The sequence below is a fragment of the Vulpes lagopus genome, chromosome 19 (genome assembly GCF_018345385.1).
Source record: "Vulpes lagopus strain Blue_001 chromosome 19, ASM1834538v1, whole genome shotgun sequence".
In the NCBI taxonomy this organism is placed as follows: Eukaryota; Metazoa; Chordata; class Mammalia; order Carnivora; family Canidae; genus Vulpes; species Vulpes lagopus.
Genome location: NC_054842.1, coordinates 16,703,026 through 16,775,114, shown reverse-complemented (window position 1 = coordinate 16,775,114; position 72,089 = coordinate 16,703,026). Strand labels below are relative to the sequence as shown.

At 36.2% G+C, this 72,089-nt stretch overlaps 1 long non-coding RNA gene across 1 annotated transcript; it reads left to right on the top strand.

The window, feature by feature from the left end:
• The first annotated feature begins 42,032 nt into the window (after nucleotides 1–42,032).
• On the top strand, nucleotides 42,033–49,776 carry LOC121478567. The gene is made up of 4 exons (XR_005984518.1): nucleotides 42,033–42,184; nucleotides 48,827–49,026; nucleotides 49,136–49,221; nucleotides 49,358–49,776. It is a non-coding gene; the product is annotated as an uncharacterized LOC121478567 (long non-coding RNA).
• The last annotated feature ends 22,313 nt before the right edge of the window (nucleotides 49,777–72,089 follow it).

Sequence of the window (72,089 nt, the reverse complement as noted above, 5' to 3'; positions counted from 1 at the left end):
ATGTCTTTTGCCCATTTCATGATTGGATTGTTTGTTTCTTTGCTGTTGAATTTAATAAGTTCTTTATAGATCTTGGATACTAGCCCTTTATCTGATATGTCACTTGTGAATATCTTCTCCCATTCTGTAGGTTGTCTTTTAGTTTTGTTGACTGTTTCTTTTGCTGTGCAGAAGCTTTTTATCTTGATTAAGTCCCAATAGTTCATTTTTGCTTTTGTTTCCCTTGCCTTCATAGATGTATCTTGCAAGAAGTTGCTGTGGTCAAGTTCAAAAAGGATGTTACCTCTGTTCTCCTTTAGGATTTTGATGGATTCTTGTCTCACATTTAGATCTTTCAACCATTTTGAGTTTATCTTTGTGTATGGTGTAAGAGAATGGTCTAGTTTCATTCTTCCGCATGTGGCTGTCCAATTTTCCCAGCACCATTTATTGAAGAGACTATCCTTTTTTCAGTAGATAATCTTTCCTGTTTTATCAAATATTAGTTGACCATAGAGTTGAGGGCCCATTTCTGGGTTCTCTATTCTGTTCCATTGATCTATGTGTCTGTTTTTGTGCCAGTACCACACTGTCTTGATGATCACAGCTTTGTAGTACAAATTGAAATCTGGCATTGTGATGCCCCTGGCTCTGGTTTTCTTTTTAAATATTCCCCTGGCTATTCGGGGTCTTCTCTGGTTCCACACAAATCTTAAGATTATTTGTTCCAACTCTCTGAAGAAAGTCCATGGTATTTTGATAGGGATTGTATTGAACGTGTAAATTGCCAACATTTTCACAATATTAATTCTTCCAATCCATGAGCATGGAATATTTTTCCATGTCTTTGTGTCCTCCTCAATTTCAAAATAGTCTATATTGTCAATGACATCCCTGATTAAGTGGCATTTAAACTGAGACTTGACAAATCAGGAGGAGCAAGATATGCAAAGAGATAGACAAAGAACAGTCTAAGAGAAGTAACAATTGCAAAGGGCCTGAGGCAAGAAAGAGATGGGTGTGTTAAGCCAGTGTGATTTAGGAAGAAAGAGCAAGAACTGTTATACTTTGCTAGGGTTTGGAACATGAAGCACCCCAAAGACCATAGCAAGGAGTCTGGATTTTATTTAACTTGCAATGGGAACTCTTTAAGAGTTTTGAGTAAGAAAAAAACAAACAAACAAACAAAAAAAAAAAGAGTTTTGAGTAAGAGAGTGATGTGTGATTCCATTAGGCTGCTGTGCAAAGAATCAATTATACTGGAGCTAATAAAGGAAGCTGGGAGAACTGTCTGGAGGCTACTGCAGCATACAAGATGAGAGATGGTGGTTTGAACTAGGTGGCAGTGGTGGAGGTGGAAAAAGTGGATGCACTTGATATAAGTTTTGGAGGGTAAATTGACAGGAATTGCTGACTGGGTGTGAAGGCACTATAAAATGAAAACTCAAGGATGATTCTTGGATTCCCGGTATTATTAACTGAGTGGAGGATAGTACCATTTACTGGAAGACTGAAGAAGAATGAGGTTACATGGCATTGAATGGGAGAAGGGAGTGCCATTCATTCTGGCACACGCAGTTTGAAATTTGAAATAGGACTTCAGAGAAGTTCTAGGCTGGAGACACAGATTAGCATTGGCTAACGATGGAATTTCAAGAGAATGTGGACATAAAAGGAGAAATCTAATCCAATATCAGAGATACTCCAACAATAGAAGTTGGAATAAAGATGAAGAGCTAGCAAAAAAATACTGAGAAAGAGCAACTGAAAAGGAAGTATGAACACAAGGAGAATGTGGTATTAGCAAAGCCATCTAGGAAGGAGTTGTCAATCTTGTTGAAAGGTGCTGATAAGGCTAGTAAGGTAAGAATAGAAAAACAGTCATCAGGTTTTGGAAAACTTAGGTCATTGGGGACCTGAACAAAAACAGTTTTAGTGAATGGTGGAATGGAAGTCAAAAGGAAAGAGACTGAAGAATAAATGTGAGGAGAAAAAATACTGATGGCATGTGTGAGCTTCTCAATAAGAAGCTTTGCATATCTGCTTTGAGTTCTTTGGATAGCTTAAAGCATCTTGAAAATATGAATTTGGGGACTATGGTTTCACTGTTTATCTTGTCTTTAGGATCCCTTTCAATTTGAAAAAGTCAGCCTTCCCCTTGGTTCAGTCACTACTATGTTTTTCATCTAGCAATTCTTTTCAAAAGACAATTTTACAACTTGGCTGTGATCATTCTGCTTGTCAGTGTGTTTCAGGGCCTGAGGTTATCTCAAGATGGTGTGTTGGAGTCAGTACAAGTTTCATTTATTTAAAACTTGGACTTGGTAAAAGAGTCTCTTGAGATATAACACTTCCCTCCCCTGCCAGGCTTGGGGAGAGGAAACAAATCATACATGGCAAATATCATTTACACCATTCTAACACATTCAGAGCACTCTTACCAAATCCTAACGAAGGGAAAGAGCATATGTGTGCCCAACAGAGAAGTTCATAAATTGAGAAATATACAGTCATTTTAAGAATATATAATTCAATAAGGAATTTGTGGGAAAGCTACTGATCCAATGTTCATTTTTCACTTGAAGATATATCATTATTTAAAATTTCAAGATTTAAAAATAGGATGAATTCTGTATCTCTAAACAGGAAAAAAAGTACTATTATTTTATACCTTTCAGTACCTAAGCGACTAGTTTCTTCTTTAATGATAATAAATGGACTGTATCTCATTGCAATGATGGAGTTGCAATGGCTAGACTTTTAATGGCCTCATTTTAGAAATTCTGAATACAGCCAGAATGTTGCAATTTAGCCCCATCAGAAATTAAATCCATTTTAAGCCAAGAGAAGAATCTTGTATCTTGAGCTTCTGATTGCTGTGCTATAGAATCATAGAAGCTTCAGTGAGGGGGAATCTTAGACTTATCTAATGCAAGTTCCCACCTAAAACACAGGGACTATACCAATTCTGCCTGAAAATTTTATTGATGGTACACTCACTATCACACAGAGTCAATACTATTTTGAAGCAGATCTAATAGAAAGTTATTATGACTTCAATTCTGTTCTCTTTACATATGCCACAACATTCAAATATTTAAAGGAAAGTATAAGGCCTCTCTATTAAAAATGTTTCTCCTCAAGGCAAATAATAGTAACAAATAATTGTTACCATTTTTTAATATTTACAATATGTGCCTGTGAAAATTATGGTACAAGTTTCATTCTGATATAATGAAATATTATTATATATTTATAAAGATATATAGTTATATCTTTACAGTCATATTCTGAGGTGGTTGCAGCCAACTAACTCCCTTGCCTGCCCTTCTGCCATAGCGGATAGCAAACCAAAAGCTCTCTTTCTTCATCTCTCTTGCAGCCAAGAGTTACTATTAAATCCAGTTTTGGCCAAGTAGATATAGAGGAAAATCTGCTATGGGGATTCTGGGAAAAACTTTTCCTCCCTTTTAAAGAGAGAGGGACATGTTGGAGGGTTTTTCTTTCTCTCATTTCCCTGCTTGCTCTCATTGTAGCTAGATTTTAGCCTTGAAATTGTGAGGATGACCCACTGCTGCCATTTTCCAACAAAAGATGGAAAGTCAAGGAAATCACAGAGAACCTAGAAACCTCACACAACGGAGCCACTGAACTAAGAACCATGTACCTCTAGACTTCTTGATAAGTAAACAAGTGATGTCATTACCAACTGAGCCAAGATTAACTGAATTTTCAGTTATCTAATGCCACCATCATCCTGACAGAGCAAACAATATTATCGTTTTCCTTTCACATAGGAGGAACAGACTTAGAAAAAGTAAATATCCCAAGGTTGCACAAAGGTCAAAGGGCAGAACTGTGACTGAAACTCATAGTCCCAGAACAAAAATGTAGTTTCCAGTTTCTTGAATTGGTTTTCACATGTAATATTTTTCAGATTCTATCTTATGCTGAACAATCTCATATTGTCATAACTTGTTTTTTCATTGTCTCTCCTATGACATCCTTATAGCCAAGTATAGTCACTCCAAAATCTGACAAAAGTAGAGGGCAAGAGAACATTAACTATCCCATTTTATACATGAACATAGACTAGAATTCCATGATATTTTTACCAGTCTCATTACTCCCATATTGATTCATGTTAAGATTTATTATTTCCCTAATTTCCCTCTAACCTTTAATATATAAATAATGGAAATAACTCTAGAAAATTGAAGTGTTGTTGAAGAAACATCTCCTTTAGACATTTGCTTTCATACACACATATGGAATAACATATCATTCTTTTCCCCCAGCTTTACTTAGATACAATTGGCATTTGATGTGAAAGTTTAAGGTGATGAATTGATACATATATTGCAAAATGATTGCCACAATAAGATTAGTTAACACCTCCATCATCTCACATAATTACCATTTTTTTTGTGGTGATAATATATTTTACATATGTGTGTATATATATAATATCTATATATATTACATACAATTGATGTATATGTTGGCTATTTATATATTTTTATATATACAAAATGAATATACATATCACATTTCCATCATCCATTCATCCTCCCATGCAAATTAGAATCTCTCATATACTTAAAGATATTCAGATATAAAGATTCCTAAATCTCACTTTACTGTTCAAATGTTTAAAATCATCATGATTATTTTGACTGTATCAATAAAATGTAAGCTGCATGAATGCAGAGACTTTTTGTTTCTACGCTGTATCCTCAGCATCTTAATATAGTGCCTGGTACATGTTAGGCACTCAGTAAATATTGGTTGAATGTGACCATTAAGAAACTCTTCCATCTATTTAGTTGAAGTTCTTAATTTTATTTCCCTGTATTCTTTGCATTGTAGGGACCCCAAAAGTAATGGCCTAAAGTACAGATGCCTTGCAAATCCCTAGTTGGAGAACACATCTGTCTATATATTTAATTAGCTCTGTCTCTAATCAATTATCTAAGTAAGGTTTAATACTAGTCTATACACAGCAGATGACACTATTTACCATGACACGCAGCCTAATCAGTCATTTTGGATTCTCTAACTGCTGAACAGCTCAGAGCACATGGTTGGTCAATGAATATATCACATGGGATAGAATTCAGAGATCTGCTGGAACCAGTGATGAGACTGACTGAATTAATGAATGAGTGAATTAAAGAAATCAAGATCTATTGCAGATACAATTTCTCCTTGATCACTCATTCTTATCTCCTTTCACAGGAGGAGAGGATTGTTTCTAAGAAAAACCTTTTGATGTTTTTCTAATAGTCAATTCTCTTTTATATCTTCTCTATTGATTCCCACTATTTTCAAGGGAATTAAAATTAGTCTTTAAGGTCTGGATTTTCCTTGTTTTCCCTATCAACACTTATTACTTTTCCTTACCTAACCTTAAAGAATTTCAGTAGGTTTCCAGGAGTACCTAATTGCCCTGTGATTAACCAGGGGTCCATTCTTAATATCAGATTTCAGAAGAACCTATAAATGTGAACCCATTTACTAATTATTATTAATTTAATCAACTTTCACCACTTTTGTTTAGTAATCCTACTTCATCCTTAATCCTACTTCCTTAATCCTTCATCCTTAATTCTACTTTTCTCATGGAAAGCCTATCTAGTTTTGGGCTCACTTACTACAATGATTAGAAAACTCTTTAGCCTAAAAGTCTAAATAAGGCTAAGATTAGCAGTCTACAGTTTACAGAGTTACTAAAAGAACTTATCAAAACAAAAACGAGGAAGAGATCCAGGAAATAATGAACTTGTAAAGAGTGTCAATATTCTTTGAATCGTGTCCTCTTAACTGGTAAGATGACGTCAAATAAGGAAAACCATGGGTGTCTCTAAGAACATATTTAGAAATATTTTATTACTCTGAGTTTAATTTAATAAAATATTGTAGATTTGTGAGTCCTCTTTGTGAATGACATTTACAACCTAATTTGCCTCCCCAGTGGAAGAAAACATGTGTTACTATTAACATAGTAGAAGAAGAACCCAGAATTTGAAACTACACATCTGAAGTCTTATGCTAATAGAGGCACCTGGGTGGCACAGTGGTTGAGCGTCTGCCTTCGGCTCAGGGCATGATCCCGCAGCCTGTTTCTCCCTCTGCCTCTGTCTCTGTCTCTCTCTGTGTGTATGTGTCTCTCATGAATAAATAACTAAAATCTTAAAAAAAAAAAAAAAAGAACATTACTGGCATTGTTTATCTTTAATACAATTTATAAGTGAAACATCTAAAAAAAGACAACTATTACATGCTTTGAAGTTGGTGTTAAACTTCCACTGTGACACAGGTAAAGAGGTTGTCACAAAATCTACCACTCTACTTCCCTCTGACAGGAAATACAGCTAATGAACTATTTGCCAAACATTATTTATTAGAACAATTTCTAACATTCTGACCCATATTGTCAGGGTTCTAATGAAAGATTCTATGCCACCCCTAAAAAAATAAAAACTAAAATCAGACATTACCACAAAAGTAAAAGCAATTGCTGGTGAAGCAAGAAAATGACCATATTCTATTAAACTTCAGGATGAAGTATTAGAGGCAAAAGGTGAGGAATGTGTTGGTAATAGTACAATTAACCTTTGAACAACACAGGTCTGAACAGCATAGGTCCACTTATTATTTATTTAGATTCTTTAAAAAATTTTTCCATTTAAAAAAATATTTTACTGTTATAATGTAAATATTTTAAATGCATTTTCTCTTCCTCATGATTTTTTAAATAATACTTTCTCTAATCTAACTTGCTTAATTTATATGTAAATAATACATGTAACATACAAAATATGTGTTAACTGTTTATTTTATCAATAAGGCTTCAGATCAACAGTAAGCTTTTAGTAGTCAAGTTGTTGGGGAGTCAAAAGTTGAACACCTATTTTTGACTGCTGGGCTCAGAACTCCTGGCCCCCACTTTATTCAAGAGTTAACCGTACTGTGAATTTATTCCCAGTATCCTGAACAGTGCCAAATTCCAGGGACAATATGGCCATTTCCCAAGCACAATTCTCACATATTCTTGATGGGAGTGGAAATTGATGCAACTTCTTTGGGGGAAAATTCAGTCAAATTCTTCTCAATTAAAAATGTATATTCCCTTTGACTGAACAATCTCCTTTTTCAGTGGTCTGTACAACATATATAATCTACATGTTTCCACAAGTGTATATGCATTATTTGTAAGAACTAAAGATTAGAAACCCCATAAATGTTGGTCAGAAAAGGACTATTAAATAAATTAAGGTATATTCACACAGCTGAATGCTACATGTTCTTAAAAAGTATGAGTTGAAATAAAACACTCTTCAAAATGTATTCAGTCAATTAAGTAAAATACATAACTTTTCCCCCCCACCCCCACCTTTTGTATATGCATTGAATTTCTCTGGAAGGAGACATACAAATGAGTAACTGTGGCTGCTTCTAGAAAGGACAGCTAAGTGATCAGGGAACAGAGGAGGAAGGAAGAATTGTATTTCAGTACACAAGAGTTTAAAATTATAACACATCTATGTATTCCTAATTTTTAGACTTAATTCTTTAAATGTATGTATTGCCATATTCACAGCATCTGTGACTTATATCAATGAAAATCATGTATTTCATATCATATTACAGTTGTCTCAGGTGTCTGAAAATTATGAAGTTCAACATTAGAAATTATGGTTTAACTTTTAAATTTACTTTAATTTTAATATTATAGTTTAATTTTTATAATTATAGAATTATAATAAATTGGACACTAGATATTTATTTGTGAACAAATAGGCATACATATAAATATCATAGATTGGATTTATTAACTATTTTTAATATAAATAGTTCCTTTGTAATGTTATGCCTTTTATTTTGTTCATTTAGAAGTATTATGCACCTAAAAGAGGTTCGCAGGCATGTCTAGACTTCCAAAAGGGTCAATGGGACCAAAAAAGAGTAAGAAGCCTTAGAGAGATGCAGTATTTGCTGAAAGAGGGGTAACTAAGGTCTCATCCCTCCTCCCCAGAAAGCCCTGGAGAAGCTTAAGAGCTAGAGGAAAGCTTGGAACTGAAAAAACATAGGATAGGGAGCAGGGTAGAGGGCAGCCAGCTCCTGCAAGCCATGGGCAGTCTATTTTACCTTCTCTTCTTGCTTCTCACCCATGCTGCCTGAGAAGAGTCATTGCAGGCCTGGTGGTCAATTGGAGATCAACATCCACAAAAGAAGCTCAGGTGGCTGGTTTGGGCATACCAAGGCATCAAAAAAATTGATGGGGTGTGGACAGATTCAGAGCTAAAGTATTCACTCACCCCAACCATCTTCTCCTCATCCAGACCACCAGAATCAGTGGATTTATAGCCCTAGTCCCATCCTTAGTCAATCGTCATTCTGTGATGCCTGGAGTGCAGTGCCCTGGGGCCCATTTCTCCCCTCTGCCTTATCTCATCAAAAGGAGCACCAGCCATGACTTGGCCTATACCCGCGCCCCCCCCATGACATTAGTTGATGTTGCCAAAACCCTAGGGGAAATAACCCTCACACACCAAAATATCTAGACCCTTGAGGAACACAGTCACTATACAAAACAGATACACTGAGCATGTGAAGCAAATTTATGGGATCAATGGATTCATAATTTAAAGTGACCATAATATCCAAAGAGATGAAAGAGGGTTTTATTAATCTTATATAGGATACCATAGAGTTGAAATCCCAGGATGTAGCAGAAGGCATGCCCACTGTCAAGGAAGACAAGTTGGTTAGCAATTCACCATAAGTCCATAATGAAAACTAAAATAGTAATAAAATTACTAATGGTACTCACAAGGGCCTAGAGTCAAACAAAGAGTAACAACAGACAGTATCAATCACAAAGGGCCTCTTGGAGTTGGGCTTTAAACCAAAGCTTTAAAGAAAGAGAAAAATAAGTTTTGGTAAAGGAGAGAATGAAGGCATTAAAGACAGAAATATAGATGAAAACACAAAGATGGGACTAAAAACAAAACAAAACACCCCGTCTTGGAAAAAGCAAGTAGATTCATCTGGCCTGAGCTGACAACGTTATTAAGAAGAATAAGGAAAAAAGAGAAAATTGTTGTTAGGTTTTTGAATAAAAGATTAAGAAATTCAAAATTTATATGCCAGACAAAAGAAAGCCACCAGAGAATCTTATGCAGGTAATTGAAAAATTTCCATTTACTTCTTTGATTTAGAGGAGGATAAATACACTTAAAATCACACTCTCAGACTTTCTTTTTAAATTTGCCCTCATTAGGGATCCCTGGGTGGCGCAGCGGTTTGGCGCCTGCCTTTGGCCCAGGGCGTGATCCTGGAGACCCGGGATCGAATCCCATGTCCGGCTCCCGGTGCATGGAGCCTGCTTCTCCCTCTGCCTGTGTCTCTGCCTCTCTCTCTCTCTCTCTCTCTCTGTGTGTGTGTGTGTGTGACTGTCATAAATAAATAAAAATTAAAAAAAATAAATTTGCCCTCATTAATAACTTGACATCTGTAATATTCAAATCTTGAGACATTACCAATTCTCCAATGAAAGACCTGGTGGGAAACACAGGTGTTTCAAGATTTCCATGATAATGTATTTGGTTTTTTAAAATCTTTCTTAGTAAATCTGTTTCCAGAAAAATTATCCTGAAAAAAGATTGCTCTTAGAATTTTTATAAAACCATTGACATACTAAAATGTCATGGTCAAGATGTTAAGCTTAACTTACTATTAATGCATTTTTGACAAACTGAACCTGAAAAAGTATTCTTTGTCATCCATTTGGGTTATTTTCTCTGCTTACTGAATAATTTCAGGAGTCTTTATTGTGAATTCTGAGGGTAAGATTAAAAACATGATTATGGTTGCTTTTTAAAAGACAGAGTTGTATCAATGAAAACTATGTATTTTATGATGTCTTCCAATCCTCACATAATACAAGGGCCCAAATACTTATTCATTATTTTTCTTCATTTCATATCATAAACTATAGCCATATACCTTATAACCTGATATTTCCCAGATTTGGGTCCAAAAGTTTCAGTTATTTATTTGTTTGCTTGCTCACTTTCTAAACTGGGAATTTGGTAAGAATTGGATATTTAAAAATTCAATATCATTCTCTTGGAATGGGGTTTGTTATTAATTGATTTTTATCAGATAGTCCAGACAAATACTTTAGATGTCAAGGAGTGCTGCAAGGCTTCCAACAAATATACAGCAGTCTCTTGCCCCATCTCCCTAGATCCTCATTCCTGTGCCCAGAGTAAATCATTTTCAGCTTGTTGTTATTGTCTTCTCTGGCATTTACATCAATGTTTTAAAATAATGTACACAGCCTTTTTCTCTTGATTCCGTCTAGAAATCAGAAAGAGTCACCATTGACAAGATCAATGTCCTTCTAATTCTTGTTCTTTGTAATGTGACCTATCTTGAAGATCTTTATCTGTCCTAATAGTTTGATATTTCACAATCATGTATTGTGCTGACATTCATCTCTTCCACTGTGAGGAAATAATCTTGTATTTCTTTCTCACCATTTTCTCTATTCTTCCTCCCCCTCCCCCAAATTCCTATTTATCAGATAATATTTCTCTATTTAAAAAAAAAAAATTATGTCACCTTTTTTTCTTTTTGATCAACTTTGGGAGGAGATTTTCACACCCTTATCTTCCAATGTTTCCACGAGTTTATCCTATTTACTCTCATATTTTAAATTTCCCTTCCCATTTTCTTTAAAGCTAGGCTGTTCTTGTTTTATTTGTGCAATATTTCTCTTACCTCTCTGATGTTTTCTTTGAGATTCTTCTTGCTTTTTCTTTTTCTTCTGATTTTTGTTTTTCCCTTGTTCCTTATTTCATTCTCTTTCTTGGAGAGAGAAAGAATGTTCTCATTCTTGGAGAGAATATTGGAAATGATCCTCAAATATCCAGTTATCACTGACTGTTCTTCTGTTTAAGAATGAGGCACTAAGAAATCACCTAGATCTATTTGTGTAAGGATAAGTTTGTGTGCTGGTGGCTATAATGCAGGGCAATAAAGAAAGCCACTGGCTTTTTACTTATGGACCCTCCCTCTATGTCCATATCAGCATTTCTTTCCTCTGGATTTGTTTTCTCCAGGGAAGGAGATTCTAATCTACTGTTTTAGAGATGAAGTGATGACAGGGAAGGATGAATAACTTGCTACTGTTCTGGAAATGAATGGGGAAAGAAACCAGGGGGTTCTAGCCATTTAGGATGTTCCTATTCCCTTAGTAACACTGTTTTCAGTAGCCAGTTTCTTCCACTGTCTGCCCTCTGTGTCTGAGGTCCTCAATCCAGAATCTCTAGTTTGGTTAATCTAGAAAATAAACATCTAGTTTCTCACTTCAGTAGAATAAAGGAAACACTCTGAGAGTAGAGATTCCAATTCCAAAGCTTCTCTCAGATTCTGCAAAACTCATCTGCCTGCTTCCAGTTATTACTCTTTCCCTGCAAAAACACATACTCACCTCACCTTCTTCCCACTTGCTATATCATTTATGATTTCTCCATGTTTTTCTATTTTCATATGTCATTTGCATTAAACATCTCTTAGTTTCATTGGTAATGGAATTTGGGTTTTGTTCATTTCTTGTTCCTTTTATTGTTTGAAGATGACCTGTGAAGCCAAGAAGTCAAAATATATCTTTGTTAAGCATCCTTGAAATAAAAATCTCCTGAGAAGTGATTGAAGAATAGATCATTTTTGTGACTGATGAGAGTGCATAAGTTTTAGCACTGTCCAATAAAAACTTTGAGCTGAGGAGAATATTCTATTCTGGCATTGTTTGATATGGTGATTGCTAGCTACAAGTGCATATTGAATACTGAAATGTGGGCAAGGAACTGAATTTTTAATTTTTTTTAGTTTTAATTAACTTAGACCTTTAATACCTAAATGTGGTTAGTGGCTATTATATAGAACAGTGCAGTTGTAGATAGTAAATAAGTTGAGAAACCAAACCAAGGCTTCAGGACGGATAGATGGCCATTGCCAAACTAGTTACAGATTTAGTCTTTTCTTACTCAAAGATAATCAATGCAATTCCCAAAATACTATACTCGATGCTTCTATAGTATTATGAAGATTATTTTGTTCTGGAAGTTATGTGTGTCATCTACAGAAAATGTCAAGAGTGCCCCAATGCAGCATCCACTTATTTTTAAGAGATTTCAGGAGAAAAACTACCAGAATTGATTGACCACAAATGACCCCACACTACTAAAGTATGAATGAACTCTCCTACTCCATGAATGTATTGGCTATGTTAATTAAATTTTAAATAAGTTTTACTAAAAATAACATATTAGTTTAAGAATAATTAAGTCCTTTTACATCAATTATTCAAGAATCTTTTATCCTCAGAGATTCCTCCACATTCACTATCATAAGAATATATCATTTACATTCAAAAGAAATATTGTTTGTCCTATATGTTCTAGCCAAGAGGGATATATCTAGAGTATTCTAGTTATTGGGATATAAAATTTAAAAAAGGAAAAACAACATAGCTCCATTTTATTTTTTAAGACTTTGTTTATTCATGAGAGACACACAGAGAAAGAGGCAGAGACACAGACAGAGGGAGAAGCAGGCTCCATGCAGGGAGCCCGACGTGGGACTCAATCCTGGTACTCCAGAATCACTCTGAGCTGAAGGCAACACTCAACAGCTAAGCCACCCAGGGTCTCTATAGCTCCATTTTAAGCTCAAATGAACAGACTATTTCTATTCCTATGGGGTCTAAATCTCAAGTCTATGAGTAATAAGTTTCCAAAAATCATAAGCCATTAGAGTCCATATCCAGTCTGCTGAGTAACCCTTTATAGTTCCTGTTTCTGGAACCGAACACCAAGAAAACATGTAAAAGTTGAAAACCACATTACATTATTTTTATCAGATTTCCCCATGAGATGACAAAGGGTGATCAGTGGTAAGAGAGCCATCCTAGAGGCTTGCTTCCCCTGGGAAACCCAGACTTGCAGTTTGCTGAGGAGTAAACTGGAATAATATAATCTGGGATTTCCATAAGATTGATAGGTCCACACTTGAAGGGACATGAAAAATCACTTTTTTACTTATAATAGGAAAAACTGATGCTCTGGCAAGGTTATATCTATGGAATACTATCCACATACATTGTTCTTCAGTAAAAATTTCTAGTCACAGTTCAGTTATTTATAATGATTGTTTAATACAAAGGTAAACAAAAATACCAAAAATCCTTTTGCATCATCAGTACCAGTAGTGTTTTGATATGAGTCTATGCAATGATTGTGTTAAGGATGAGAGGCTGAATTTTAGTCAGTTTCTGCAGTTGAGAATATTACGGAATACCTATAAGTTTTAACTATTATTCAATTATGAAGAATAATAAGTGGTCTAAATAAAGGTTTATGTCTAAATCCCAGCAAAATATAACCTAATGCTGGGTGCCTTTGCAGTGCATGTGATGTGTAAATCAAATATGCTTGTGAAACCCAAGTGTTCTCCATGTACTGAAGGATACTAATGATTTTAATAAGAGTGAAACATTGTGCTTAAAGCAAACTGATTAACCTTGACAACAGAAGTGTAAACAAGAGTCTAATGAATATTAATTTTTCTTCTTTCCTGCATTAGCTGTAGCTGTTGACTGATTAGCTCTGACACCTACATGGTCAAATTAACAAGCACATTTATAAGATATTTTCTATTGTTTATAATATCAACAATATTTCTGAACTTTGGTAGGTTGTTAGTAGCAGGTTGTCATCATTTTTTAGAAATCTACCAGATTACCTTTAAAATAATCAGATATACCAGCTCCCACACTGTAGAAGATACATATTTTAGAAGAGATGAATATAGTTCCAGTAATTTATAATGGGATTTGAGATGCTAAACCAAAATATAGTAGTGATTCCATTATTAGACTTACACATGAGCAGGATTACTTATCAGCAGCATTGATGCAAGGTCAGGCTTGATGTATCCAGAGCTACCATTGAACTAAGTGCCACTTCCCATTGTGCCCTTGCCATCTGTATAATGACATCAAAGCAGACAAGGCAGGAGCAGATGGCACCAATGGCATACAAGAGCAAAAGTCACACCCACAGCATGCTGCTGAGTAATGAAAGTGAGGTGACGCACAGGCAGAGAGCAGAAGGAAATTAAGAAGGGTCATGGTGGTGCTACGGACTGCTTAGCTCCCACCATCATTACAAGAGCAGCATGCCCCACCCACTCCTACTTCCTTCTTATAGGAAGTGCTCTTCCACCACTCCCAGCATGTGCTTCTAGCAGGGGCTGTCATGTTTTTACAGGATCCCAGTCTCCCTCACTCTAGGTGATTATCTCAGGAGGTCAGCACCTGACCCAATCTACACCCATTCTGCCCAGGATTTGAACTAAATAAATAGAGGTATTCCTTCTCCAATGGTGGTGAGAAACACAAGATGAAAATCTGAGAGCTGTCAGTAGTGATATCTCCAGCTAAGAGGAAAAAAATAGTCTACAGTTAGAATGACAACAGCAACATGAAGTGAGAAACAAAGACAGGAGGTATTTGAGTTTGGGTTTCAGAGGATAAAAATCTCTGAAATGGAAGAGATGGAACTCAGACATAACTGCTTCTATCTCTCTTCACTTAGGCAGGTAAAGGTGTAAACTTTTAAAGGCCATGGTTGTGGAGTGCCTGGGTGACTCAGTCACTTAAGTTTCTGATTCTTGATTTCAGATCAGGTCACGATTTCAGGGTCATGAGAAAGAGTCCGGCATCGGGTTTCCTGCTCAGTACAAAGTCCACTTATCCCTCTCCCTCTGCTCCTCCCCCTTCTCACTCTCTCCCTCTCTATCTCAAATAAATAAATAAAATCAAAATAAATAAAGGCCATTATAGAAACATGTGAAAACTACTATCCAACTTGGCAGCAACAGGATAGAACTAGAGGATGTTATGCTAAGTGAAATAAGTCAATCAGAGAAAGACAGTCATCATATGATCTCACTCATATGTGTAATTTAAGAAACAGAGGATCATAGGGGAAGGGAGGGAAAAATAAAACAAGGTGAAATCAGAGAGGGGGACAAACTAAGAGACTCTTAACCATAGGGTACAAATTGAGGATTGCTGAAGGGGGAGGGGATGGGTAACTGGGTGATGGGCATTAAGGAGGGCACGGGATGCAATGAGAACTGGGTGTTACGTGCAAATGACGAATTGCCAAACTCTATCTCTGAAGCTAATGATATACTATATGTTAATTAATTGAATTTAAATAAAATAAAATTTAAAAATAAAAGGGCTGTCTAGAACAGTACCAAGATCATTTGCTTCCCCTTTCTATACCCATAAAAGAAGCTGAGGGGCACCTGGGTGACTCAGTCAGTTGAGCATCTACCTTCAGCTCAGGTTATGATCCTGGGGTCCTGGGATTGAGCCTGCACTGGGTTCCTGCTCAGCAGTGAGTCTGCATCTCCCCCTCCTTCTGACCTCCCCCTGCTCATGCTTTCTCTCATGCTTGCTCCTTTTCTCTCAGATAAATAAATAAAATCTTCAAAAAGAAAAAAAAAGAAAAGAACCTGGGCTGTTTTATAGTTATCTACCCTTTTCCATAATAAAGGAAACCATGTAATTATTCCTAACAATTTCAGCCCCTTCCCAAATTTTATTCCAAGTTTTATTTGGGATGCCTGAAGTGTTTCCTCTTCTTAATCCTTTTAAATCTAGCAGAAGCCAGAACACTATCACAAATTTATCCTTAGGGATCACAACATTGGGATAGTTAGGTTCTTTGTAGTGTGTGTAATTAGGTTATTTCTGAATAACTGGAAATGGAATAGGAGAGAGAGACAGTAGGCAAGAGGAATATTCCATGAACCCATGTTGATTAAATTGCTTTATAGTAGTGATGATACCATATAGTAATGATGATTCCATAATAATAACAAGGTGCTAGATTCTTTTCTAAATACTTCACATGTATTCATTTAATTTAATTCTGACAACAACCCTAGGAAATAAGCACTAAACTATTTTATAAATGAGAAAACTGAGGCTTGGGCAGATTAAATTATTCAAGATCACATGACTAATAATTGGCAGAATCCAGATGCTAACCAAGGAATCTAAGGTTTGTATTTTTAACCAATATATCCTCTTATGTTTAATAGGAAGGAAATGTTACTTATGTGTTGATTGTGTTACTAAAACTAAACTAATATGCATTTAAGCTTTAGTTACTAAAACTAAACTAACTAAAACTAAACTAATAAGCATTTGAAAAAAAATTTTTTTAGAGAGAGCATGAGTGAGGGGGGAGGGCAGATGGAGAGGGAGAGAGAGAACCTTAAGCAGGCTCCACACCCAGCACAGAGCCCGACACGGGGCTCATTCTTACAACCCTGAGATCATGACCTGAGCCAAAATCAAGAGTAGGATGCTTAATTGATTGAGCCACTCAGGCACCCTAAATTTTTGAAATATTTTAATAAGTTTGGAAAAATATACACCAAAATATTAACCATGGATATTAATGTTTAAATATTGGGAATAATTTTATTTTATTCATTTATTGTTTTATTACTGTTATTATTTATTTTTTCTATTTGGAAAAATAGAACTAAAAATGTCACTAGTTCTCAAGGTCACCTAGTTCAAACTATCTTGTGGGACTTCCTACACTATCACAAGGAACATTCTATAAAGCATACAGCCTCTCCTTTTCTAATTGGTGATTGGGTGTCTCTGTTTTATGGTAATTGGCAGCAAGAGTTAGATTTTACAAAGATGTTGTGCATGTGCTTTTCCCCATCTGTCACAACATGCTGTTTGAGAAGGCATAAATTATACCAAGTAAATATGAACCCAAGTAAAATAATGTTGACTTGCAACTAATATCTGAATGATACCAAAAGTGTGCGCCATGAGAATTTTTTCATAGTACAATTAATACAGTATCTATAATTTTGTCTAGGAATAGTCATGCCTAAGGAAGAGAGTGCTATGAAATGGCAGCATGAGACCATGAAGAGAATATGAAATTAGAATATAGCCGGCTGGGATTGGGGAGAAGTACCTTATCCCATTAGTAAATGTTTTAATCCCAATTGTACCTTAAATGGTGCGACCTTGTGCAAGGTCACACCATTTAAGCTCTTTGGTGTTTATTTTCCTTGCAAATAGATGCCAAATTTAAAATTTTAATATTCCATGATTACATGCTAATATAGTTGGTCATGTCTGTAGAACTCACTTTCATACTCTTAATTAAAAGTGAAATTTCTTAATCATTCAAAAACTGAACTTTCTAATCTTTTGGACAGATGTATAACACTCCCTCAGGGAAACGGGCTGCTATAGCTATTTGAATGTTTCCCTCTATCTAAATAAAAGTCAAATATACATATCCAAAAAGGCAGGACAGGCTAGTGAGAGCAACCCAGGAGACATGAGAGTTGCTGTCTTGGTATTAACAGCACAATGGATGTCAGCTTTCAGCTCACATAGTGAAAGCAGCATTTAATATTGATAGCTTCAAGTCAATGCTTTCTGACATGGATTCTAGCAGAAAAGAAAATAGACAACTATAAAAATTTATTTCTGCCTGAGATAGTTCATTTGGGAATGAGATGGCCTATATATAAAAAGTTTCTTGATCTCTCTACACCAAACACAAGTAAAAGGAATCTGTTCTCAAAACTTCTGGGAAGTGCAAATGGGCACCAGGGACCTTTTGGATGTGCTGGAAATGTTCTCTTTTTTGATTGTGGTGGTAATAACATGGGTACATACATTTATCAAAACATCAAATTATACAAATTAAATTGGATACATTTTATCGTGTGCAAATTTTACCTCATGGAGTTGAATTTAAAAAACAACAACAAAAAAACTCATGGGGATATATTGTCCACATACTCAATAAGATTCCTTTTCAGTTCTTTAAGCTAAGATACAGAATTCCAAAATACTTACTCTAAAATATGCTTACCTTTCAGGATACATGGGTGGCTCAGTTGGTTGAGTGTCCAACTCTTGTTTTTAGCTCAGGTCTTGATCTCAGGGTCCAGAGTGTAAGCCCCATGTTGGGCTCCATGCTGGGCATGAAGCATACTTAAAAAATATATATATATATGTATATATTTTTTATAAAAAATTATATATATTTTATATATATACATATATATATAATTCTTTTTGGACTCAGAAGCCAAAATCCTAACTCTGTGGCTTATCAGCTGGAAATCTCAGCACATTCCTAAACTTGTCTTGCCTTAGTTCTCCTCCTCCTCCTCCTCCTCCTCCTCCTCCTCCTTCTCCTTCTCCTTCTCTCTCTTTCTCTCTCTCTTTCTCTCTTTCTCTCTCTCTCAATCTCTCTCTCTCTTTTAAGAGGTTGGGGGGCAAAGGGGCAGGAGGAAAGGGAAAGAAAGAATCCCAAGTAGTTTTCACAGTCAGCACAGAGCATGACATGGGGTTTGACCCCACTACACCAATGTCATGATCTGAGCCTAAATTAAGAGTCAGATGCCCCTGGTTTTTCTATTTCCAAAATAAAATTAATAATAGTACTTATCTTATGGGGGTATTATGAGGATTAAATAAGCTAATATTTGGAAAGTGCTTAAAACAGTGCCTAGCACATAGTAAATGCTGAATATATAATCATTGGGTGAGCAAAGTGTTTTCCTTCATATATTACAAAGATTTAGCCTTAAAAAGTTCATTTTGATGTAACTTTCTCTACTAGATCTATGTTAACATAGTGATTGATTTTATACTAAACAGATCTGAATTTTAATGATAAAAATTATTTTTGTAAGAGTAGTAACTTCAGGTTTATAGAACTTTCTTCTATAACCTTCTAAACACTGTCCTCTTCAGCTAGTATGTATACATACTATCCATCATTTTTAAGAAAGAATATGAAAGTATGTACTATCTTTTTTAAGAAAAAAGGAACGTAAAAGTACATCTTTTTAAAGAAAGTAATATAAAAGTATATGAAAAAGGAATTAAAAGTTGCAATTTTAGTGGAAAAATAAACAAAAATAAATATAAATGGTTATCTATAATGATTAGGAGGGAATTAGGTGAAGATAAAAGACATGGAAGCTACACTTCTCTGAATCAATTCGTTTTATAGCTTTTGTCTTTGGCCCCATGTATATGTCTCATATAATAAAAAACCAGATTAGCCCAAATGTGATAGTTAATTTTATGTGTCAACTTGAACAGACTCAGGGATGTCCAGATAGCTGGTAAGACATGATTTCTGGGTGTATACATGAGGATATTTTCTGAAGATATTAGCATTTGAATTAGTGAACTAAGTAAAGCAGATGGCTCTTGCCAATGTATGTGAGCAGTCCATTGAGGGCCTACTTAGAGCAAAATATGTAGAGAAAAGGTGAATTTGCTCCTTCTCTCAGTGTTTTCTGAGATATCTATCTCCTTCTGCCCTGAGACTGCAACACTCTTGGTTCCTTGGGATGAACACTCAGATCAGGATTCTCACAAGCTGCTTCTGGTTCCCAGGCCTATGGGTTCAGACTGAATCATACCACCGGCTTTCCTAGGTCTCTATCTTGCAGATGGAGATTATGGGGCTTCTCAGCCTCTATAATTGTGTGAGCCAATTCCTATAATAAATCTCTTATACATGTCTCTCTATATCTTAATCATTCTGCTTCTGTGGAGCACCTTGACTAATATACTAAAATTTTTAAAAATCCCCAAAAATAAAAACAAATGAAATAAACATAGTTATAGACTTAACTACTCAGTTAAAAATTATTTTGATAACTTTAATAATATATATAATTTCTTTTTTTCTTGAAAAAAAAATTCTTGGTCCTATCTTTTGAAAAGGCCTGGAAACAATGACCAGCCCTGTGGCAATAAACATCCTTAGTGCCCAGATTGTGGTTTCTAAATACTGTTTCTCACTAAAAGGAAATAGGACTTGTTAGAAAAGTAGCTGATTCCAGAAAGTACAAAATCAGCCTCTTGTCATGCCAGAAAGGAAGCTATCAAAGATACTGAAGAAAAGTTGAAAGGAAGAAGAAGCCAACTTTAAGGGTTGGGGCAAAGATGAAATAATTTGTGATTTAAAAAAATATTATTTCAATGTATTGAAACATAGCAATTTTTTGAAAATCCATGTTTCCTAATAATATACAAGATAATTTAAAAAATCAAGCATGTTTCCTATTTTTCCTTTATAAACTTTTGCTTTAAAATAACCAGTGAAGAACTTTATACTAATTGGACCAGGTTGACATCACATGAACCCATTCATCTCTTTCAACATCATCAAAAAGTGAGGCAACCAAACATCAAATGACTCCTAATTTAACACAGTATAACTCAAGACCATCCATAAATATTCTTGCAAAAGAGAGAGAGAAAGCTAAATCTGATCAAGCCTTTAAGTATAATTATCAGTTTATTGAAAAGTCACGTCTAGAGTAACATGTTACTCATGACTAATCAGTAAATCCAGAAAATGGGAAATTCTATGTAACAAGTGATTTGATTTCTTTAATAAACAAATAGCAAGCAGGGAAAAAAAAGTGAAAGAATCTATAAATAAATGAGACATAAGAGATATATCAACCTACTCCATGCATGGCTTTTGTTCCTCTTCATTTGAACAACAACAAAGGAAAACCACTATCAAATAAAATTATTATTATTATTATTATTACTATTACTTTTAAAGATTTTATTTATTCATTCATGAGAGACACAGAGAGAGAGAGAGAGAGAGAGAGAGGCAGAGAGAGACACAGGCAGAGGGAGAAGCAAGCTCCATGCAGGGAGCCCGATGTGGGACTTGATCCCAGGTCTCCAGGGTCACGACCTGGGCTGAAGGTGGCGCTAAACTGCTGGGCCACCCAGGCTGCCCTCAAATAAAAACTATTAAGACAACTGGAGAAATTCAGACCATGGCTACATATTTAATGATATTGAAAAGTTATTGTCATTGTTATTTTAGGCATTATAATGGTAATATGTCTTTGCTTTTAAAAAGTTATCTTTTAAAGATACATTTTGAAGTATGTATGGGCAAAATAAAAGGATGCTTGAAATTTGGTTTAAAATAATCCAGGTTAAAAAAATAAATAAATAAAATAAAATAAAATAATCCAGGTTGTGGGTGAAGAGTAAAAAGTAGGTGGGATTAAAAATGAAACAAGTTAGGCCATGTGATGATAATTATAGAAACTGCATGATGGGTTCATGCAATTTATTATACTAGTCTCTGTGTCTGAAATTTTCCATAATAAAAAGTACCACCTTCTCCTGATTCTTAATGCCGTTTTTGGATTCTTTGTTCTGGATGTTTGTAATTAAATTGTGGGCTGAGGCTTCTTACAATTGAATCAAGGCAAGATATGGGAGTGGGGTGGTAGTAGGGAAGCCACAGGTATATTAAACCTAAAAATCTAATAGCTTCCAAGTAATAATATATTACTATATAATTACATGTGTCCTCACTTTTGTTTGACTTCAAATGAAGCTGCATTTCTTCAATTTGCTTCCACTGGATAATAGTGTGCGATGAATGTCAAACATAATTAAAACATAGCAGAGCACAAGGAGAGACATTGTCAGCAGCCAGTGAATACGGTGCTGTTCTTTATCCAGTAAAAAACTGTGCCACAGACAGCTGAACAGATGCTGCATTTAACTCAAAGGAGTTTACAGAAGAGGGAAGCAAATTCACAAGATAATATGACCCTGTGCATCTCCCAGCGCTGTATTACCTGGACTAGAGTTTCTTACTATTTTCCTTGCCTACAGGACGTCCCTCTCTAATTCCTCTAATTTTCCTAAAACTTGCCTGGTGCAGACCCTGCTCTGGGCCACTCAGGTCTCATGCAGTCTGTTCAAGTCAATCCAATTCCTTATCCTGGTATTCCAAACCTCCCACCATCTGGCTCTAACCTTTGTTCCCACCCTAGCTCCCCCCCTACTTTCTTTCCTTCATTCCAAGCCCCAGGCAAATGAGTTACTTATTGTTTCCTTAACACAACCAAACTCCTCATTTAGAGTTGCCACCTAGTTACAGCTATTGCTTCCACTCTTTGCTCCCCCAACCCCCCCAGTTAATCTGAAAGGTCATTAAAAATACATTTGAAAACAACAACAGATAAAAACCTCCCAATCCCTTGATTGTCACTTCTATCTCAATGTGCCATTAGCCTTTCAAAGTCTTGTAGATACATATTCAACTTTCTTCTTCAAATTCCGAAGCCATTTGACAGTCTCCTTCCACGAACATTGCTTTCCTCAAATCTTTTACCTCTTGCAGTTACTTCTTTCTAGCCAAGCTCCTGTTTCAACCTGTACTTGCTGGGCCCATACATTCTTCACCTTTTGTGATAATTATTTGCCAAACGTGTGTCTCTCCAATTAAACCATAAATTCTGTATGGCAGGGACAACATTTGTCCTTTTCACATTATAATCCCAGAGCCTGAAGCAAAGAGATAAAACTAACGTTTTCAGTGAATAAATGAATGCAGTAAATCTCTCATACCTTCATTTTATGTAATATCAGTTATCCAATAGGAGTTATCCAATATTAATTTTGTATTTTCTCATGTCAGCACATTCTCTACTCCTTGTCGGGAATCATCTCTTTCTTTCCTTTTCTCAATCTAAACTTTCCTTACACACATTTTTTTTTCAAAGAGTACTTACACACATTTTTTTTCAAAGAGTATGCATGAACTCTAACAATCTTAAAATAACGCAACTGAGTATGTATCTGCTTTTCTTTAGATATTCCTCTCAAGGCTCCAAAAAAGGAAAAGGAAAATTGTAAAACAAATAAATGTCAAGGGAAACATGAAATCTAATCATAGAAAATGATATATGTATAAAATAGGTGTTGGCAAACTGCAGCCCATGGGCCAAATCTAACCTACAGACTATTTTCGTCAGGTTTTATTGGAATGCAGCCATGTGAAACGAACTAGGGGTGGTGGAAGGGGAGGAGGGCGGGGGTGGGGGTGACTGGGTGGCGGGCACTGAGGGGGGCACTTGACAGGATGAGCACTGGGTTTTATTCTGTATGTTGGAAAATTGAACACCAATAAAAAATAAATTTATTATTTAAAAAAAAAGGAATGCAGCCACGCCCATTCACTTACAAATCATTCATGGCTGCTTTTGCACAAGGACAGAGTTAAATAACTGTGACACAATATGTGGCCCACTTTTTTTTTTTTCTAAGTTTTTATTTAAATTCCAGCTGGTTAACATACAGTATAATATTAGTTTTAGGTGTAGAATTTTGTGATTCATTAATGACATACAACACCCATTTTTCATCACTACTAGTATTTCCTTAACTCATCATCCATTTAAAGAACTTATAAAACTGAACACCTAAAAAAACAAATAATCCAGTTTAAGCATATAGGCAGAAGACATCGATAGACAATTATTCAAAGACATACAGATGACTAACAAACCCATAAGAAGGTGCTCAACATCACTTATCATCAAGGAAATACAAATTAAAACTACAATGAGATATTACCTCACAGAAGTCAGAGTGGCTAAAATGAACATCACAGGAAACCCAGGTGTTGGTGAGGATGTGGAGAAAGGGAAACCTTCTTATGTAGTTGTTAAGAATGCAAACTCGTGCAACCACTCTGGAAAACAGTATGAAGTTTCCTCCAAAAGTTAAAAATATCCAGTCTAAAATATTTACTATCTGTCCTTTTACAGAAAAAAAGTTTGATGACCCTTGGTATGAAAGATTGTTTTTAAAGGATATCATACGAGGGATTTGTGATTGGGGCCCCACTGGGAAGGCAGACATCTCCAGGGAACACAGCTGGAGCTATACAGTGAACACTTTGCAATGTGTAGTGAACCTCCAGATAAGAAGGTAAAAACAAACAGACAAAAGTGTAGTGTCACAAGGTAAAGATGCGTGCCTAAAGGAAAAAGATTGATTACTAGAAAACAGCAATCACAACAGGGATACCCTGTTTGCAGTTGAGTGAACTCACAAAGTAAGTATCCAGTGGAAATTATTCCAAACCCAGGTGTGCTGTGCCTGAATTAACTATCTGAGCTTGATTTTGATGCTAAATTAGTGGCTGTGTGGTGCTCTGGTGGTTGATGCTGGGAGCCACAGTGGAAGTATGAGACCAGGGGATATTAGGAAATGATGAGTAGGGAATGAAGACTATGGTAGGATTCCACAGCTGTGTGGCCTTGGGCAAAGTAGTTCATCAACAATTTTGGGCCTCCATTATCCCACATGGCAGATGGGGAATGATAATATGTAAAAAACTTAAATAAAACGTACGTCCAAATGTTTGGCATAATCAAACCCATCTTTTATCAGGCTAAATGGAACACTATAATCTGTCATGAAGGATTTTGTCATAATCATAGATACTGGCAGAGTAAGCTCTCCAAAAATAATGGTGATTATTCTTATAGTAGAATTACATTTAAATGGTCATATGGGGTTGCTTTTCCTCAACTAGCCATAGGGGCAAAAGTATAGCAATTTTTCTTACATGTGGCAGTTAGTCACCCAGAGTAATCTTACAGGGATGACAGGACTTTTCTTTTCTTTTTTTTTAATTTTAGTACCAATTTATATAATAGCTTTTCTGTGAAACTACACTAGTGTCTCTGATGTAACTATTATTTGTATGGCTCCTCAATGACGTGGAATTACTATCAGATTCTCTCCTAATCCCCAAAATCACATAAGAAAATACTGGTCCCATGGGATTAGACAAGCAAGTGGTTATTACCTGCTCCACAGCCTTTCCTACCCTTCCTTTAAGATAAATTCTGATTTGACCTGTTTGGCCAAGGTCTTCCCTAGAAGACCAACGAATTGTGATTTATGGCATTTTTCTCTGGCTTTCTATAGGGAGCATGCTTTCATTTGTTCATTAAGGGCCTACTACATGCCAGGTATTCTTCTAGGATTTGTATGCACAAGAGTGCATATTGGTACTTCTTGAGGTAATACTAGATGCTGTAATGAATAAACTCAAAATTCCATTGGTTTAAGACTATGAATGTGTATTTCCGGCTTCTGTAAAGTCCAACATGTGGGAAGAAGGAGGGGGCACTCTCCTCTACATAGTGACTGAGGAACCTGGGTGGTGGAGAATCTGCTGTCTTTCATACATGGCTCCCATAAGGGTACTGAGTTAGCAGATGAGGCGTAAGAGCATGGACAATGCTCCAGCGATTTAATGGGCCAGGGCCGGAAGAGGTATACCTCACTTCCATCCACATTCCATCGACTAGTAATCAGTCATGTGACCCCACCTAGAGGCAGGGATGCTGAGCAAAGGTGTCCAAGACTAAAAACCCTTTGTTGCAACAATTCTGTGCTATTAAAGTGTAAAATTTAGCCAGACAACTGACCATTCTGCCACACTTCCTTGTAAAGGTGAGACACCATGAACAATTATGTGCATAAATATTCAAGGGAGATCTAAGTTCTGAAAAAGCAAGCTTGTCCAAGGTGACATGTAAGTTCACATTTCCTATCACAAAAGGGCTCCCTGGGGCATTTTATTAGGATGCAGAGAACCCTCTGAATATAACCCATAAATGCTTTCACATCAAAAGTAGAAAAGGACAGATATGTGCAAAACAGAGGTTAATAAGGGGTATTTTTTTGTTCATTTGGTTGACATTTTAGTGTAACTTTATTTTACCACATTTATTAGACATTCATTTGTTTCCTCAAACTTTTCCTTCTTGAATTTGCTACTATAATCTTAGAGGATGAATAAATAATCTATTGGAAAATTGCTTGATGAACATCTGTCATGCTATTTAATTACATGTTAACAGCAATCATAAAAAATGCAGTAATAACTTTTGCAGTCTTGAACTGTTCATCATTAAATTGAGTGGATCATGAAGTTTTTGCCAGGGAAAAAACCCCAGAAGTTTCCAACTATCACAGGAGCTTTGGGTCCTAATTAAGCAATCAGATTTGACAAAGTGTGTATCGATGTAAAATCACATACCTTGGGGGCATTGAAAAGCTGAAGTCTGTTCTCTGAAAGTCAATTACAATTTGTAGTGTCATAGTAACACTTAAAATGTCCTAAATTGTATCTGAAAGTATCTTCAGAGTTAAGTAGAAAAAAATTTCATCCCTCTACTGTGGGTCACTCAGTCTGAAAGGCATTTACTTCTAAATTCAGGCATAACTATATTGGGTCATAGTTCTGTCTACTTTTACCTAAAATTACAACTGTGGTAATTATTTCTTGAATATTCCTTCTTATATCATATTTCACGGGTTATGTTAGTTGTCAGCTACAATGATGAAACACAAAAGATACCATATTTAGAAAAGAACATTGCATTTAATGAGGCAATGTCAGGAGCAATGGAGTTTCTTGAAGGTCTTTTGGAAATTTGTGGGGGCATGTTTAGTTGTCCCAATTACTGGAAGGCATTGCTGGCACTTAGTGGGCAGTGGCCAGAATGATGCTAGAACATACATAATATGCAGAAGAGTCCCATGTAATGAATAGTCCAGCAGTGAACACAGGTTAGCATCACACCAGATATTTATAAAAATGAACTATCTTCGTTATCTGACCCCAGAATGTAACTCTATTTTATGTATTAACATAAATTTTATTTTGCATAATTGTTAGGTTCACTGACATTCTAGAAATGTACCTACCATGTAAAGTCACGGAAGATTCTCTTTTGTTTTGTTCACAATTTCACAAAGAGATATTAACCATTAAGAAAAAATCATGTTCCTAATTGCAGTCCTGGTTACAACACCTGAACTGCCAATTTTAGACAGTCAATGTTTTAGCTCTCTCATTTGCATGCATTCTAATCTTAAGTAAACATGTGAATACTTTTTATGTTTCCTTTTATAGTTATGCCTGAATTTTCATAATTGTCCCATTATGAGCTCCTTCCCTTTTATCTCTTTTATTTCTAGGTAGGGGCTTGTATAAATCTCTGATTATCAAGAGACTCACAAAATCTTTGCAGCATTGTTTAAGAGGATTGAGAACCATTGTTTAGGGCAATATAGGTTTTCAGGATTGCAATGAGATCATAATTATAATGATGACTACCATTTATTGATGCTTATCATACATTAGACAAAATGAAAAAAAAAGGAGGAGGGAAATCTTTAGATCAAACAATTAAGTCCTCTACCTAGTACAGCAGTATATAAATGTGACAGCACAATATCAAGGTTATTGTTTTTTTACATAAACTAAAGATAGATACATTCAGGTCTAATACACACCAAAATTAAATCCTTCTTAAGGTAGTAAGAATTCCTTTCACTTCGGACTTCTTTTTTTTCACCCTTACATTTTATAGAGGTAGGTAAAGTCCTTCTAATTCTAAAAATCTATGATTCTTTGGTATTTTTGTAATTTAATTTAGGCTCAAACTTCTGACCTCTATTGCTTTAACACCCAGTATAAGGCTCAGACATATCAGGAAAGACAAAAAAAGAACTACATAGAATTAAGAAACTTCAGATATATCTGCTTATTCTCCTATTTTAAAAATAAAAATACAACAGAAGTCTCCAAGGTCAAAATCTCCTGTATTCAGCTCTTCTCCATGAACAACTTCTTCATATACTCATGCAAAACCTTTGACCCCTATGAAGCCAGCAGCATTGATCATTATGTCTCAAAAACAACTCTTTATATGGTATCCACTCTATAATGGATTCAGAGACATGAATAAAACATCTTAATTCTCAAGTATTTCTTTTTAAATTAATTTTTGAAAGAAAAAATACTTGTAAAGAAAGGGATTTTTTTTTTAGGCTCTTGCATAGAAGGATATAGTTTTCATGGCCTATCTTGTTAAAAATGTTCTAGTACCCATCTGATGCACACTTATTTATGGATTTTAGACTAAAAGCTCTTTTTTGCCAGTTTTCTTCACAAGCACTTATCTCGACATCCTCATTAGGTGATTTTTCTCTTTTCTTTTTTGTTGAGGCCTAGCCATGCCCTTGGTACTCTCTTTTGTTCCATGCTGCAAAAGGAATGGTTTTAAAGGCTCCCTCTCCACCAGTCCCACCTTTTTTTTTTCTTTGTAATTAGCCTTATTTGAGGACCAGGGAAGCAAAAGACTGGAAAGAAATACAAAAACTGTTGAACAAAAGATACGATGTTCTTTACCCCAACCATATGCTGTATAGCTCGTGTACAACCTGGGTCAGATGATTCGCATATATGCCTTTAAAATGAAAAGAGAAAGAAAAAGAAAGAAAAATAAAAAGCACTGACTTACATAGCAGCTGCATTGGTATAAACAGGCTGGGAGTAAATGTCACAGTGAAAGGAGAATAATACATTTTACCCTCATTGCAAAAGTAATTCACTTTAAAACCAAAGAACATGATGAAGCTCCTTCACTGATAACAATGCTTACAGATATCCATTTGAAATATCTTAATATTAATTTTGCTTTAATTGGGATGAAACACTTCTTTTTTTTTTTTTTCCAAACTCTAGCTTTCTTTGTCACTTGAGCCACACACAAGTGAAATTGTCCAGCTATTTCCTTTGGTTTTGCAGTGATAATTAATGAAATAATTTTTTCTGCCTGCTCTTAATTCATTAGTTAAAAACCTATGTCTAAGTAGAGGGCCAATGAATGGATTTATGCCAGCCTTGTCTTTAGAAGTAAAGCTTCAGCTTTCAGAAGATTAAAATTCATAAATACCAACTAGCTATTGGGCCTAAAATAGTGTTCCTCCTCAAAAAGAAAAACAAAAAGTTTCATACCAATAGAATCCCATAAGAATGACCATCAAGGACAGCTTGAATGGGACAGGTGTTGCAAAGTATGAAGACTGGGGGTTGTCAAGAACCGACCTGTCTTCCTCCCCACTCTACCCCATAAAGTAGACATTTTAAGGTTAGCAGATCATAGGCTTTGCTTGTTGCTTATTTTTTGTTTGTATTCCATTTTTGTTAGGCAAGTGTTAATGACCCAACAGGAAACAGAGCATACCCTAACTGTCTAATTTAAGGAGAGTTCAGTAAGTGGACCATTTATAAAAGTGTGAAGGAAGTTTAGAAAAACCAACATGGTGCAGTGTTAGTAGCAATTACCACCCCTCAGCCTGAAATGGCAAAAAGAAGGAATCATTATCAAAATCTAGAGAGGCAGCAATATGAAATGAACTATGGCTTTTTGAAGAGACTTGTAGCCAACCCACAATGACCTGGCAATGCAGAAGTTAGAGGAACAAACACCCAACCCTTCTCACTTCCTGCCTTCTGATTTTCCGCAGATGCCTCCCCTTAGCTAAACCCCACTAAAAACCAAAGGGCAAGGGAAGCTAGTGATGCCATCCTACAGATCAGCCTCCCCAGACACAGAGCAGGTGAACGGGGAATCAAGAGGGACAAATAGAAGCTATCCATTTTTTTAAAGTCCTAGGTGAGTACCTCTTTTCTCTCCCTACTTTTCACTATAGGTATAGGTATCTATTCCCCTTAAGTTTTCTTTGCCTTTTATGTAAAATCAGTTCAATGAAACTCTTTTAGGAAACAATTCTAAACAGCAAAGTTAGTCTTCTAAATTATATTAATAGATGTCAAAGAGCTCAAAATACCTTTAAAAAATATTAATGCCCCCCCTTCCCTGCCCACTACTGGGTAGAAGGTAATTAATGATATGGCCATTTCATTCAACAAATATTTATTGAATACTTACCAAATAACATGCCAAGGCACCATCTAAGAACATGGAGTGCCCAAAAGTAAATCAAATAAGGATCGCATTGCTAACATAGATCTCTGGATTCCTTGCATCCCTTTCTAATTTCTTCTACTGTGTGTACTCAGCCACAAGATGGTGCACATGGCCCAGGCCTGCCAATCAACATGTTCTTTTCTTCTATCGTGATGGGTTCAGGATAGATAAATTATCTAAGATGGGTAAGAGTCTTACTTGGGACTTGTAGGCCATATTTCTCAAGAAAGAAGTGCCCTTTCAAAATGAATTATTCAGTAAAACAGATGTAAAAAAGTTTCTGTGAGGAAGAGGAGGCCAAATTGGGATGAGGAGAGCTGAGCAGGAGAGAAAGGGACTGAGCCTCTGGATCCAGCCATGCCTGAAGCCAATCAGGTTTTTCAGTGTTTTGAGACAAGAAATTATCTTGTTTTGCTTAAGTTGCAACTTTATATTTTACAAGGACAAGAATCTTGACTAATGCCTTATCCTCAAGAAGGTTATATCTAATAGGAAAGATAGGTATGTAAGTAAAATACAAAGTTATAAATGACATTTTAAAAAGATGAAGAGCTTGAGGAGACTGGTTTATCTATAGAAATAATTATCTGAATAATCCATGAAATGAAAATGCCATTTAACTGGGCCCTAAGTCACAGATAAAATGTGAATGTGCCTGTCTCTGGGGGCAAGGGCATGGAGGTGGCAGATGTGGTGTGGTATTTGTGTATTTGCATTTCACAAAGAAAGAGAGGTGAAAAAGAATGGAAAACATGTTACAATTTATTCCTAGTAAGGACACCAACATTTAAAAAAATATATGTGACTCCAAGAATGTAGAGTAAATTACTTAACAGCTCTTCACTTTTTATAGTAGGACTATGAATCATTTGGGTTTTGTTTTGTTTTGTTTTCCACATTTCTAGTTTTCAAACTATATTTTGGTACTAAGGAGAAAAGATAGTTTTGAAACAATAAAGAGAAAACGGCAAAATCTATTGAAAAGGGAGAGGGGGTCACAGTTAATGTCGAGTTTTTAAAATGTTAATACTCAAGTTCCTTTATTCTGAGTTGTTCTAAGACTAAAGATGCATTTATTGGTCAACAGCTCTAAAAGCATGCCCACAAATTCAAGGGTAGAATTAGCAGAGGCCACCGCAAGTCTAGGCTTCAAACCACTTACTGTTTTTACAAGTTGCCCAAGATCAATATCTGTGTCAGAAAACTTGTTACAACACTTTTCTGTCACTCTAGGAAACCCGATTTTAGTACACCATTTTATCAAAGAGAGTCTAAAACTCAAGCAATATGGTTACATGAACCTAATAAAACCATCAAAACTTGAAAAATTCAAGCAAATTATGTAAAGGGTGGAGCTGCATCAAAAACTGGGAAGAGTTTGAGCATTTCCTTTATATGAAGGACAAATTGAGTTTGTTTAAAACTGAATACGGCTAACTGTGAACGTGCTAGCCTCCGTCCACTTCAACTAACAAAGTAAAATGAAAAAGTTTTATAAAATTAATGAATTACAAAGACAATATACACAGTTTAGACTCAGAAGTGACAATCTTCTGTCACTCCTGAAAAATATAGAAAAGATATCCACTCTCTCCTAGATGTTGTAGATGCCCTTATTTTACAATTATTCTGAACTATTATTCTGAATTTCGATAACAAATTCTTGGCATCCTTCCTCCCTGACAAGCTTTGATCTTCTCAATGGACTTTTTTTTCCCTTCTAGTTTTATGTGGTATTCATTAACTTTTGCATTGCTGGAGGTATGAGAAAGAAGGCAGACAAGGAATTGAGATCATCATCATAAAAAAATTTTTTAAAGCCATATATTATTTTTTTAAAGATTTTATTTATTTATTCATGAGAGACACAGAGAGAGAGAGGCAGAGACACAGGCAGAGAGAGAAGCAGGCTCCATGTAGGGAGCCCAATGTGGGACTCTATCCTGGGACTCCAGGATCACGCCCTGGGCCGAAGGCAGGCACCCAACTGCTAAGCCACCCAGGCATCCCCATCATCATAAAATTTAAGACAATTTTATGTGGCATCACAAAAGTGCTTTCTTAGGTTAATTTTTCTATTTACTATTGATTTCAGATATTAATTGCTCTGTTTTACAGAATCTTCTTAAGGTTCTAAATGAAATATAATGTGCACATAGTCCTTTTTACAAAAGGACTAAGTGTGCACTAGTAAATTAGATAGGTGTATATAAACTGACTCTTTAACAAATAGAATTTCTCATTTCAAATTTTGGAGTGGGCTGAACAGTTTGGTAACTTCACTATGGAAGGAAGACTCATAATGATTTTAAGAACCTTGCTACTCTAAACAGAAAAAAAAAAAAAAAATCAAGGGACAAAGATAGTGTCCAGGAACAAAGTCAGGTTACATTCAGGAAATTAATATCTTTTTATTTTTTCACATTTTTCTTCACATTTAAAAAATTTTAATTCCAGTATAACTAACACACAGTGTTTTGTACAATATAATGATTCAACAATTGTATGCATTACTTATATGTTCATAGTCATAAGTTTACTTTTAATCTCCTTCACCTATTTCACCCATCCCTCTTCGCCTCCCTTCTGGCTAACATCAGTTTGTTCTCTATAGCTAAGAGACTGTTTTATGGTTTATCTCTTTTTTTCTTTGTTCATTTGTTTCATAACTTAAATTCCACATATGAGTAAACTCATGGATATAGTATTTGTCTTTGACTTATTTCGCTTAGCTTTATACCTTTGAGATCCATCCATGTTGTTGTAAATGGAAAGATTTCATTCTTTTTTTGTTTTTTGTTTTTTTTTAATTTTTATTTATTTATGATAGTCACAGAGAGAGAGAGAGAGAGAGAGGCAGAGACACAGGCAGAGGGAGAAGCAGGCTCCATGCACCGGGAGCCCGACCTGGGATTCGATCCCGGGTCTCCAGGATCGCGCCCTGGGCCAAAGGCAGGCGCCAAACCGCTGCGCCACCCAGGGATCCCTCATTCTTTTTTTGATGACTAAATAATATTCCTTTACATATTATATATGTTAAATATTATGTATATTATATGTATTATACCATTCATCTTCTTCTTTATCCATTCATCTATCCTTGGACACAGGTTTCTTATGTGGACTATTGTAAATAATGCTGTAATAAACACAGGGATGCATATATCTTTTTAAATTAGTGTTTTAATATTCTTTGCATAAATACACAGTAGTAGAATTACTGGATCATATGGTAATTCTATTTTTAACTTTTTGAGAAACTTCCATACTGTTTTTCAAAGTGGCTGCACCAGTTTGCATTCCCACCCACAGAGCATTAGGGTTTCTTTTTCTCCACATCCTTATCAACACTTTTCTCTTGTGTTTTTGAGTTTAGCCATTTGTTGAAGAGATTATCTTTTTTTCCCATTGCTTATGCATGCTTCCTTTATCAAAGATTATTCAACCACATAATCATGAGTTCATTTTTGGGCTCCCTATTCTGTTTTGTTGATCTTTATGTCTATTTTTTGTTTAATATTTTATTTATTTACTTTGAGAGAGAGAGAGAGAAACAGTGTGAGTGAAGAGGAGGAGCAGAGGGGAGAGAGAGGGAGAATCTTAAGCAGGCTCCATCCTCAGTACAGAACTTGATGCAAGGCTCATCCTCATGACTCTGAGATTGTGATCTGAGACAAAATCAAGAGACAGGGCAGCCCGGGTGGCTCAGTGGTTTAGCACTGCCTTTGGCCCAGGGCGTGATCCTGTAGACCCAGGATCGAGTCCCATGTCGGGCTCCCTGCATGGAGCCTGCTTCTCCCTCTGCCTGTCTCTCTCTCTCTCTCTCTCTCTCTCTCTCTCTTTCTCTCTCTGTGTCTTTCATGAGTAAAATAAAATCTTTAAAAAAAAAAATCAAGAGTCAAATGCTTAACCAACTGAGTCATCCAGGCATCTCTCTGTGTGTCTGCTTTTATGACAGTACCATACTGTTTTTATAACTACAGCTTTGTAGCATATCTTGAAATCTGGGAGAGTGACACCTCCAGTTTTGTTTTTCTTTTTCAAGATTGCTTTGGCTATTCATGGTCTTTTGTGCTTCCACACTAATTTTAGGGTTGTTTGATCTACTTCTGTAAAAAATACTGTTGGTATTATTATAGAAATTGCATTAAATTTGTAGATTGTTTGGGTTAGTATGGACTTTTTAACAATATTTGTTCTCTCCATCCATGAGCATGGAATATCTTTCCGTTTATTTGTGTCATCTTCAATTTCTTTCATCAAAGTTTTTAGTTTTCAAAGTACACTTTTACCTACTTGGTTAAATTTATCCCTATGCATTTTATCATTTTAGGTACAATTATAAATGGGACTATTTCCTTAATATCTTTTAATATCTTTTTACTACTTCTTATTTTACTACTACTTATTAGAGCATAGAAATGCAATAGATTTCTATGTATTGCTTTTGTGTCCTGCAAACTTACTGAATTAATTTGGTTCTAGGAGTTTTTTGGTGGAGTATTCAGTGCTTTCTATATATAGTAACATGTCATCTACAAATAGTGAAAGTTTTACTTCTTCCTTACTGATTTGGATGCCTTTTTTTTTTTTTCTTTTCTGATTGCTACAGCTAGGACTATGTACTATGTTGAATAAAAGTGGTGAGACTGGACATCTTTGTCTTATTTCTGATCTTAGGGGAAAAGTTCAGTTTTTCCCCAATGAATATGATGCTTGCTATGGGTTTTTCATATATTACCTTTATTATGCTGAAATAGATTCCTTCTAAGCCTACCTTGTTGAGAGTTTTTATCATGATGGATGTTGTACTTTGTTAAATGTTTCTTCTGTATCTATTGAAATGATCATATGGTTTTTATCCTTTCTCTTGTTGATGTGATGTATCCCATTGATTGATTTGTAAATATTGAACCACCCTTGCATCCTAGAAATAAATCTCACTTGATCCTGGTGAATGATTTTTTTTAAAATGTATTGTTGGATTTGGTTTGCTGATATTTTTTTGAGCATTTTTGCATCTATGGTCATCAGATATAATGGCCTGTAGTTCTCATTTTTTAGTAGTGTCTTTATCTGTCATTTTTTAGTCCTTTCTCTTTTTTTATGAGTCTGGTTAAAGTTTATCAATTTTGTTGATCTTTTCAATAACATGAATGGATCTTAAGGATATAATGGTAAGGAAATAAGTCAGTCAGAGAAAGACAAATACCATGTCACTTCCCTCATATATGGGATTTAAAATACAAAACAAAGAAAAAAGACAAAAAAAAAAAACCCCAGGCTCTTAGGTATAAAGAACAAACTGATGTTTACAAGAGGGAAGGTGAGGTTTGGGGATGCTTGAAATAGGTGAAGGGGATTGAGTATACTTATCACAATGAACACTAAGTAATATAGAGTTGTTAAATCACTGTATTATGCCTGAAACTAATACAATACTGCATATTAACTATACTAGAATTAAAAAAAAAAAAGAACTAGTTCCTGTTTTCATTAATCTGTTCTATTGGTATTTTTTTTGTTTCAATTTCATTTATTTCTGCTCTAATCTTTATTATTTACTTCCTTCTCCTAGTTTTAGATCTCCTTTGTTCTTATTCTAGCTCCTTTACATTTAAGATTAAGGTCTGGGTTTTTTTTGTGATTTTTCTTGCTTCTTTAGATAAGCCTGTATTGCTATAAACTTCCCTCCTAATACAGCTTTTGTTGCATCTCAAAGATTCTGGAAGTTGTTTCCATTTTCATTTTTCTCCATGGGTTTTTTTAATTGCCTCTTTGTTAGTTGACCCATTCATTATTTCATAGCATATTATTGAACCTCTACATATTTGGTTCTTTCCAAATATTTTCTGGTGCTTCATTTCTAGTATCATAGCATTGTTGTTGGAAAAGATGCATGGTATGACTTCAGTCTTTTTAAATTTGTTGAGACTTATTTTGTGGCCTAATATGTAATATATTTGAGAATGTTCCATGTGTACTTGACAAGGATGTGTATTCTGCTGTTTTAGGATAGAATGTTCTGAATATACCCACTAAATCCATCTGTCCAATTTGTCATTCAAAGCCATTGTTTCCTTGTTCATGTTCTATTTAGATTATCCATCCTATAATGTAAGTGGGTGTTAAAATCCTCTATTATCTTATTACTATCAAGTACTTCCTTTATGTTTGATATTAACTGCTTTATATATTTGGGTGCTCCCATGTTGGGTGCATAAATATTTACAGTTGTTACTTCTTCTTATTAGATTGTCCCCTTTATGATTGATTATACAATGTCTTTCTTTATCACTTTTTACAGTCTTTGTTTAATGTCTGTTTTGTCCCATAGAAGTGTTGCTATCCTGGCTTTCTTTTCACTTCTATTTGCATGATAAATGCTTTTCCATCTCTTCATTTTCAATGTGCCTATGTCTTTTATCTAAAATGAATCTCTTATAGGCAGCGTATAGTTTGGTCTTTGTGGTTTTTTTTTTTAATCCATTCCATCACTCTGTATTTTTATTGAGCATTTAGTCCATTTACATAGAAAGTAATTATTGATAAATATGTATTTACTGCCATTTTGTTATTTATTTTATGGTTGTTTTGTAGTTCTTCTCTGCTCTCTTCTTCTCTTTCTCTCTTCTTTCCCAGTCTGCTGCCTTTCTATAGTGATATACTTGGATTCCTTTCTCTTTATTTTTTGCATATCTAATATCAGTTTTTGATTTGTGGTTATGATTAATATCTATAACATCTTATGCATATAGCAGTCTATATTAAGATGATTGTCTTTGAAATTTGAATCTATTCTAAATACACTAATTTTTACTCCTCTCCTGCCCCCCACCATGTTTTAAGTGCATGGTATCATATATTATATCATACGTACATATACATATAATATACATATATATTAAATATATACATATATTTAATTTTACTGCTTTCATGTTTCCTACTTTTCTTACTCTGCTTATCGTCCTTACTTTCTACTCAGAGTCTCCTTGAACATTCCTTATAGAGCTGGTTTAGTGGTCATGATTTCCTTTAACTTTTGTTTAGGAAACTCTTTATCCCTTCATTTTGAATGATAGTCTTTCTGGATACAGTATGTTTGATTGCAGGGTTTTTTTTTCTTTCAGTGCTTTGACTATATCATGCCACTTTCTTCTGGCCTGCTAAGTATCTGCTGAAAAGTCAGTTGATGGCCGTATGGTGTTTCCCTTTATGTAACTGCTTTTTTTTTTTTTCTCTTGCTGCTTTAAAACTTCTTTTTTACCATTTTAGTTACTATGGTGTCAGTGTGGACCTCCTTGGGTTGATCTTGTTGGGGGCTCTGTGTGTGTCCTAGTTCTGGATTTCTGTTTCCTTCCCCAGATTGGAGACGTTTTCAGCTATTATTTCCTCAAATGAATTTTCTACCCCCCTCTTCTCTCTCTTCTTCTGGGATCCTTATAATGCAAATGTTATTATGCTTGATGGTGTCACTGAGTTCCCTTATTCCATTTTTTATTCTTTCTTATTTTTTTCTCTCTCCTTTTCAGCTTGATTGTTTTCCATTACTCTGTCATTCAAGTCACTGATCTATTCTTCTGCTTCTTCTAATCTATTTATTACCTCTAGTATATTTTTAACTTCAGTGATTGAGTTTGTCATGCTTGATGGTTCTTTTTTCTGTTTTTTATCCCTTTGTTGAGGCCCTTGCTGTGGTCTTACATTATCGTCTCATGTCTAGTGAGTATCTTTATGACCACTACTTTATTTTTTTAAAGACTTTTAATTTAATTATTCATGAGACACACACACACACACACACACACACACAGAGAGAGAGAGAGAGACAGAGACAGAGACAGAGAGAGGCAGAGACACAGGCAGAGGGAGAAGCGGGCTCCATGCTGGGAGCCTGATGCGGGACTGTATCCCCGGTCTCCAGGATCACGCCCTGGGCTGAAGACGGCGCTAAACCGATGAGCCACCCAGGCTGCCCATGACCATTACTTTAAATGCTCTATTAAGCACATTACTTACCTCCATCTCATTAGCTCTCTTCTTATGATTTTGTCCTGTTCTTTCATTTGGGACATAATCCTCTGTCTCCTCATTTTGTCTTTCTATGTTTTAGAAAAATCAGGTACATCTGTTCTTGAAAAAGTAGTCTCATAAAAAAGAGGTCCTATAGTTCAGTGTTCCCTGTTTGCCAGAATCTGGTGTTTCAGGCCTGTCTTCTATGTATATTGATGCCCTAGTGTTGTGGCTGATTCACGTTTGCCTTTAGTCCCATCATCTGTAATGGCTCTCTCTGCCTGTTGTGAGCAGGGTTTGGTCCTTGTGTTGTTAGTGGGCCAGTCTGCAACTGCCTTGGGCTTCAACTAAATTGGACCAAGCACTTGCCAGTGATGCAGTAGCACCAAACTCAGGGTACTTTCCCTGTGTTGCATCCTGAAAAACTTTCATTGGTGGGCAGGGCCCACAGTCAGACCAGATATTTGACTCCAGCCCACTTCTGGGATTGCAGCCCACTTCTGGATTCTTTGACTGCAAAGGTGTGTGTGGTTATATTCCATTCTCACTGGGGTAGGAGTCACTTTGGAGTGGTACTCATCCCTATTAGGGTTGTGGGCACACTGCCATGTTTGTGGCACCACTTTGGATGTACTCCTGGCAAGGAGAGGGCAGGTCTGCAGGAAAACATGGGAGTGGAGCACATGGTGCCAGCAAGGCCCTTTCCAGTCTGTTGTGGGAGAGGGCCTGCACCTAACCTGGAAAATTCCTGCCCAGTCCAAGATGAAGGGGTTAAGTCCACAGAAAAGCACAGGGGCAGGGCATGCTATTAGCAAGCTAGATGGAGAGTGTTGGTGCTCTACTGGTTCTGGCCTGTGTATCTAGACTTTGGAGCATGAGAAGGAAATGGTGCCTCTTAGCTCTTTTGGAGTAGTCTTCCAAAGATCTCTGCCCTTTCAGCACCTGCTGAGATTAGTAGACAAATATCCCTCCTGTATATCCCATTTTTCAAACTGTTGTTTCTATGTTGTATCTCAGTGGACTATATTATTCTGTCTTTTTTAAGGGCAGGGACTCAGTTTCCTAATGCCGTCTGGCTCTTCCAGAGCTGAGTTAGGTGATTTTTAAAGTTCTAGGTGTTGACCCCCACTGATTATAAGAACTCATGAAATTTGGCCTCTCTGGTTTTCAAAATCAACTGTTATGTTGATTCATCTTCTCAGTGCAGAACCCCCATGCTGGGATACCTGGTGTGGGGTCTGCTCCTCTTCCCCCTGCTGCACTCCACACTTTTCCTCCCTTTTGTGGACAGTCTCATGGTCAGTTTGGCTCCAACCACATTTCCATCCATCCTTCCCTCTTTTATGTGGCCTCTTCTCTACATTTAGCTGTGGAGAGTCTATTATGCCAGTCTTATGGTTGTTTTCTTGGTTATTTACACTCATATGGGTGTTACCTATGTGTATCATGGGAAGAGGTGACCCTAGAATCCTTCTGCACTGCCATCTTCCCATCAACTTAATGGCATTTTAAATCAGCAGGGAGAGGGAAAATTATTCAATAACTAATTTTAAGACAATCTACTTAGAAAAATATTATATCATTATTTCAAATCACCCACAAAAACAAATTCCAGGTAAATAAATCTATTTATCAATTTAAATCTATTTTTAACTGTTTATGTTGTAGAAGACAATATAGTAAATACTTATAATAATTTCACTATAAGGAAGATAATCATAAAGTTTGCCAAGAAATGCAGAAAACATGACGGAACATTTGTGAGACCTGACAATATACAATTTCATTACATTTGTAAACTGTAAGAGACCATAAACAAAGGTATGTAGTTTTAATCAATAGATTAGAAGAAAATATTTTGAACACTTAGTCCTGATGAGGGACCTTAATACCTAAATGGTTCTTACAAATCAAAATTGAGAAAAGCAAACAATACAATTAAAAATTGTCCCTGAGGAGATAAAAATAGATGTTAAACTCATATTCAGACAATAATAAAAATATGATCAGTAAAATAACAATGAAATATAGTGGCAAGTGTTTAGAAGCTTGATAATAAAGTATTAACAAGAATGTAAAGCAATAAGCAGTATAATTCATGTTGGTGAAAATGTAAATTGATACAGCCTTTATGAAAGGAGAATACAACTGTAAATATTTTAAATCCCTGTACTCTATGACCCAGCGACATTATCAAGGGAAGTCAGTCCTACAGAAATGGTGGCATGAGTCTACACACATATCTATAAAAGAATGTTTGTTTCTTTTGTTTAAAATAGCAAAAAGTCAGTTCTAATCTGTATAGTTATTTAAAGGATACTAGAAAAATAATTTATAGTGTATCTACATATCTCAGTCATTTAATACTGCATAACATCCACTCTAAAATATATGGTTTAACAGAACATAATTTATTATTTCTCATGATTCTGTGGGATATAATACAGTTGTGGTATTGACAAGGGGCTGATAATGTGCTATGATAGCTGGTGACTGGTTAAGTTGGAAGTTGCAAAAAGCTTCACTGCATATCTGGTGCCTCAGTGTGCCTCACATGGCCACTCTCCCTTCACATAGCTCTCCACACAGGATGGTGGTTTCTTGGTAGTCAGACTTCTTACATGGCAGAGTTTTAGAGACAATATACCAAGAGGACAAACCCCCTTGTGGAAGCACCTATCAAGTTTTTGCTGTCCATTTGGTCAAATCAAGTCATATGGCCAACCTCAGTATCAGTGCAAGAGGGAGCTACAACAAAGGCATGAATACCAGAAAATGTGGTCCTTTAGGGATCATGCAATAGAAATTACACAGTTAATTACATTAACTGTGATTACTGAGAATTAGGATTGGAATGGAAAAGGATTTTTTTTTCATTACTGTTGTTTGGTTTGTACTATAATTTTTACTTTCTCTTTCATATTCTTTAAATGTGTTACAACTACTATGTGTTACTTCCACAGATTTTTAAGAAAGAAAAAGTATCCAGAAATCTCCTTTAGTTCATTGTACAGAACTTTCAAAACACCACATGTGGCCTGCTAAAGCAATGTGCTGAGAAAAGGTGATAGGTAAGAAAAATAGTACAGAGACATGAATTATGGCATGACAACTTTTTAAACAGCTTTAAAGCATGAAGATTACTTTGATAATTTCTTCCTTCTCTAAATGTTACTTGTCCTAGCAAAATGCAAGTGAGATTTTGGTAATAATTAAAATTTAATATGTTTTACCAAAAAAAAAAAATCTACCAGATGGATTTTTAATTTCTCTGTTTCTGCTGCCTGAGTAGTTACCAGAATAGGATAATAATAACAATGATGATGATAATAACATAGCACATAATACATGTCAAGCCCTATATTAAGAATATCACCTACACAACAAGCCTATAGATTGTCTACTACTCTAATCTACATTTTGTAGTCAAGGAAACTGACATTTACTCTAGGTCATATAACAAGTGGAGACTAAGATTTAATCTCAGGAAGTCCTGGTCCAGAGCACCTAATATACTGCTTCTCCATGGGAATGATGATAGATTGACTCTGTATACATAAACATCCTCAAAGAAGAAACAAGAAACAAAGAAACAAGCTCTATCCTTAATACAAATACATAAGAGTGATATCTAAAAGTCTTCATTTCCCATGATCATTTTGGGGTACAGCTAGCTGAGGTTAAGGTAAATCATACATTTATGTCCATGATCTTGATTTCAGGATCACACTAATTCAGAGGTAGTTGGGGCATGTAGCTTGCTTCTAGCACCACACATCAGTCTCTCTGTGCCATAAGAATTCTCTGTGGCAGGCAGAATCTGATCTCCCAATATTCTAATGCTGAAATTAGAGAGCTCAAACAACAGCTGATTGCACACCATGAGATCCACTAAAATCTGACAGCAGGTGTATTCACCAATTTTGACCATAATGACAGCAATAAGGAGACTTTCTGTTAAAGGGACAAGAGAGCAGATATCTGGCACCAGGCACTAGAAAAAAGCAAGACAATTTTAAACAAGTACCACATGTGGTGACTCATTAGATGTTGAGAGCTAATAAGAGACTGAAGATTTTTAGCTTAGCACTGATGCTGTGGACAGCAGGATATCCTAACATCTAGAAAATGAGAATGAATCAGGAGGTGGTGATAAATCCTGTGCTGATGCCTGGTGTGTGGAACTGTTATATTTTTAGGATAAAGGCAAGGATGTAAAAATTGAAGAGAGTGGCAGAGTGGAGCAAATATATTGAGAGATCTGCATGTTTGTGGGTTCATTCATTCATTCATTCATTCAGCAAGTACAGCAATGTGGTGGGTATCATCTTGGATTTCAGAATACAGAAATCAACAAGAGAGACATGGTGCCTTCCTGATGGATAAGGTAACAAAAAGAAAACAATTAACCAGATAATGATTGTAAATGTGATGGGTGTTGGGATACTAGAGATATAGGATACCATGGGGGCCTTGTCTTAGAGAAGTGAAGAAATTCCAGAGGAAGTGCAAGTCCAGGGCAAGGAGAAGGAATAATGCAGAGGGTGGGAAGTCCCATAAGTAGGGACCTGAGCACAAAAGGTCTGAAATGGCAGGAGCTGGGGGTGACTAGTGAACATGGAAAGAAGGACTGGGGCCAGATGTTTATGCTGTATACAAAAGTATCTATTCTTACAGACATGAGAGCTATTATAATTGTTATTCTAACTATTCTAATAGTTATTCTATTCTAACAGCTCACCAACATTTCTATTTTGAGAAATTGCTATGTGCCACACTGTAAATGAGATAAAGCCCCTGCTCTCAAAGAGCTTATCTAATAGTAGAGGGATTCAGATGCTAAACCCATAAAAGAATAAATACAAATAAACAGCCACCAAGTGCTAGGAAAAAGATAAAATATTGTGCTATAAGAGAGAATGAGTAAAGGGGTCAGGAGACACTTGGCCTCTGGTGGGCAAGGATGACCACTTTTAGGGAGGAAATTTTTGAACTGAGGTTTGAACAATGAGAAGGGAAGAGGCACATGAAGGTCTGGGGAAAGCGTTTCACCCAGAAGAACAGCAAACACCTAGAGGCAGAAACAAGCAGGTCTGTGTTCAAGGCCCAGAAACTAGGCCAGTGTGGCCAAAGAGGAAATGAAGGGAGGTTTGAGGTATACCGTGTCAGAGAGATGGACAGAGGACAGATCAGTAGAACCTCGAAAGGGGAGGGATCAAACATCCAGTTTGGCCCAGGATAACCCCAGTTAGCACCCTTTAAACCAATTTAACAATTAATTAGTAATTAGCAATTCTGCTTTTTGCTCTCTAAAGATTATAGGGTATGGCAAATTGCTTAGATTTGGTTCAGACGAAATCCACGGGGAAATTTTAAGCAAGGGAATGACATCTTACTCATGCCTTAGCAAAGTTACTTGGCTGCAATTTAAACAAGTTCTGTAAGGGGAAAGAATAGAGTGGAAAGCCCCATCAGGAGATCCCACATTTTCATTCATTCTGTATAAGGCCCTGATACCCAAAAAGCTTGGATTTCTCACAGTAGTCCAGAATCTTGGAATTTGGAAGGAATCTTAGCGTTTACCTTATCTATAATTCATATACTACGTAACAAAACAATCTTATTATAGTTGATGCTTACATCTAGCTTTAATGAAACTGGAATGAAACAGCTTTTAAAGAGAAGTCTACCGTTGAATAAAGAGGCAAAGGATTTATAATAAAAACAGTCTTTGGAGCAAGACAGAGCCCATATGAGTCCTCACTTTTTTTTTTTTATTGAAGTTCAATTTGCCAACATATAGCATACCACCCAGTGCTCATCCCATCAAGTGCCCCCCTCAGTGCCCGTCACCCAGTTCAGTCCTCACTCTTTATGAGCTTTGTGACCTTAGGCAAATTACTTAACCTGTCATAACCTTTCATTTGCCATCTGCAAAACAGAAATAATAATGACCAGCTGGCTGCCTTTAAAGAATTAAAAATGAGGTATGTAAAGCGCTAACTAATGCATAGTATTTCAATATTATAAAAAAGAAAGAAAAAATAAAGTTTCTTTAATGTCATTTCAAAATGCTAATCCTACCTGACAAAGTGATTTTCAAATTATTGTCAACATCGCTTTTTCTAGCTCATGCTGAACCTCTGTGGAGAAAAACACATTCTTTCCCCAGAGTAATGCGTACATTGATATATATGTGACATTTTGCAAACATTTATTGGATGGGGGCTATGAAACAATTTTTGCAAAACTGTTGAAAAGCTCCTTTTGAAACAAATTGGGCTAGCAATTATAGAACTATAATTTCATCTAAACCCCACCCTCAGTGTTGCAACTCTGTTGGCAAGGTGACTTAAATCTTTCTCCCTCTCCTGCTTATACCCCTTCTCTACCTCTAGTCTAACTAACTTCACTAAGCAAATGGATAGGTTAAAAGTGACTGTTAGACACACAACAGTCAAGTTACTATATAGTTTCATAACAAGGAAAGAAAAAAATGATTGAAAGTTTCCAGCAATCACAACAGCTATGTTTTTCCTATTGCAATTTTTGTCCTGATAAATCTGCCCAAGCCTAACTGTTCCTGAAATATACATTCACATTGTCTCTTCCACTCCTGCAACTAGAATACAGTGACCCAAATCTTTGTGATTTACCACTGGTGCTAGGAGACCAGAACCACAAACACTCATCCACATCTAAAGGGACAAACTTTCTCAGAAATCTTGGCTAGTAATTATACTAGCTCTAAAAGGAAGTCTTCATAAAAATGTCACAAACATTATATTAGTTTTTTAGAGCTAACATAACAAAGTACCACAAACTGAATGGCTTAAACAATAGAAATTTATTGTCTCAGTTCTGGAGACTAGAAGTCTCCAGACTTGGTTCCTTCTGAAAGCTATGAGAGATAATTTGTTCCATGCCTCTCACCTAGGTCCTGGTACTTTGCTGGCATTCCTTGGCTTATAGATACATGTCCCTGATCTTTGTTTTCATGTTTATTTGGTATTTTCATGGTGTGCATATCTGTCCCTTCACAAGGCATTCTTTTTATGAGAATATCAGTCATAATAGAGTAGAGGTCTCCAGTATGATCTCACCTTTACCTTCACAAATCACATCAGCAATGACCCTATTTCCAAACAAGATTATATTCTGAGGTACTGGGGATTAGGCCTTCAACATATAAATTTTGGAGACACAAAATTCAACCCATCACAACACAGAAATGAATCCTCTTTATTTTACATTTATCTATGATCCACCAAAAAAAAAATTTCATCTGAGCCTTTTTAGAAAAAAAAAAAAGATGAAAGGAGAACTTCCTCAGCTTGCTAAAAAATATCTACAAAAGAATCTATTGCTAACATCATACTTAATGATGAAAAACTTCAGGTTTTCCCACTAAAATTAGCTATAAGACAAGGACATCGCCTCCAATCACTCCTTTCAACACTATACAAGAAGTTCTACCCAATGCAGTAAGGCAATAAAGGAAAATGAGAAGCATACAGACTAGGAAGAAAGAAGTGAAACTGTCTTGTTTGCAGATGATGTAATTTTCTATGTAGAAAATCCAAAGGAATTGACAAACTTTTTAACTAATATGTGAATACAGCAAGGTTGCAGAATGCAAAATTAATAAACAAAAGTGAAACACTTTCCTGTATACCAGCAATGAACAAGTGGAATTTGAAATTTAAAACATAATACCATTTACATTAGCAATCCCCATAATAAAATACTAAGGTATAATTTTAACTGAATATGTTGAAGATCTATATAAATAAAACTACAAAAATCTGATGAATGAATCAAAGAAAACAAATAAATGAAGAAATATTTCATGTTCACAGATAGGATGACTCAATATTGTCAAGATACCAGTTCTTACCAACTTGATCTACAGACTCAATGCAATACCAGTCAAAATCCCAGCCACTTGTTTTGTGAACATCAACAAATTGACTTTAACATTTACATGGAGAGGCAAAAAAATCTAAATAACCAACATGATATTAAAGTAGAGCAAAGTTGGAGGACAAACCCTACCCAAATTTGAGACCTAATATAAATCCATAGTAATCAAGACAGTGTGGTATTAATAAAAGAATAAACAAATAAAATAATAGAACAGAATAGAGAGCCCAGAAGTAGACCCACATAAATATAGTCAACTGATCTTTGGCAAAGGAACAAAGATAATATCATGGAGCAAGAATAAGTCTTTTCAACAAATGGTTTTGGAACAACTGGACATCCATATGCAAAAAGAGAAAGGAGAGAGAGAAAAATAAAGAGAGAGAGAGACAGGGAGGGAGGGGGAAAAGGTAGGAAGGAAAAAATGAAAAAGGAAGGAAGGAAAAAAGAAAAATCACTAAATTAACTCACAAAAATTAACTCAAAATAGATAATGTAAAATGCAAAACTATAAAATTCCTGAAAAACAACATAAGACAAAACCTACATGACTCTGGGTATGGCAATGACTTTGTAGATATAACACCAGACAGGATAAAAGAAATCATTGATAAGCTGGGCTTCATTAAAATTAAAAGCTTCTACTCTGTAAAAGCTATTGACAGGAGAATGAGAAGACAAGCCACAGACTGGAAGAAAATATTTGCAAAAGACATATGTGGTAAAGGACTGTTATCTAAAATGGGAAGAACTGTTAAAACTCAACAATAAGAAAACAAAACAAACATTTTAAAAAATAGGACAAAGACCTTCACAGATACCTCACAAAAGAAGATATATAGATGGCAAATAAGCATATGAAGAGATGTTCCATGTTATTTGTCATCAAGGAAAGGCAGATTAAAACAATGAGGTATCGCTACATATTAGAATGTGCTAAATCCAGAGCACTGACAACACCAAATGCTGGGAGGATATGAAGCAACAGAAACTCTCATTTATTGTTGGTAGAAAAATAAAATGGCACAGCCAGTTTGAAAGACAGTTTGACAGTTTCTTACAAAATCAAGCCTACTCTTACCATAAAATCAAGCAATCATGCTCCTTGGTATTTACCCATAGGAATTGAAAACTTACATACACACAAACCTACACATGAGTATTTATAGCAGCTTAATTTATAATTGCAAAAATGTAGAAGCAACCAAAATGTCTTTCAAGAGATGAACTATGGTACATCTAGATAATGGAATATTATCTAGCAATTCTATAGATGATTCATCAAACTATGAAGACATGGAAAAAAACATAAATTGATATTACTAAAGTGAAAAAACATTAAAAAGATATATATTATGATTTCAACTAAATGACATTCTGGAAAAGACAAAACTATGGAGGCAGTAAAAATATAATCAGGGATTACCAGGGGCTGAGGTGGGGACAGGGAATGAATAGAGGTTTTGGAGGCAAGTGAAAATACTCTGATACTGTAATAATGGATACATGTCATTATACATTTGTCCAAATCCATAGAATATATAATACCAAGAGTAAATCATAATGTAAACTATGGAATTTGGGTGGTTATAGTGTGTCAATGTAGGTCAATTGTAACAAATTTACCCCTTTGAGGGGATGCTGATCATGGGGGAGTCTATGCATATGCAGGATCTGGTGTATATGGGAAATCTATCTCCCCCTAAATGTTTTTGCAAACATTAAACTGTTCTTTTCAAAAGTTTTAATAAAGAAGTGACTTTTTAGAAGATATTAGAGCTACATAATTCATTCCTGTTTAAAAAGATATTTCCTTTGAAAATATTATGCCTTGTTAAAAAAATATACAGCATTATAAAAAGGAATTTAAAGTAGAAAGGAATCTAAGGCAGACTTCCCCACAGACCTACCCCTGCCACCACTTATTTCCAAGTTGACATTTGAGTCTCAAGGGTAATCAAGAACATGTAATTCATTCTGAAAATATCTTCTGCTCAGTTGGAACAACTGTTTGTGTTTATAAGGCACATGGTATGATGAAGATTACATTTATTTTAAATTAATCTGGGGGATGGCTTGCTGTTCTAGAAGTCTGAAGGTGAAATTACAAATTTAAATAGTTTGTGTTAGTAGTAAAGCCTGCTGTTTGCTGTGGCAGATGCTGTCAGTGTTCCACTTATATCCTGTAGGATTTGTCTTACTAAAAACACTGTGACTCTGTGGCTGAGGAGAGCTGGGTAGGTGGCTAGAGGTACTGGGGGGTTAATACCACTTGGGAGGACCCCTCAGCCAATGGCAGATGGCAGTTGGCAGATGAATGGCAGTGGTTGAGATGACTCTGAGAAACTTGGTCGGGATAACTCTTAGAAGTGGCCACACTGACTCTCAGGATTCCTTAGCTGGATTAATCTTCAGTTGCCTAGTTTTATAATCTGCCTTATAATACATCCTTCATTAGCTAACTTCCTTCCTTTTTTCACTTTCCTGCTTCTCTTACTCTTCCTGGTTTCATCTCCTAAACAAACTACTTATACATTGTTTTAGGATCTGCTTCTGGGGTAACACAAACTAAGACCAGTATCTTCCCAATAACTATTGCCTTCCTCCTTATTAACATGAATTCAATTCTCCTGAAATCCCCATCCTCCTCCCCAGCATCATGGGCTTCAAGGAAGGCTGGCTCATATCACCCCAAGGAAGGGGTCCTGACTGGTTTAGATTGATCCTGGTGCTCCTGTTCTTTTAGCATGAGCAGTTGACTCAGTTGTGACCAATAAGACATGATACAAAGTCAGCTAGAGGACTTTGAAGACAGAGGAAAAGCATTTCATTTTCAGCCCCTGAATTTTGTCATGTCTAGGTGAGATGCTGGAACTGGTGTAGTCCTTTTTACAACAATGAGGGGAGGACAGAGTCCACACAGATGAGGCAGAGCCATGAGAACTCCAAGAATCAGAGTCAGAGCTCTAATTATATTATATCTGGAGTTGCTCTGCCTTTGGAATTCTTGTTATGTGAAATAATTCCTTTTGTTTAAAGCAGTTGAGTCAGGATTTTTATTACTCCAGGCAGAAAATATCTTATTAATAAATTTTCTTGACTATAGGAAAAACAAAACATAGTCCTTCAAATGTCAAAAGACTGCATATGGCCACTGGGGCTGCAATCAAGAGCCAAAAGGAGTCAAACACACATCAGCATAAATAATCTAGGGCAGGGGAAGAGGATACAGAACCATGTTCACCAAGCAACAATGGAAAACAACGCTAGAATATACAAACCAGACAAATAAAGCATCAAGAGTAGGTAATCATCCAAGCTCTCCTTCCTTCCTTCTGCCCCTCCTTCCACCTTCTTCCCTCCTTCCCTCTCTCCTACCTTTCACTATCATCATTGAGCACATACTCTCTTCCAGGTACTTCAAAAAAACTGTACATTTAGTGGTGAACAGGACTGACATGGCCATAGCCCTTGGGAAGTTTTCATCCAAGAGAATCACTGGTAAGTTAAAGCCCAGGAGTACACTGTGGAGAAAGAAGAAAGGTGGGCGCATGTGCAGGCACAGGTAAAACTCTGTCAAGGCAACCAGGTGCTACATCTGCTGCTCTACTACAGTATGTGTCTATTTCTACTCTAGGCCTTAGAGGAGCCAAGCATGACTTTGGAGTCAAGTCAAACTACCCCCAAAGAAAGAAAACTCTTCATAGGATCAATGGAAGTCCTATAAACCGGGCAGTATTTGGTAAAATGGCCTGCTGAAAGAGAAAAATCACCTTTATCATAAATATGTCATGAGATGAAAACTGGTACTTGGCAAATGATTTTTTTCCTCACACATGGAGTGACCTAAGTTGAGAATATCAGGTAAGATAAACCAAAAAGCTACCTGGAAATTTGTGTTAATAAGCCCATGCTCAGTAAGGGGGGAAAAATGCTGTGACATTTTCATGGACACAGAAAGAATGATAACCACTCAAGTATGTATTTGCTGTAGCTTAATTGCGGGAAAACATGGAAAAAGGGAAGTCTTAACTCCGTTTTATCCTTATGGGGGAAATTATTCTATAACTAAAAGAAAAATAGGACCAAAAATTAAAACCATACTTGTTTCTCTTCTTGGAATTTATGCCATAAACTGTGAATCCTAAAGATGGCAGATACCTGTTCCTGAGTGTCGAGCTATAAATCAACCCAAACATCTCTTAAATGTAAAATGCATTACTTAATACAACATTACTTAAACAACTTAATGTAGATCATACTTTATCATTTATGATTCTCTGAGATTTACTTAAAATATTTTACTGTATGTTTATCATTTGTACATTAAATCTAATAACACCTTTTTTTTTTTTGCACTGACTTGCAGATGGCTGTTACCTATTATTGTTCTGCTGTGTATGTGTTCTTCTATATTTTCAAACATACTGAAAATATCCACATATACACATTTGTGCTTTCTTTTCAAGGTAACATGGCTGGCAATTATGTTATAAAAATATATTATTTTTGTTAAAGATGTGTGGGTTTGTGCATTTTGCAGAAGCATAAAGACTACTTTTGATTCATTTATTCATTCACCTAATATTTGTGGAACCCCTATTATATGTTAGATACTAGAATACTTGTATAGAAGTTTTATTTGCCACTATAAGTCTGTTTGTAGAAACTATGTTTCCTCTGTTGCCTTATAACAGAGTTAGTTAACTATGAATTATTAGTATCAAAGTCTAAATAATGAATCACTATAAGATGGAAAAAAGAAAGAAGTCAAAAAACAGAAGAGCTTTGATAAGATGTGAGAACCAAGTTTTTTGGACAAAAGCAGAGTTAGAACAAGCCAGATTCAGATACTAAAATCCATAGAATTGAAGATACAAGATTTTAAAAATGATCAGGAGAGAATATAAAGAACATGGGAAAATCTGAAAGCCGTAGAAGCTTTCAAATAACAATAAAAACATTCTTTAGTCAGTGCTTGGTTGGTGTGAGCAAGTTCTCATTGACAGAGAATTGTATTGAAATGAAAACTCTGAGGAAAAAAAAAAGAAAACTGAGCCCCATTCTTTGGTCCCAATTGGCATCTGAGAAGTACAGCTAAGAGCACCTAAGAGCGCTATTTTCAACTACCTGAGACTTCATCACTTCTACATAGAAAGCCAATCTCTCTATAATCACCACTTGATGTTTTTTCCAACCAACTTTCAGCTGGTGTCTGATTCTGAAGGTAGAATTCCAATACGGTATCATAATGGAACAATGTGGATTTATCCTGCCATATCAACCTGTAGTACATCCTCTTTGGTTCATGACATAATAGTCATTTATTCTACTGAATACCACTATCTTCTAAGCTGAAAAGAACAAAATATTGCATCATCAAAGTCAACAAGTTAGAAAAAGGATAACTTGAGGACATCAAGTTACAAACTAAGATAAGCCCCCATAAATGTGCAAATCTTAAATGGGAGAGGTCAGACAGTTGGCAGGCTAATGCTCAAAGAGGAATCTAAAGGGCAAACTCTGATCAGTGGTGTAGATTCAGAAATTTAGCTTTTTAAAGATTTTCTCCAAACTAATCAGGCCCTAGAAACTAAATAAAGTACATCTGAAGAGATGGAAATATGTATTAGTGGGTTAGTTAGTTGTTTGTGGTCAGCATTTTTATGTCACCTTTCCCAAGCACAGGGTATTTATAAAACCCATCTGGAGTTTTCTTGGAAACCACGGACATAGAATAGCAAAAGTCTGAGAATCTTAAGTGGTCTTTTATCCATGAAATGCTGATTTGAATCTATTCCATGTCATCTAAGTGCTGATGCCAGGCAAATAGACTATGGGGCTTGGAATAAGGCATCATTTCCAGGACCTAAGCTCTGGGACTCAGGAATGAGCACTGGAATGTAGCAGAGTTGACCCAGAGCCTATTGTAAGAAGCAAGTAGAGACGAGCGTTGGAGTTATTCAAGATCCAAAAAGTCCAAAGGAAAATCATGATTGACCCAAAGAGACAGTTAAGGTTCAAGCAGATAAGAAGTGGAGTCCAGAAAGAGTTTCAGGATGTGGAGTTCCAGTCAGAGACCTTTTTCTGGGGCACCCATGGGCCTCAACAATAAATGGAGAAATATCTGTCAGGTGCACCAAGTAGTTCAGAATCATGACAATTCACTGGAGTGCCACTAACTGGAGACCTGATTGCTCCTACAATCTACAGGATGAAAACTGATAGATTTCCTTTTGCCTTTCTGAACTCTGAAAATTACCACCTTTCTCATTGCAAACTGAATCTTTAGCTAAACTGTTAATCTATTAATCTTTAATTAAACATTGATGGTAAGATTGAACTACTAAAAGCAAGGTATGACAAGTCATTTGATCACTCTTACTATGTAATTCCACAGATAGGAGAAAATTAATGGTAAAATTATTTAATAGTATATTTCCTTAGGAATTTTGAAAGGAATATATTAAACCCAATACAGCACAATGATCATCTCTATTAGATATTCTGTTTGCCTCTCAACATCCATTCTCTAACATAATCTGCACTGCTCTGTGTTAGCAAACTAACTTTTTTGGATACAACAACCAGGTTGATGGCTTCTTTTTTAAATTTTTTATTTTAATTTCAATTAGTAAAAATACAGTGTTATATTAGTTTCAGGCATACAATATCATAATCTGACACTTCCATACAGCATTCAGGGCTTATCACAACAAGTGCACTCCTTAATCCCCATCACCTATTTCACCCTTCCCCTGACCCCCTGCCCCCTATGGCTAACAATCAATTTGTTCTCTATATTAAGAGTCTGCTTCTTGATTTGTCTCTCTTCATCTCTCTCTTTTTCCCTTCGATTGTTTGTTTTGTTTCTTAAATGTCACATATCAGTGAAATCATATGGTATTTGTCTTTCTCTGCCTTTCTCTGATTTAGTTTGTTTAGCATTATACTCTCTAGTTTCATTGATATCATTGCAAATGGCAAGATTTCATTCATTTTTTATGACTGAATAACATTCCTCTGTGTGTGTGTGTGTGTGTGTGTGTGTGTGTGTGTGTGTGTGTGTGTGTACCACTTCTTTATCCATTCATCAATCCGTGGACACTTGGGCTGATTACACATCCTTACCAAGACCTGTTGATTCTTATGTTTTTCATTTTAGCTATTCTGATAGGTGTCAGGTAATATCTCCTTGTAGTTTTGACTTGTATTTCCCTGATGCTCAGTGATGATGAACATTTTTTCATAGGTCTGTTGGCCATCTGGATGTCTTCTTTGGAGAAATGTCTGTGCATGTCTTCAGCCCATTTTTCATTAGATTATTTGATTTGGGGTATTGAGTTGTATCAGTTCTTTAAATATTTTGGATACTAGCCCTTTATATGTCATTTACAAACACCTTCTCCCATTCCATAGGTTGCCTTTAAGTTTTGTCAATTGTTTCCATCACTGTGCAGAAGCTTTTTATCTTAATGTGGTCCTGGTAGTTTATTTTTGCTTTTGTTTCCTTTGCCTCAGAAGACATACCTAGAAAGAAATTGCCGAGGCTGGTGTCAAAGAAGTTGCTGCTCATATTCTCTTCCAGGATTTTAATAGTTTCAGGTCTCACATTTATGGGTCTTTAATCCATTTTTAATTTATTTGGGAGCATGGTGTAAGAAAGTGGTCCAATTTCATTCTTTTGCATGTTGCTGTCCAGTTTTCCCAACATCACGGGTTGAAGAGACTATCCTTTTGCCATTAGATTATCTTTTCTGCTTTGTTGAAGACTAATTGACCACATAGTTGTGAGTTTATTTCTGGGCTCTCTATTCTATTCCATTGTTCTATGTGTCCATTTTTGTTTCAGTACCACACTGTTGTGATTACCGCTGCTTTGTAATGTAACTTGAAATCTGGAATTGTGATTCCTCCAACTTTGCTTTCTTTTTCAAAATTGCTTTGGCAATTCCATTGTGGTTCCATACAAATTTCAGAATTCTTTGCTCTAGTTCTGTGAAAATGCTGTTGACATTTTGATAGGAATTGCATTAAATGTGTAGATTGCTTTGGATAGTATAGACATTTTAACAATATTTGTTCTTCCAATTCATGAGTATGGAATGTCTTTCCATTTCTTTGTGTCATCTTCAGTTTCTTTCATCACTGTCTCATAGTTTTCAGAGTACAGTTCTTTCACCACTTTGGTTAGGTGTATTCCTGGGTATCTTATTATTTGGTGTACAATTGTAAATGGAATTGTTTTCCTAATTTCTCTTTCAGTTCTGGCAGTGTTTTGGTGGAGTCTTCTGAATCTTCTATATATAGTATCATGTCATATGCAAATAGTGAAAGTTTTACTTTTTCCTTACTGATTTACATGTCTTTTATTATTTTATTGTCTGATTACTGTAGTTAGGATTTCCAGTACCATTTTGAATAAAAATGGTGAGAATAGGGGCATCTGGGTGACTTAGTCAGTTAAGCATTCAACTTTTGATTTCAGCTCAGGGTTGTGAAACCAAGCCCCATATCAGGCTCCACAATGGGCAAGGAGCCTGCTTAAGATTCTCTCTCTCCATCTGCTCCTCCACTCAGACTCATACTTGCATGCATGCACATTCTCACAGCTTCTCTCTGTGTGTGTCTCTAAAAAAAAAAAACAAACAAATGGTACAAACAGGCATCCTTGTCTTATTCCTGACCTTAGGGAAAAGGCTGTTTTCTTCCACTGAGGATGATATTAGGTATGGGTTTTCATAGATGGCCTCTATTATGTTGAGGTATGTTCCCTCTAAACATATTTTGTAGAGTTTTTATCATGAATTTATGTTGAACTTTGTCAAGTGCTTTTCTGCATCTATTGCAATCATTATATGATTATTTTCTCTTACTGATGTACCACATTGATTCATTTGTGAATGTTGAACTACCTTTGCAATGTGGAAATAAATCCCACTTAATCATGGTGAAATATTTTCAATGTATTGTTGAATGTGGTTTGCTAGTATTTTATTGAGAATTTTTGCATGTATGTTCATCAGGGATATTGTCATATATGTATATATTTTAACTTTTTATTTTTTGGTGTCTTTATCTGGTTTGGGTACAAAGTAATGCTGGCTTAAAGAATGAATTTGGACGTTTTTCTTCCAATTCTGTTTTTTGAAATAGTTTAAGGAAAATAGTTGTTAATTCTTTAAATGTTTGGTAGAATTCACCTGTGAAGCCATCTGGTCCTGGGCTCTTGTTTTTTGGGGAGGTTTTTGATTAGTGACTCAATTTCTTTGCTGGTTATTGGTATATTCAAATTTTCTATTTACTCCTATTTCAGTTTTGGTAGTTTATATGTTTCTAGGAATTTCTCCATTTTTTCTAGGTTGTTCAATTTGTTGACATATAGTTTTTCATAATATTCTTTTATGATTGTATTTCAGTGTTGTTGGTTGTTACTTCTCCTCTCTAATTTGTAATTTATTAATTTGACTCCTTTATCTTTTTTCATGATAAGTCTGGCTAGAGGTTTATCAATTTTATTGATTTTTTTCCAAAGAACCAGTTCCTGGTATCATTGATCTATTGTAGTCTTCTTTTAGTTTGTATATCATTTATTTCTGCTATAATCTTTATTATTTCCCTCCCTATCCTGGTGTTAGGCTTTGTTTGTTGTTCTTCATGTGTGTGGTTAAGTTGTTTGAGATTTTTCTTGCTTCTTGAGGTAGGTATGCCTGGATTGCTATAAATTTCCCTCTTAGAACTGCTTTTTCTGCATCCAAGAGGTTTTGGGCTATTGTGTTTTCATTTTCATTTGTTGCTTGTACTTTTTTATTTCTTCTATTATTTCCTGTCTGACCCATTCATGGTTTAGTAGCATGTCATTTAAACCAGCATATAGGGGATCCCTGGGTGACTCAGTGGTTTAGTGCTTGCCTTTGGCCCAGGGTGTGATCCTGGAGACCTGGGACCGAATCCCGCATCAGGCTCCCTGCATGGAGCCTGCTTCTCTCTCTCTCTCTCTCTTTCTCTCTCTCTTTCTGTCTCATGAATAAATAAGTAAAATCTTAAAAAAGAAAACCCAGCATATATTTGTGGTCTTTTCAAATTTTTATCTTATGGTTGACTTCTAGTTGTATAGTTATTTGTGCTCAGAAAAGATGCATGGTTTGATTTTGAACTTCTTGAATTTGTTGAGGCCTGTTTTGTGAATTTATATGTGATCCATTCTGGAGAATTTCCCATGTACACTGAAATGAATATGTATTCTGCTGTTTTAGGATGAAATATTCTGAATATATCTGCTAAATCTATCTGGTCTAATGTGTCATTCAAAGCTTCCTTGTTCTGTTCTGTTTAGATGATCTGTTCATTGATGTAAATGGGGTGCTAATGTCCCCTACTGTTATTGTATTGTTATCAATTAGCTCCTTTATGTTGGGCATTAAGTGTTTTATGTATGTGGGTGCTCCCATGTTGGATGCATAAATATTTACAATTGTTATATCTTTTTGGTGGAATGTCCCCTAATTATTATATCGTGTCCCTCTTTGTCTCTTGTCTCAGTCTTTGTTTTAAAGTCTATTTTCTGATAGAAGTATTGCTACTCCAACTTTCTTTTTTTAAAAAAACAGATTTTATTTATTTTTTTTAAATTTTTTAAAATTTTTTAAAAATTTATTTATGATAGTCACACACAGAGAGAGAGAGAGAGAGGCAGAGACACAGGCAGAGGGAGGAGCAGGCTCCATTCACCGGGAGCCCGATGTGGGATTCGATCCCGGGTCTCCAGGATCACGCCCTGGGCCAAAGGCAGGCGCCAAACCACTGCGCCACCCAGGGATCCTAGATTTTATTTATTTATTCATGGGAGACACACAGAGGAAGACAGGGACATAGGTAGAGGCTCCCCCACAGGGAGCCTGATGTGGGACTCAATCCCAGGACCCTGGAATCACCATCTGAACCAAAGGCAGATGCTCAACCACTGAGCCACCCATGCATCCCTCCAAATTTCTTTTCATATCCATTTGCATAATAGGTATTTCTCCATCTTTTTGATCTGAAGGTGTTTTTAGGTCGAAAGTGGGTTTCTGGTAGGCATCATACAGATGTTTTTTTTTTTTTAATCCATTTGGTCACCCTCTGTCTTTTGATTAGTCCATCTCCATTCAACGTAAGTATTGATAGATATATATGTACCGCCATCTGTCATTTTATTCCTTGTTTTGTGGTTGTTTAGATTTTCTCTGATCCTTTCTGGTCTTTCTTTCATGTTTTGCTGATTTTCTTTAGCGATATATTTGGATTTCTTTCTCTTTATTCTTTGCATATTTATTAGTGGTTTTTGATGCACAGTTACCGTTAGGTTTGTATATAACCTCTTCTGCCATATAACAGTGTATATTGAGTTGATGGTCATTTAATTTGAACCCATTCTTTTCTCCTGTCCCCCATTCCCACATCTTAGATAAGTGTTATTGTATTTATATCTTGTTGTTGAGAGTTGCTTGACTGGTGTTTTACAGAACTATTCATTTATACTACTTGCAAACTGTTACTTTTGGTCCTTTTTCCCCCTCAAAGAGGCCCTTATACTATTTCTTGCAGAGCTGGTTCAGTGATCATGAACTCCTTTAGGGTTTGTTTTTCCGGGAAACTGTTGCTCTCTCCTTCTATTCTGAATGGTAGCATTGTTGGAGAGAGTATTCTTGTCCACAGATTTTTCCCATTCAGCACTCTGAATATGTCATGCCACTCTCTTCTGGTTTGCAAAGTTTCTCTTGAAAAATCTCCTGCTACGCTTATGGGTTTTCCCTTGTAAGTTAATGACTTCTCTTGTCTTGCAGCTTAAATTTTTTTTTCTGTATCATTATATTTTGCAAATTTAATGATAATATGTCTTAGGGTCTATCTGCTTTTGTTGATTTTGTGGGCAGTTCTCTGTGCCTCCTGGGTCTAGATATCTGTTTCCTTCCCCAGATTAGGGAAGTTTTCAGCTATTATTTCTTCAAATAAATTTTCTGCCCCCTTTTCTCTCTCCTTCTTCTGGGATTCCTATAATACAAATGCTATTATGTTTGATGGAGTCACTGAGTTCTCCAAGTCTATTCTTGTTTTGTATAATCCTTTTCACTCTCTTTTGTTCAGCTGATTGCATTCCATTATGCTGTCTTTTGGGTCTCTAATTTGTTCCTGTGCTTCTTCAACCCTGCTGTGCATTCCATTAAGCGTGTTTCTCATTTCATGTGTTGAGCCCTTTATCTCTGCTATGCTATTCCTTATTCTCTGTGTTGAGGGTGTCACTCATGTCTTCTACTCTTTCCTCAAGTCCAGTGAGTATCCTTATGATCATTGCTTTAAATTTTCTATCAGGCAAGTTACTTGTATCGGTTTCACTTAGAACTTTGGTTGCAGCTTTGTCCTGTTATTTTATTTGGAATGATTTTCTCTTTTTTTTTTCTTTTTTAATAGCTTGAAAACAAAAATTTATTTCGTATTTTTTTTATTTTGTATTTAAGTAAATGGAAGTAAGATATACTTGAAGCCTGGCTCTGCACATAAGAATAGATTACAGGCTCATTTTGGTGCCTGCAGCTAGATTCAATTGGAAGTTCAATCTGTAGGTAGATACCATAATATTTTGCTTGTCTTTGACTAACCTTCTCCATTGCTCTACCATAGCATTCACATGTTAAATATCAGTGCCCAGAGAAAAACTAGCAAAAAGATAAAAGCTATCCAGTGTTCAGTTGACAAAGTCATTCCAATCACGAGCAACACACATCCTAACATAGAAATAATGATGAATTCATGGTGCTGAATCAAGAAATTCTCTGAATGCCAAACCTCTCGTAATATGGTGTTTAAATTAGGAACATCTGTTTCTGTTTCTCTGTGTGAAGAACATCAGCTGTATATTCTTCTCTTGGAAATAGTAACTTTACACAGAAGAGGTCCTGGATGCCCTCTAGGGCACTTTCTTCTGTCAGAAGTGTCAGAAGCTGGCACTTTAGGAGAATTGCTTATACCCTGTTGTGTCTGAGTCACTTTCCCTTTCAGTGCAGTCATCTGCACTTACTTTCTGCCTATTATGGGCTGTGTTTGCTCATTGTGGTATCAGTGGGACACATCAGGGCATCTCTGGGGTGGCATACCCACTAGGGAACTTGGGAGCAGGGAGCAGGGCAGAGATGTTAGCCAAATTTGTGCTGGACTTATAAGAGTATGTGCAATCTCCTGAAGTGTTATGGCGGCTGGGATTTGCACAGTGGAGTAGACATGGTCACACAGCTGGGTGTGGTGCAGTGGATGTGTACAGCATGTGATGGAAGCTGTGCACCCTGAAGGTGGGTGTGGTGCCCTTGAGGCTTTAACAAAATTGCCCTGAGCCCAGAGCTGGGGTTAGGAGGCTTGAAGTGGGTGAGTCTTTAGGATAACTTATAAGCAAGGGCTAGTACTATATGATTAGTAAGTGTCTATGCAGACCCACCACTGGGGCAGATATCTCTGCTTATGCCAGTGAGTAGGAGAGGAAAATGGCACCTGCTACCTCCTTGTTTTCAGAGAAGGTTCCCAATAATCTCTGAAATTAGTATGAATAGATCTGTCTCCTGTTTGCCCTCAGTGTTATATAAACTAACATCTTTATGTTGCCTCTCCACAGGCTGCTCTCTTTAAAGTCAAGCCAGCTATCACTTGCCCTCCAGTGCTAACCTACTGACTTCCAAAGTTCCAGTTCCAAGTCCCACTGGTTTTACAAACTCATGGAGTTCAACCCCTCTGGGTTTTAAAGCCAAACACCAGGGGGATTAGTCTTCCCCATGTGAGCTTCTTGGTGTAAGGGCCCATTTCTCTGCCCTCTCCAGGCATACAGCTCCCTCCATCCTGTGCACAGCCTCCCTTCAATCTTTCAGATGCAGCTTCTTCTCTATATTTAGTTGTGGAGCTTATTCTGCCTGTCTCTGGATCCCTCTCCAGTTTATTGACTTAGATGTAGATAACATCTAGTTGTAAATGTGAAATGGGGTGAGTTCAAGTTCCTCTGACTCCACCATCTTCCCCAGATATCAGTTAATGGCTCTTTTCCTCTGGCTCCCACTCTGTTCAGCCAATGAGAACCACTAACAGGAAGGCAGAGAGTGGAAGGATGAGGTCATGGCAGCAGGTCTCACACATTTTGGTGTCAGGACCCATTTATACACTTAAAAGATAAAAATTATATCATTGACCCTGGAAATTAAAACAAAAATTATATCTATTGATTTTATCATATCAAAATCTAAACTGAAAAAATTGTATCTATTGCCATGTATAGATAATATAATAGAAATAGATCAATGTTGATATAGAGAAAAATTATGTCTATTGACATTAGCAACTAAAACAAATTATATCTATTGATGTTGCCACACTAGATACTAAGGCTGAACATAAGTATTTCAAAAATAATAATAGTTCCATTGTACATTAATATAAGTAACATATTTTTTATGAAAAATTGTTATTTTGTTCCAAACAAATAATAATGTGATAATACTGGCATTGTTTTACATTTTTGCAAATCTCCTTAATATCTGGCTTAATATAAAATAGCTGGATTTCTGCTTCTGCATTCAATCTGTTGCAGTATCACATCATGTAATCCCTGAAAAATTCCACTGTATACACTTAAGGAAATTAGAGTACACAAGGCAGATACCTCAGTATTATTATGAAAATACTTTTTTAAAGTTATAAAAATAGTCATAAAGTTCTTGGGGACACAAAGAACTCCCTATGCCACACTTTGAAAACTGCTGGCCAGACGATGTCACTGACTCTCTCCTTTCTAGGCTGCAAATTGACAGTGGCAGTGTTCCCTTGTTAGAGCCGCACCTGCTGTTGTGCAGCCAGCCTCCTACAGTTACAGGATATACTTTCCAGCCCCTTCCACTCCCCATGAGTAACAAGGGCTACTGCTGTTGCTAGGTTCTTCAGTATCTCTTGTTGGTTTCTTTTAATTTTGCCCAGACCTCTCTTTGTAAATAGGCCCCTCATTAAACTCTCACTGATTATTTTAGTGTGTGCCTGTGGTGGAGAGACTCTGACCTCCATGATCACCACCTCCTGATACTCATGCCTTTGTGTAATCCCCTCCACTTGAGAGTGAGCTTGACCTGAAATTTGCTTCTAACTAAATAGAATGTAACCAAAGTGATGGTATGTCACTCCCGTGATACATTCTATACACTCTCTTTGTTGGCTTGATGGAATAAGTAGCTTTGTGGGAGAAGCAATCACATAATAAGGAACTACAGCCAGCAAGAAGCTGGGCCTCAGCCCTGCAGCTATAAGGAAATAATTCTTCCAACTGTCTGACTATGCTTAAAAGTAATTATTCTTCCCCAGTTGATTTCCCAGATAAAATCACAACCCAGAGGCACTTGGATGGCTCAGTTGGTTAAGTGTCTGACTCTTGATTTCAGCTCAGTCTTGATCTCAGGGCTATGAGATAGAGCCCCACCTTAGATTCTGTGATGGGCATAGAGCCTGCTTGGGATTCTCTCTCTCCCTCTGCCTCTCCTCTATCAATCCCTCTAAAATAAAATTTAAAAATCACAACACAGTCAGCATCTAGCCCTGTGGGATCCCAAGGGGAGGCTCTGATTAAGAGCCTGATTAAATGTATGTTGTCCGAAGCTGCTAAATTTTTTATTACTTGTTATAACAGTAATAGATAAGTAATACAGTGCTATTTCCCAAAAAACCCTGATTCATAAATTATCTACACGCGAGCTATAAAAAATTATTTTTACAATTTCCCTCCAATTTTTGATAGCCTTTCCTGTATTCATTTCCATATCACAGGATCGCTACAAAAGCAATAATAGCTTGTTGCATGAAGATGTAGTGATATTGGAGTTGACTGTTCTAGTTGTTTAAAACCTTGTTCCAGATGACTTTTCTCTGGGTTAGAAGGATATAGTATATAATGTTCATATATGCAAGACTCTTTTGCTTTTGATTCCATAGCAGTTAATATCAACACAATACATAGAGAATATTTGCACGTGACTCATATAATATGTACATAGTATAAAATTAGAGTATCATGAACATCTGCATACCTACCACCCAGTTTAAAACACTATTACCTGAACCTTTGATACTAATTCCCTGAATTTTCATCTAAAAGCCTATTTTCTTGCCTCTCCAACTAGGTAACCAATATCCTATATTTTGTGTTTGTCAGTTTCCTGACTTTGTTATTAGTTACCAACTGTATGTGTATGTCTAACATTGTATTGTTTAGTTTTACATGTCTCTGAACTTCATATATATGTATACACATATATATGTGTGTATGTATACTATATATAGTATGCATCTACAATTTGCTGTTGCTTCTTAAAATCATTTTTAGATTCATTGATATTTCTGTATATAGCTGCAATTCATTCACATTTTATTATATCTGAAGCTAGTTATCCATTCTCCTATCTTATATATTTAGATTATCTTCAGGCTATGTTATGAACCAATATGCTTTACACAGGGACAGGAATTTCTCAACTCTAGAGTATATACCTAGGAATGGAACTGTTGGATTGTAGGATATGCTAATCTTTGCCTTTTACCTGATAATGCTTAGTTCTTTTCCAAAGTGTTGTGCTAAAGCCCATGCTGGGCTCCCTGTTCAATGGGGAACCTGCTTTTCCCTCTCCCCCTTGCTTGTGCTCCCACTCTTGTTCTCTTTCTCTACCTCTCTCCCTCCCCCCTCTCTCTCTCAAATAAGTAAATAAAAACTTAAAAAAAGAATAAGGGCAAAAAAAGTACAATTACATCAATTATAGAAACAAAGAAAGCTGTCTTTTCTTTGTTCATCAATTCACTTTATTCAATAGGTATTTATTGAAAGCTTCCTTCACATTAGACACTATTCTAGGCACTGAGGATACATCAGTGGATAAAACAAACTTCCTGATCTCATGGAACTGACATTATATAAGAAGGAGACAGACAGTAAGTGAGAAAAAATAAGTAAAATATGTAACATGCTGGAAACTTATCAATACAGTAAAGGGGGGAAAACTACATGAAGAAGAAAAATAGGATATGTTGGAATGAAAAGGGGGTACAATTTTAAATTGGTTGTTGAGAAAAAGCCTCCCTGAGAAGAGGATGTCTGTGTAGTGCCTGCTGGGAGGTGAAAGAAGAGCCATGAATCATCTGGGAAAGCAGCAAGTACAGCAGCCCAGAGGCGGGAACATGTTTATTATACTCACAGAAAAGGAGCAAGGCTGTTGTGGCTGAGTGAGGGCAAGACTAAGGGATTCAAATCAGTAAAATTGAGATGAATCAAGTAAGGCATTGAGGTCATTAAAAGGGTACTGATTTTCATTCTATATGATAAAGGAAGTCTTTGTAAAGTTTTGAGCAGAGGTGTGACATGACATGTATTTTAAGTGCATCGTCAGTTGCTTGGACAGACTATAGGAGACGGGAATGGGGGAACACTTTGGAAATGAAGGCAATAATTCAGCAGATTGATAAAATAATAACTCAACAGATATTACTGGTTTGAACCTGAATAATAGTGTTAAGGTGAGGAGATTTCAAGATTGAGCAGTGGTTTGTGTTTGGATGGTTGTCAGAGGTAGAGGGAGTTTGTTAGGGATGTTTCCAAATTTTTGGCTTGAGCAACTCTAACGGTAGAGGTGCCATTAATTAAACTAAGAAGAGAGGCAAAAAGAGCGGGTTTGGGGGTTATTGGTCAGAACTGACTTCCAGGGCAGCCCGGGTGGCTCAGCGGTTTAGCCCTGCCTTTGGCCTGGGTTGTGATCCTGGAGACCCGGAATCAAGTCCCACATCAGGCTTCCTTCATGGAGCCTGCTTCTCCCTCTGCCTGTGTCTCTGCCTCTCTTGCTCTGTGTCATGAATAAATAAATGAAATCTTAAAAAAAAAAAAAAAAGAACTTCCAGAGACGTTAAGTTTGAGATGTCCATTAGACATCCACATGGATATGTTAAATGTGCAGTTGTTTATATGAGAATGAAGCAGGGTTTCTTCACCTTAGCACTCTTGACATTTGGGACTGGATAGTTCTTTGTTGTTGGGAGCTGTCCTGTGCATTGTTAGATGTTTAGTAGCATCCCTGATCTTTATGCACTAGATACAAGTACTACCCATTTCCCCTGTTGTGGCAACGAAAAAGTCTTTATTCATTGCTAAACATCCCTCAGAGTGAAAGTGGGAGGCATAATTTTCCTAAGGTAAGAACTACTAGAGTGGAATGGAGTTATGAAAAGAAGTCTGGGCTGAAGTTATAAATTTGGGAATCATGAACATACAGATGATATTTGAGGTCATTAGATCAGTTGATATCACCAAAGGGTAAATGGAAAAGAGAAGAGGTCCAAGGTCTGAGATTAAGGTGGGGGACCTTCAACATTTAGCAGTCAGAGAGATAAGATGGAATTAGCAGAGGTTCAGCAAAAGAAATTTATAAGGAACATCAGTTAGATGGAAGAAAACTAAGAAACTATGATGTTCAAGTGGGAAATAAAATTTTATCATAAAAGGAGGGAGTATATAACTGTGTGATATACTGTTGATAAATGAAATAAAATAAGGACTGAGAATTGATCATTGAGTTTATTATTATGGAAGTTATTGATGGCTTTGTCATTATTTGTGTAGAAACTAGTACAAAATATATTTCTAATTGATTCTAGAAATAATGGTAGAAAAATAATTATAAACATTGAATATAAAATAATATTTTCAATGAGCTTGCTATAAAGGGAAAGAGAAATCTGGAATCAACTAGAGGAAGTGGACACAGTGGGGGAAAAGGCAGAGCATGTTTATATAACGATGCAAAAGTATCCATTTCAGAGGGAAATTTTGATGTTACCAAAGAGAGAGAGAGAAAATGCTAGAGTGGTATCCTTGGGTCAGCAAAAGAGAATTGATCACATTTGAGTCATGAGTATATTTCAATAGATTTCATAGATGCCAAGAATGTTGAGTTTGAAATATACACAGTAGATACCCATATCCTCTTGACACTTGCTGTCCTGTGCTTGCCTACAATTTCTATGTAGAGCACACCATGAGGGCTTTCTCTGACTAGAAGAGCAGCTTTGGTCCACACATGTTGGCCCTTCTTTCCCTAAGCAGTCGTCAGCCATTGACAGATGGGAGTTGGAGCATAAGTATACCAGTAAATTTTCACCCTTGGTGAGAGGACAGCTCTAAGGAGCTGCTGTGGCATATCCTCCAGGTCTCTAGGGGAATTGGACCTCAGTTGCCCTCAGCATTAATCTGCTCATTAGTTCACCACATACTGCTTGCTTTCCTTTCCCCATTTCACTTGTCCACACCCTTATAGAGCTACTGCCTCCTGGGATCACATCCTAAATAAGCTATTACATTCGAATCCTTGTCTCAGTGTCTGCTCTGTGGAAATTCTCTGTGTAAATTCAAAAAAACTTTGGCTAGTACAATACTTCTTACAGATTGCATAGAAAAGTTGTCATTCCAGACCAACTTCAAACAATGTCTATATGTCTTAGCAGACTCAACCCAGAATATAGCTGACTTGACTAAAATGGCTTCGTATCTTTGCTTGAGTGTCATTCTTTGTCACATCAGCATGACAGCACTAAGTGTTTTGCTTGAATAAGTGGCTCCTTTGATAATACACTGCAGGTCCAGCATTCTGCTCGCCATGACTTTCCGTTTCATCAAGGGAAGCCTAAGACATCTCAGAATTCCCAGAGATTTTCAAAATGGGCTTCATTTGTTCTATTATGCACTCAATCTGTCTTGTCCATTTGAACTGGATTCACCAGAGAATACAGTCAGATAGCCACTTTATTTGCTTTTTTTCTTTTTACACCCTCTAGCCTGCCATTTCATTTTTAGTTTGAATTGATGTGTTGCTTTCTCATCCTCCACTCACCCATCTCACTCATCTTTCATTTAAAATCCCAGTTAGGCAACTATAATATTGTTCAACCCTTAATGCCAAAAGATTTCATTATGCACAGTTAGGTAATAGTAGCTAATATTTATGTAGTGTTATACATATTGTAAGTGCTTTACATGAGTTTTCACATCAACTCTAAGCAGTAGGTACCATTATTGTTTCCATTTTACAGATAAATTGTTATAAATTTTTATTGGCACATTTTGAATTCCACAATGCCTCTGGGCTAGAGTGAAAATTCTTTTAGATGATCTTTTCTTGATAAATAGAGATGTTTCTAAGTACTCCGAGGATAATTATAAATCCAAATCTTTGAAGTAGTCTACAGGTTCTATGCACTGAATTGTGTCTTCCCAATATTCAAATATTGAAGCCCTAATCCCCAATGTTATGGTATTGGGAGTTATTTGAGATTGGATGAGATCATGGGGGTGGGGCTGATGCGATGGAGTTAGTTCCCTTATAAGAAGAGACCAGATAGCTTTGCGAGAAGATGGTTGTCTGCAAGCCAGGAAGACCATTCTCACTAGGAATCAAATTGGTCAGGATTTTGATCTTGGATTCCCCCGACTCAAGAACTGTGAAAAATAAATATTTGTTATTTAAGGCACCCAATCAATAGTATTTTGTATAGGACAGCCTGGACTGACTAAGACAACCGGTTTCTGCAGGGCCCAACCTTGGCCTCTTTCTCCAGGCCAATGTCACATTCTTGTCCTCCCCTTACTCTGACTCTCAAGTCATGGTAGCTTCATTTTGTTCCTCCAATGAGACATGTCCCTCTAGTTCAGCACTTTAGTAAATGCTGTTTCCACTGTTTTGCACTCTGTGGAAGACAAAATAATGACCCTCAAAGATGTCTAAGTCCTAATCCCCAAAACCTGTGGCTATGTGACTTTACATGGCAAGGGCACTTTGTAAATGTGATTAAGTTAAGGATCTTGAGATGAGAAGATTATCTTGCATTATCCAAGTGGACCAATGGCATTACAAGGCAGGGGGGAAGTTTGAAAGCAGAGGGAAGGGGATATGACCACAGAAACAGAGTTCAGAGTGATGCCATTACTGGAAGAGGGCCATGAGCCAAGGCATGTGGCAGTCTCTAGAATCTAGAAAAGGTGATCCTTCCCTTAAATAGATTCTACCCTAGAGTTTCCAGGAGGAATGAAGCCCTGCTGACCCATTCTGAACTCCAGAACTGTAAGATAATAAATTATACACGTTTAAGCCACTGTTCATAGTAATGTGTTAGAGCAGCAAGAAGAAACTTCCCTCTTCATTTGAACTCTTATTGATTCTTCAGATTTGATTCAAATATCGCTTCATCAGGGAAGAGAATATCATTTCCCTTCCACTTTGACCACAAACTCATTTTTAAAAATGCCCCTGTTACATTTTCACAGTATCCCATACTTTTCCTTTGAGACACTTACCACTCTAAGATAATTTGATTAATAGCTGTGTAACCCCAAGCAAAAGAACTTTCATGAGGGCAGAGTCTATGCTGTCTTTTCTCACCATTATATTCCTAGCATCTCACTGTCATATCACAAGAATTCAATAAATAGTTGTTTAATGAACAGATAAATAAATGAAGTAATTAATATAGAATATGAGAATGATTTGATAGCTCTAAAAGGGACATGTAAATATTGTTATAATTTTAACTGGTTAGGCCTCCAAATGAAAATCAATGCTGTCTGTAAAGGCAACCTAATAGTCTGTAGAGCATTATTCCTATATTAAAAGGGTATCAGAAGTTTATAGTAAGAAACGGATGCTGGTTAATGAGAAGTTGGAAACTCTCTCCTACTTTCTATCTTCATTCTTCTTTTTCTAAATCATGGCCATTCCTTGTTTCCATCAATTCAAGTATGTTAAATTGCTTTTATAACTTTGTTAGTTAAGATAATCCTTGCTGTGGTTTAGCAACAAACCCCCAATTCTCAGTGGTTTCAGACACAGGTAAAATGACTTCTTGTTCTCACAAAGTCTAAAGAAGGTCAACAGAGTTGTCTTCCATCTGGCAATTCAAGAATTGAATTTATCTTGTAATGTCACCATTTCAACCTGTGGCTTCCAAGGCTATTGTGTCGGGACAAATCATGAAGAACTCATAGTCCTTATCTACCTTTGTCCAGAGGTCATTGATATCACTTCCACTCATAAGTCATTGACCTAAATTTGTCACCTGGGTCCAATTCAACTACAAGGAGGTTTGAGAAATGTAAGGGGTATAGGCAATATTTGGTGAGCATCATTGTATTGTCCACAGTGGCTATACATATTATATTGTTTTGGGCAATGTTTCATTGCTTATAAGTAAATTGAAATGTTGCTTCCCAAATAATATTTTAATGCATTTAAAAGTTCCAGCTCTTCAAAGAAGCAGTGAAGTGACTCATTTTGTAAAGAATTTTTTGTGAATAATCATTTCAAATATGTCTCTTTTTGTGTTGGCTTTTCTTAAAGTGGTATAATCATTGATGTAATAGAGCTGGCTCATACTGGCTCGGGAAGCTGATTTGATACATCTCTTCCAACTTCCAAGTACATGTTACATAGATTGAATTTGGCCACAGTGGGATTTAATCTACACTATAGAAGTCAGCAAATGCTACAAATCAGGACTTTCTTCATTTTTTTCAAAGAGCCAATTCTTAAACATTTACAAGTATACCACCGTATACATGGGTAGTTAAATGATTGTTTGGCCCTAGAAATCAGATAGTTGCACAGTTCTAAAATAATTGAGTTCTGAAATTGTATTTTATTTATTTATTTTTTAAAGATTTTATATATTTATTTGACAGAGAGAGTGAGCATGAGCAGGGGGCAGGGACAGCGGGAGAGGGCAAAGCAGGCTCCTTACTTAGCAGGAACCACTTCCCCCAAACCCCTGGCTTGGGACTCCAATCCAGGACCCTGGGATCATGACCTGAGCAGAAAGCAGATGCCCAACTGACTGAGCCACCCAGGTGCCTGAGTTCTGAAATTTTAAAACCAAATTATGGTTTTGTGCTTTTATATCTGTGCACATATATGTGCCCACATGTGCTCATGGCTTACAATGCAGTGTAGTATAAGGCTCTAGAAGAAGGGTTAGGAAGCGGAAGATCTATTCCAGATTCTGCCACAATCATTTATGAGACCTGAGCCAAAATGCTCAATCTCTCTCAGTTACTTTTATTTTTTCTAACATAAAGTAAGGGAATTGTATCAACTCATCTCCTATCCTATTCCAACATTTAGGATTCAAGTCCCAGGCTGAGTTAAGTCATAATTATCATACTCTACATTAAGACTGAAGCCACCTAAAAGCACCTCATTTTTTCAGGGGCAAAATATTGTAATTTATTCCTGAATGATTCTGTTAGGGTTTGTGTTTGCTCTGTTAAATATGCATGAACAGCACAAAAATATGCATTAAAGAATGGTGCTCTGTTACTGTAAATTAAGTGAAAGGTCTACATTGCAAGAGATACACATTGTAAGCTCTGTCATCTTGAGGATTAATCCACTACAATTGTATCATTTTCTTTCTTTTTAAATAGTGCTTTAATATCAGCTTTTATTCCAATTATCTGTTGCTGCTTAACAAATCACTGCTAAACTCAGTGACTTAAAATATAAACGACTTTACTACACAATTTTTTCACAATTTTCTGGGTCAGGAATTCAGATACATGAAATCCAATAGGGTTGCTAGGTAGTATTCAGCTGGCAGCAAAGCTCATTTGGAGGACTGAAGACATCTTTATTTACTAGACTGGTACCTTGACAGGACTGGGCTCACTTTGGCCAATCTCTTACTCTCCAGCAAGGTGGTCAGACTGCCACATGATGATGCAGAGTTCCCAGAAATCAAAGCTCAAACTGCCAGGCCTCTAAAATTCCAGGTCCAAAATTGCTACGGTATCACTGGAGGGCATATTCTACTTGTCAAAGCAGTCACAGGTTCAGCCAGAACAGGGTCAAATAATTTGTGGCCACTTTTAATCTGTAAAATCAAACATATCTTCAGTGCCATCAGGGCTTCTTGAAGACCCTCTGTGATTCTCTTCTCCCCTAAATACACAACTGCTACCACTAATAACAGATCAACTACGACTACCAACTACTGTGCCTTGATCCTCTATATAAATCTTGCAACATTTAGCACAGTCTTGGTATATAAGAGTTTGTACAAAAATATGTTAATTGTATCATTACATTTTAAAATGTTGTCTGTCTACAAAATTGTAAACGTTATGGCTAGTGTGTTAGTCAAGGTTCTCCAGAGAAACAGGACTAATACGATGTCTGTACATACATATACATAAGGTATATATACATATGTGTATAAGATATATGCATAAGTATGTAAGTGTATATATAAGACATATATATCTTACGTATATACATACACATATAAGAGATATATGTACACACTTACAGATATAGGATATACATATATGTATGCATATATATATATACATATATCCTATTGGCTTTGTTTCTCTGGAGAACTGTGACTAATATACTAGCCATATATCTTATGTCTGTCTTATTTTATGTATCTCATATATATGTATATAAACAAACAATCATATATATGAAGACATTTATTATAAGATATTGGCTCGTGCAATTACAGAGGCTAAGAAGTTCCACCTTCTGCCATCAGTAAGCTGGACGCCCAGGAAAGCTGGTGGTATAGTTTGAAGGCTTGCAAATTATAATCAATTATACAGCATTCTTCCCCCATCAGTTTAATAAACAAGTTTAAAAACTAGACAAGTGTTGGGGAGCCTGGGTAGCTCAGTTGGTTAAGAATCTGACTCTTAAAAAAAGAAAAAAAAAGAATCTGACTCTTGATCTCAGCTTAGGTCATGTTCTCAGGGTCGTGAGTTTAAGGTCGTGGACATTGGGCTCCATGCCCCAGCATGGAGCCTACTTTAAAAAAAATAAAGTAAAAACTGGACAATATTATTAGCAATAATATGAAGACATGGGAATTGTGGTAGGACTGTATTTGGTGCAGTTTGAAAACCAATTCAGTGGTATTTATTGAAACAAAAAACTACATACTTTCTGTGACCCAGTAATTTCACGTCTTATTAACTTCCCTTATTTTGCACAAAATGAAACACTTTGGTATTGTCAGGATAATTGACAAAGTGACACATTTTACTATATTTTTTATTGCCAGTTAAATAAAGTGCTCAAGTTACTAGCCATGACCTTCAAATTTTGGCAGGAAGGTACCATTTTTATTATATTAATAATTTGATACGTTTTGCCCAATTACATAAGGAGCCATATTTAAAGTTACAAAAATTATATAGCATTATTCATAAGCATTAAAAAAAAACAGAAACAACCTAAATGACCTTAAATAGTGGAGGTGCTAAACAAGATGTACTATAGTCTTATTAAAATAATGGCATAAGGCAGCCCCGGTGGCACAGTGGTTTAGCCCCGCCTTTAGTCCGGGGTGTGATCTTGGAGACCCAGGATCAAGTCCCTCATCAAGCTCCCTACATGGAGCGTGCTTTTCCCTCTGCCTGTGTCTCTGCTTCTCTCTCTCTTTCTGTCTGTCGTGAATAAATAAATAAAAAATCTTTAAAATAAAATCTATTTTTAAATAAATAAATAAAATAATGGGATAATTTTTGTGTATTAACATGGAATGGGTTGGGGGTCCAGGTTGGGGGTCAAACTGTTGAGTAAAGAAGAACATGGTAGAACATTATATACAATGGAAAACTCCTTAAATTAAATACACACAAAAACAATACTATAAATTGTTATAATTTTATAGATAATGATATAAATGCAAAGAATAAGGTCTGGAAGGACATTTATAAAGCTGTTAATAGTGGTGATGGAAGAAATAGAATTAGGGGCAGAAATCAAAGCAAGGATTAAAGGGACTTTAGCCTCATCTGTAATATTTTAACCTCCATGAATATAACATATTATAGTAAAAATAATTGTTAAAATGAGCCACAAACTTTTTATTTTAAAATTTTGATACAGGTAGATTACTATTAGTTACAAGACAAGATATATCTTTAAGTGGACACAATAAAATTTAGATAATTACACATAGTATAACTTCATTTGGGTAAAAAGAGAGAAAGACTACGATTCAGTTATATGTTCCATTTAAGTGGCAAATATATGAAACGGAAAGGTCCCTACCACTGTTAATGAGGGTGGCTTTGCGTGGAAAGGGAGTTAAGGTGAGAGGCAGAGCAGGTAGGGGGGCACTTACTTTTTAAAATATGTTTCTGGGGATGCCTGGGTGGCTCAGAGGTTGAGCGTCTGCCTTCAGCTCAGGGTGTGATCCCAGAGTTCCAAGATCGAGTCCCACATGGGGCTCCCTGCGAGAAGCCTGCTTCTCCCTCTGCCTATGTCCCTGCCTTCTCTCTG